This window comes from Hyperolius riggenbachi, chromosome 2, assembly GCF_040937935.1.
Source record: "Hyperolius riggenbachi isolate aHypRig1 chromosome 2, aHypRig1.pri, whole genome shotgun sequence".
In the NCBI taxonomy this organism is placed as follows: domain Eukaryota; kingdom Metazoa; phylum Chordata; class Amphibia; order Anura; family Hyperoliidae; genus Hyperolius; species Hyperolius riggenbachi.
The window spans coordinates 568270772-568342860 of NC_090647.1; the positions used below are offsets into that span (position 1 = coordinate 568270772).

General features: G+C 46.2%; 1 protein-coding gene across 1 annotated transcript; it reads right to left on the reverse strand.

Annotated features, from left to right (window-relative positions):
• Positions 1–17223: 17223 nt before the first annotated feature.
• LOC137545188 (uncharacterized) lies at positions 17224–46714 on the reverse strand. Its single transcript, XM_068266307.1, has 5 exons — positions 46629–46714; positions 42222–42294; positions 39951–40346; positions 34671–34901; positions 17224–17823 (listed from the first exon to the last, which is right to left on the reverse strand). Exons 1-5 carry the CDS (start codon positions 46692–46694, stop codon positions 17654–17656), a joined length of 936 nt encoding a protein of 311 aa, XP_068122408.1. The 5' UTR covers positions 46695–46714; the 3' UTR covers positions 17224–17653.
• Positions 46715–72089: the final 25375 nt, after the last annotated feature.

Below are 72089 nucleotides of genomic sequence, written 5' to 3' on the forward strand. Positions count from 1 at the left end.
GCTGATCAAAAGTTTTGCGCTAGCAAGTCTGGTGCACTTCGCATAGAGTTTAATGGCGCTGCTTTGCGTGCGGGACTTTGCACGCTATCTACACTTATCTAAACTTAGCATGCCTAAACTTATCACACCTAAACTTATCACACCTAAACTTATCACGCCTAAACTGGCTTTTCACCAGTGTGGTGCAATGGTTATCATGCCTAAAGTCTTTTAGGCATGATAACTGAGTTATCACCGCTTTGTGAATCAGGCCCCTGATCTGAAGTATAGTCCCCTGTATCAGAGGGAGTAGGGCCAGATTTACCATAAGGCATGTAGGCACGAGCCTACAGGCGCCTGATGATGGAAAGGCAGCTCAATTCCCTCCCTCAGTGCCTCCCTCCCTCTTTCCCTATGCAGAATTTTGATGAAAGTGTAAATGAGAGGTTACTCACCTACCTAATACTTGGGAGCACCTCTAGCTACTTAGTATTTGGTAGCCAGGAGTACCCTCAATATTAAAGGGAACCAGAGACGAAGCACCCTCTTGTATTTTACCATATATATCAGCGGGAACATTAGAGGAAACACCTACTCTGCTCTCTGTTTCATCTTTCACTGCTCAGCTTGCTTGTTATCAGCCCTGATAAAATCCCAGACTGAGCATTCAGTGTGGCTTTGCTCAGGAATCATTATAGCCGAGTCATTATAGCAGCGCCAGAAGGAGGCAGGCTTGGGCTTGAAAAGACACCAGAGAAGAGAACACAGACTCAGCTATAATGATTCCTGAGCAAAGCCAGACTGAATGCTCAGCCGGGGATTTTATCAGGGCTGATAATAAGCAGGCTGAGCAGTGAGGATGAAACAGAGAGCAGGGTAGGTGTTTTCTCTAATGTTCCCACTGATATATATGGTAAAATACATGAGGGTGCTTCGTCTCTGGTTCACTTTAAAGGACACCTGTAGCTACCTATGACAAGCAAGGGAAGTAAGGGAGAGGTGACAGCTGGGCCAGCCAGCACGCTTGCGGTGCGGTTTGGAGGGGGTTTGTAGGTTCCCGGAAGGCAAAGTCTAAGGTGCCAGGATATATGTGACTATAGGCTCCTGTCATGTAAATCCAGGCCTGAGAGGAAGGGAAGGTTAGTAGTTGCCCCCCCCCCCCCCACACACACACACACACACACACAGCTCTGGGCCCCCTGTGATTGCAGGGACAGCTCCTCTCTAGTTACACCCCTGCAGACAGGAATAAATCGCTCGGATCACCTTCCTGGAGGATTTATCTTTTTGCCCCATCGGGTGGCCATCTGTCAGTGTATGGGCACATCTGTCTCAGCTCCTGCAGAGACAGGGATAAGTATTCGCACCATTTTATTGGTTGACAAGGCTGTCAGCGGATTTAAATGGCAATGTGCTGTGTTGGAGTGAGCAATCGTTTCTTTTGTGTTTGGCAGTGTATGGGCACCTAACAGCTTCACCACTGCAGACCAGACTTAAAGAGAATCTGTATTGTTAAAAACGCACAAAAGTAAACATACCAGTGCGTTAGGGCACATCTCCTATTACCCTCTGTCACAATTTCGCTGCTCCTCGCCGCATTAAAAGTGGTTAAAAACAGTTTTAAAAAGTTTGTTTACAAACAAACAAAATGGCCACCAAAACAGGAAGTAGGTTGATGTACAGTATGTTCACACATAGAAAATACATCCATACACAAGCAGGCTGTATACACCCTTCCTTTTGAATCTCAAGAGATCATTTGTGTGTTTCTTTCCCCCAGCAAGCTATCATCCACTGAAGAGATACAAGCTTTTTCTTCCTGCAAACATCTCTGCCAGTGTCTGTAATTCTTCAGTATGTGAAAGCCCAGCCAGCTCAGAGGACGATTTATCCAGCTTGTAAAAGATAATAGAGCAGAGAGAAGCTGCCCTAATCTAAATAATACACAGGCAGTGTGCACAGAGAGGCCTGCAAGGGGGAGTTCATAGCAGAACCACAACACTGAAGAACTTGGCAGCCTTCCAGACACAGGCCGACAAGTCTGACAGGGGAAAGATACATTGATTTATTACAGAGACTGTGATAGTACAAAGTGCTGCAGTAAGCCACAACACATTAGAATAGCTTTTGGAACTTGTAGAATGATAAAAAACAGGATGCAATTTTTGTTACGGAGTCTCTTTAAAGAGACTCTGTAACAAAATTTTCAGCCTTAGTTCTTCTATCCTATAAGTTCCTTTGCCTGTTCTAATGTGCTCTGGCTTACTGCAGCTTTTCCTAATTGCACAGTGGCTGTGTTATCTCTGTTATATGATCTATTCTGCTTCCTTCTGTCGGCTCTGTCCGCTAAGGCTGGAATGTGCAGGGCTGCTTGTGATTGGTAGAAGCTATACACACCCCCTCCAGGCCCCCTGCAGGCTCTGTATGACTCACACACTCTGCTTACGTGAGCCTATCACAAGCTGGTTAGTTTGTTTGTAAACACTGCCTAAAACTGGCAATTACAAGCCTGGTTTGCAGCAGAGAGTGGCAGAAACAGCACAGAGGGGCCCAGTACAGATTCTCTTTAAGGGATACCCATGGTGAGTAAATAAAATTTTTACTTTCCTGGAGCTTCTATGGGCCCCCTGCAGCTGTCATGTCCCACGCCGTCCTCCTCCGATGCTCCGTTCCCCGCTGCCGATAACCTGCTAATCATTCCTCTAACTAGACAAATAAAACTGTGGCTGCACAGTAAGCTCCGATGACGCGCCCGGGACCGAGCATGCGCACGGCCGCGCAGCCGCAGTTCTATTCATTTAGTTAGGGGAATAATTAGCATGTTGCCGGCAGCAGGGAATGGAGGATCGGAAGAGGACGGCGTGGGACATGACAGCTGCAGGGGGCCGATAGAAGCCCCAGGTAAGTGTCAGTTTTAGCTTTTTAACAGGTACCGGAGAACCCCTTTAAGGCTGAGTCGATATTTAGCCAATTTGATCATTTAATGGAACGACCGATTTCCAGCTGAAATCAGCCAGTTTGGTTGATTGTGTCAGGTGGAAGATTTTGCTCAGCAGCGAGTCAGGAGTACGTCGCTAGCAGCGTTTCATTTTAGGCCTGGCCGATGCAGCAAAGCTTCTCCTGCCTGTCTGCCGGACTGGGAGACCAGGGGAAATCTCTCTGCGGTGTATCGGCACGCAACAGATCTACAGCCTGAAGCCAGCCGTACAATTCTTGATGCATTTCTTTACTTTTAAATATTTTGGACATATACTGTTGGGAACCCCATACAGACACACACACTCAGACGCCACTGGTTAGTGCTTTAGTGACACCTAGTGGTCAGTTTAAATAACATGCAATAGAAGAGCAGTAAAACATTGACTTGAGAATTGTACTGTCATTAAAGTGGTCTAACACCCAGCATTTCAACTTTGCTTTAAAAGATTGCTTACAGTTTAGAAACTATTATGCCAGATTTTTTTTTAGCAGAAATTCACTGAATGGGTTAAACATGACATTTTAGTGCTGTATTTAGCTAGAAATCCTTCTTGTGCTGAGGTTTAGATACAAATGTATCTATTTACAATGTAAATAAACAAACACCTCTCTGAGAGAGCACAGAGGGCTTCCCAGACAGGCTTTTCAGAGGTCTATTTGCATTCCAAACAAAGATACATTTATATCTAAACCTCAGCAAGGGATTGGATTTCTAGCTAAATGCAAAACTAAAATGTCATGTTTAATCCATTCAGTGAATTTCTGCTTAAAAAAAATCTAGCATAATAGTTTCTAAGCTGTAAGCAATCTTTTAAAGCAAAGTTGTAATGCTGGGTGTTAGACTGCTTTAATTAATAGCATACCTCCCAACTTTGTAGGATGAGAAAGAGGGACACGTTAAAACATGCCTCTGCCACACCCCTGATCACGCCCCCTTCACACCCCTAGCCATGCCTACCACCAGAAACCAATAAGCAAAATATGTCATTTTAGAATTCATACCACATTGGTCCTTCCTATCATCAGTAGTTTTTCTTCATATTAACATTTGTAATTAGGAAATATATCAATTTAAATGATGGGAATAAAGTACGGAGCCAATTACATGCATTTCTCAGTAGAAAAATACATATATGTACATAAATCTTGTCCTGAAAGAGGGACAAATGAGGGGGAAAGAGGGACAGGGCTCCCAAAGAGGGACTGTCCCTCCAAAAAAGGGATGATTATTTCTCCTAACATTTGTATAGCGCTTTTCTCCTGTTGGACTCAAAGCGCTCAAGAGCTGCAGCCACTGGGACGCGCTCAAGGGGCAAAGCTGCAGTGTTAGGGAGTCTTGCCTAAGGACTCCTTACTGAATAGGTACTGACCCTAGCCAGGATTCTATTCCTGGTCGCCCATGTCATAGGCGGCGCCCTTAACCACTACACTATCCAGCCTCTACTTACATCTATAAGCTTGGAAACACTGAACACAACAGGGTTGACACCATTTATTTGCTGGCTTTGAAAGGTTCAAAGAGTAAGCTCTCATTATTATAATCTCTTCTTCAGACTCCTATCCCGCATACTCGATTTAGCCTTATAATCACAACTTATATACAGAGTGAGGCTTTTAAGTTTTGTATTTTGCTAATAGAAATCAGTGTCATTAACATGTTGTAAATGCAACGAGTATCAAAAATTAGCGTAAAGCATGTATTTCTAATACAGTATAGAACTGTATAAATCCTCTTGAGAATGTCTCACATACCTGGCAAAGTCTGATATGTCCTTTAAAGGAATATTGTAGGGGGGGGGGGGGGGTCGGGGGAAAATGACTTACCCGGGGCTTCTAATGGTCCCCGGCAGACGTCCTGTGCCTGCACAGCACACCGCCTCCGGTTCACTTCTAGAATTTCAGACTTTAAAGTTTGAAAACCACTGCGCCTGCGCGGCCGTGTCCTCGCTCCTGCTGATGTCACCAGGAGTGTACGGTGCAGGCACAGACCATACTAGGCCTGCGCAGCACGCTCCTGGTGACATCAGTGGGAGCGAGGACACGGCCACACTGGCGCAGTGGTTTTCAGACTTTAAAGTCGGAAATCCCAGAAGTGAACAGGAGGTGGGGCCGGAGCATCGGTGAGTGGCGGCACGGGCACAGGATGTCTGCAGGGGACCATTAGAAGCCCCGGGTAAGCTCAACTCATTTTCCCCCGACGCCCCTACAGTATCCCTTTAATGATTGTAAATCTAAAATGTAAAGAGTTAAATGATGATACTAGATCTGCAGTTGTGATGCTAAATCTTGTTTCCCACGTCACTCTACCTCTTGGTGATGTCACTCTACCTCTTGGTGATGTCACTCTACCTCTTGGTGATGTCACTCGTGAGTTATGTGAACATCACCCAAGTGTCCTTGGCAAAAAAAAAAAAATGTTCTTCTACAAGAACACTATCGTTACTAGTGATCCTGTGTGTGTTTATTTGCTGAGTCTGAGTTTTGTCATTTTTACCCCACACAAATCATTATAATCATAATATCTAAAAATCCTCATAGGGCTTCCTTGTTATACAGATCATTATTAGATAGCACTGAGAGGGATTTTCCTGTATATTTTCAAAAGTGGGAGGAGGATCTGGGTGTTTCAATTAATGCTGAGAAAAAAGCAAAAAATTGTGTCTTATCTCATGCTAATTCATTGAGTTAAAAGGCTAAAGAAATTAATTTTAAAGTATTAGCTAGATGGTACAGGACTCCGGCTAGGCTGGCTTCGACACATCCTGATTTACATGATAGATGTTGGAGGGGGTGTGGTAGTAGGGGTACCTTAGTCCTTTTTTGGGGGGAGTGTCCCCGGTTAAAAATATTTTGGGAAGGAGTACTCTTAACCACTTCGGCACCAGCAGCCTCTGCCCCCCTAAGGACCAGAGGCTGCTGGTACAGTAAAACGGAGCTTTCCGACAAATCGCCGCAAAAATCCACTGCTCACGCCGCTCTGTCCCCGCCGCAGGCTGCTCTCTCTGCCATCTCTATGACGGCAGAGTGCTGTGCGCCGGTCAGGAGCCGCTTTCATTGGCTCCTGTCACTCCATGTAAGCCAATGGGATTGGCCTTACAGTGATGACAGGGCCAGAAGCCAATGAAAACGGCTCCTACCCGGCTCACAGCGCTCTGCCGTCATAGAGGTGGCAGGGCAGCACATTGCGGTGGGAAGAGGCGGGGGCGTGCGGTGAATGGGACGTAGAGTTTACATCCGGTCAGAACCGCAGCGCCCCCTGCCCGATGTAGAATCGTACTGCGTTGTAGGGATGGTCGGAAAATTCCGCGGAATTTAAAGCTAGGCCAGCTTTAGCATGCAGTGTGGGTCATGGTCTAGAGGTGAAGACAGATACCTACTACACAGTGCATCTTGGGTTCAAATCCCAGCTATGGCATATAAGCATGCTTTTCAAAAAATACAAATCCTTAATTGTGCTACTTTTTCTATCGAATTGATCATAATGGTAGTATGGTTTATGCTAGGCCAGCTTCAACATGTAGTGTGGGTCATGGTCTAGAGGTGAAGACAGATACCTACTATACACTGCATCTTGGGTTCAAATCCCAGCTATGGTATATAAGCATGCTTTTCAAAAAGTACAAATCCTTAATTGTGCTACTTTTTCTATCGAATTGATCATAATGGTAGTATGGTTTATGCTAGGCCAGCTTCAACATGTAGTGTGGGTCATGGGGCCTGATTCACAAAGCGGTGCTAACAGTTAGCACCCTGGTGAAAAGCCCTTTATCACGCCTAAACTCAGTTTAGGCATGATAAGTTTAGGTGTGATAAGTTTAGGCATGATAAGTTTAGGTGTGATAAGTTTAGGCATGATAAGTTTAAGCGCCAACTGCGTTAGCACCGCAGTGCACAGCTGATCAAAAGTTTTGCGCTAGCAAAGTCTGGTGCACTTCGCATAGAGTTTAATGGCGCTGCTTTGCGTGCGGGACTTTGCACGCTATCTACACTTATCTAAACTTAGCATGTCTAAACTTATCACACCTAAACTTATCACACCTAAACTTATCACACCTAAACTGGCTTTTCACCAGTGTGGTGCAAAGGTTATCATGCCTAAAGTCTTTTAGGTGTGATAACTGAGTTATCACCGCTTTGTGAATCAGGCCCATGGTCTAGAGGTGAAGACAGATACCTACTATACACTGCATCTTGGGTTCAAATCCCAGCTATGGTATATAAGCATGCTTTTCAAAAAGTACAAATCCTTAATTGTGCTACTTTTTCTATCGAATTGATCATAATGGTAGTATGGTTTATGCTAGGCCAGCTTCAACATGTAGTGTGGGTCATGGTCTAGAGGTTAAGACAGATACCTACTACACACTGCGTCCTGGGTTCAAATCCCAGCTATGGTATATAAGCATGCTTTTCAAAAAGTACAAATCCTTAATTGTGCTACTTTTTCTATCGAATTGATCATAATGGTAGCATGGTTTATGCTAGGCCAGCTTCAACATGTAGTGTGGGTCATGGTCTAGAGGTGAAGACAGATACCTACTACACACTGTGTCTGGGGTTCAAATCCCAGCTATGGTATATAAGCATGCTTTTCAAAAAGTACAAATCCTTAATTGTGCTACTTTTTCTATCGAATTGATCATAATGGTAGTATGGTTTATGCTAGGCCAGCTTCAACATGTAGTGTGGGTCATGGTCTAGAGGTGAAGACAGATACCTACTATACACTGCATCTTGGGTTCAAATCCCAGCTATGGTATATAAGCATGCTTTTCAAAAAGTACAAATCCTTAATTGTGCTACTTTTTCTATCGAATTGATCATAATGGTAGTATGGTTTATGCTAGGCCAGCTTCAACATGTAGTGTGGGTCATGGTCTAGAGGTTAAGACAGATACCTACTACACACTGCGTCCTGGGTTCAAATCCCAGCTATGGTATATAAGCATGCTTTTCAAAAAGTACAAATCCTTAATTGTGCTACTTTTTCTATCGAATTGATCATAATGGTAGCATGGTTTATGCTAGGCCAGCTTCAACATGTAGTGTGGGTCATGGTCTAGAGGTGAAGACAGATACCTACTACACACTGTGTCTGGGGTTCAAATCCCAGCTATGGTATATAAGCATGCTTTTCAAAAAGTACAAATCCTTAATTGTGCTACTTTTTCTATCGAATTGATCATAATGGTAGTATGGTTTATGCTAGGCCAGCTTTAACATGTAGTGTGGGTCATGGTCTAGAGGTGAAGACAGATACCTACTACACACTGTGTCTGGGGTTCAAATCCCAGCTATGGTATATAAGCTGTTTTGAAAATCTGCAATTCCCTACTGCATGATATGAGAGAGAGAGAGAGAGAGAGAGAGAGAGAGAGAGAGAGAGAGAGAGAGAGAGAGAGAGAGAGAGAGAGAGAGAGAGAGAGAGAGAGAGAGAGAGAGAGAGAGAGAGAGAGAGAGAGAGAGAGAGAGAGAAGGACGCAGCATAAAGAATAGTAGTGCACCTTCTGGACAGGTGAGAAGGCTATGCGATAGCTGGAGCAGTTGTTAACTGCCGTCAAAGTGCTACAGCTTGAAGAGCAGGGGCGTCGCTAGCCCTGTTCTGGGGTGCCACGGATCTCAGCGGCTCCCTCCAGCCTCCGCCGCGTCACTCAGACCTCAGGATCAGGCGGCGAGCCGGCGACCAATCGTGTGGGCGCTAGGACCCAGCGCCCGCACTGATATGCGGAAGTGACATCACTTCCGCATATAGAGCGCTGCTCGTACAACTGGTCGGGTCGCCGCTGATCCTGAGGTCTGCTGAGAGGTAGGGGGGGAGCGGCGGCGGCTAGAGGGGGGGCCTCCCTTTCACTCACTCACTTCCTAAAGGGGCTCCCTGGCACTCACTCACTCCCTAAAGGGGCTCCCTGGCACTCACTCACTCCCTAAAGGGGCTCCCTGGCACTCACTCACTCCCTAAAGGGCTCCCTGTCACTCACTTCCTAAAGTGGCTCCCTGGCACTCACTTCCTAAAGGGGCTCCCTGTCACTCACTCACTTCCTAAAGGGGCTCCCTGTCACTCACTTCCTAAAGTGGCTCCCTGGCACTCACTCACTTCCTAAAGGGGCTCCCTGTCACTCACTCACTGCCTAAAGGGCTCCCTGTCACTCACTCACTGCCTAAAGGGGCTCCCTGTCACTTACTCACTGCCTAAAGGGGCTCCCTGGCACTCACTCACTCCCTAAAGGGGCTCCCTGGCACTCACTCACTGCCTAAAGGGGCTCCCTGGCACTCACTCACTTCCTAAAGGGGCTCCCTGGCACTCACTCACTTCCTAAAGGGGCTCCCTGTCACTCACTTCCTAAAGGGGCTCCCTGGCACTCACTTCCTAAAGGGGCTCCCTGTCACTCACTCACTTCCTAAAGGGGCTCCCTGTCACTCACTCACTTCCTAAAGGGGCTCCCTGTCACTCACTCACTTCCTAAAGGGGCTCCCTGGCACTCACTCACTACCTAAAGGGGCTCCCTGTCACTCGCTATCGGGGTCCCTGTCACTCACTATCTAACTGGAGGTGCCTGTCACTCACTAGCTAACCTGGGGGTCCCTGTCACTCACTACCTAACTTGGGGGCAGGGGCGTAACTAGAAATCACTGGGCCCTCCTGCGAATATTTGGATGGGGCCCCCCCCATAGGTGCCAAATAATCGTAATGGGGCAGCGTTTCACTGTAAATTAATTGTAAAGTGGGCAGCATTTTACCAGACAATCGTAATGTGGGCCAGAAAATCGTAATGTGGGCAGAGTTCACCAGAAAATCGTAATGTGGGCCTTTAGAAAATCATAATGTGGGCAGAGTTCACCAGAAAATCGTAATGTGGGCAGAGTTCACCAGAAAATCGTAATGTGGGCACCAGTCACCAGAAAATCGTAACGTGAGCAGCAGTCACCAGAAAATTGTAACGTGGACAGCATTCACCAGACAATCGTAATGTGGGCAGCGTTCACCAGAATATCGTAATGTGGGACAGAAAATCGTAATGTGGGCAGAGTTCACCAGAAAATCGTAATGTGGGCAGCGTTCACCAGAAAATTGTAACATGGACAGCATTCACCAGACAATCGTAACGTGGGCAGTGTTCGCCAGAAAATCGTAATGTGGGCCAGAAAATCGTAATGTGGGCAGCAGACACCAGAAAATCGCAATGTGGGCAGCAGACACCTGAAAATCGCAATGTGGGCAGCAGACACCTGAAAATCGTAATGTGGGCAGCAGTCACCAGAAAATCGTAATGTGGGCAACAGTCACCAGAAAATCGCATTGTGGGCAGCAGACACCTGAAAATCGTAATGTGGGCAGCAGTGACCAGAAAATCGTAATGTGGGCAGCAGACACCTGAAAATCGCAATGTGGGCAGCAGACACCTGAAAATCGCAATGTGGGCAGCAGACACCTGAAAATCGCAATGTGGGCAGCAGACACCTGAAAATCGTAATGTGGGCAGCAGTCACCTGAAAATCGCAATGTGGGCAGCAGACACCTGAAAATCGTAATGTGGGCAGCAGTGACCAGAAAATCGTAATGTGGGCAGCAGACACCAGAAAATCGCAATGTGGGCAGCAGACACCTGAAAATCGCAATGTGGGCAGCAGACACCTGAAAATCGTAATGTGGGCAGCAGACACCTGAAAATCGTAATGTGGGCAGCAGTGACCAGAAAATCGCAATGTGGGCAGCAGACACCTGAAAATCGCAATGTGGGCAGCAGACACCTGAAAATCGTAATGTGGGCAGCAGTCACCTGAAAATCGCAATGTGGGCAGCAGACACCTGAAAATCGTAATGTGGGCAGCAGTGACCAGAAAATCGTAATGTGGGCAGCAGACACCTGAAAATCGCAATGTGGGCAGCAGCAGACACCTGAAAATCGCAATGTGGGCAGCAGACACCTGAAAATCGCAATGTGGGCAGCAGACACCTGAAAATCGCAATGTGGGCAGCAGACACCTGAAAATCGTAATGTGGGCAGCAGACACCTGAAAATCGTAATGTGGGCAGCAGACACCTGAAAATCGCAATGTGGGCAGCAGTGACCAGAAAATCGCAATGTGGGCAGCAGTTACCAGAAAATCGCAATGTGGGCAGCAGCGGCGGCAGGATACATACCTTCTTCCTTGCGTTCCATCGCCGCCTTCTCGCTCTAGCGGCTGACGTCACTTCCGGAAGCGGAAGAAGGTATGTATCCTGCCGCCGCTGCTGCCCGCTGCCCACACACCAACGAGCTGGAGGGGAGCGCAGAGGGGAGAGCCCCGAGGTGAGGGAGAGGGGGGAACTTCCCCTCTCCCCGCCGACTGTGGGCAAGGCTTTCCCCTCATGCTGCCACCCCTCCAGCCCCCAAAAAACGGCCCCGAGCGGGCCCCAGGGGGGGGCCGGGCCCCCCCGCGGGCGCAGGCGCTGCGGGGCCTATTGTTACGCCCCTGCTTGGGGGGCTACCATATTAAGGGGGCATTCTGCCTATTTATGTGAAATGCTGTCTATTTATGTGCCTCATGACTGCTGAATTTGTCTTGTTGGGAGCCTTATGATTTGTTGGGGGCCTCAAGATTGCTGAATTTGTCTTGTTGGGGGCCTCATGATTGCTGAATTTGTCTTGTTGGGGGCCTCATGATTGCTGAATTTGTCTTGTTGGGGGCCTCATGATTGCTGAATTTGTCTTGTTGGGGGCCTCATGATTTGTTGGGGGCCTCATGATTGCTGAATTTGTCTTGTTGGGGGCCTCATGATTTGTTGGAGGCCTCATGATTGCTGAATTTGTCTTGTTGGGGGCCTCATGATTTGTTGGGGGCCTCATGATTGCTGAATTAGTCTTGTTGGGGGTCACATGATTGCTAACTGCGAGACTATGGGAAAAGCTGAATCCTTATCATATGAGACAATAGCATTAAACCTACTTTTTTAGCTTTTTAAAACAGAAAATAAAACTGGGAGGTTCTAAAAAATTGAATACATTTTTCAGGAGTAGGATGGATGAAATTGTTTATCTTCACAGTTTATTTTCAACTTGGATTTTCCATAATGTTCATGTATGAGTTAAAACGTTTGTACAGTATTTAGTTTAAATTGCTGTTGCCACTTTGCGATAGATAAGTGACATTTGGGTTGAAGTTTGGGCACTCGGCCTCCAAAAGGTTCGCCACCACTGTCCTAATCTAATGTCCCACCATTGCTAGCAGGGCCGGGCCGACACATAGGCTGGCAAGGCTGCAGCCTCTGGGCGCTGGTCAGTGAGGTCATTAATCACTGGTGTATCCAGACGGGGGTTCTGGATGTATGGAACACCCCCCTGAGACTCCTGTACCTTTAAAAAAAATTCCCTGAAATCGCTGAAGCAGACAAGCTGGTGAATATACAGAGGCTTGCCTGCAGGGTCTGTGGGAAAAACTCAGCTCTTTCCCTATTGTAAAGACTGCATGTAGACAGCTACATAAGGTATGTCACAGGTTGAAAAGTTTTTGACAGTCCCTAAACTCCAGGAGGGCTGCTTGCAGCTTGTGTGAGAGGCTGACCATCCCTTACATCCTCCACACCCCTATGGACGGTATACCTATATCATTCCCCTATTCCCACAATCCTCCCCACCATGTTGTTAATGTTTTGTTTTTGCTTTGGCAATGCTAAATGTATTTGGTCCTGCCAATAAAGCTTTTTTGGATTTGGCTGGCAGGGACAGGAGACACAGAACATGCAAGTAGCCTCTGTGTGATGTGGGACTGCAATACATATACGCTATCTGCTCTTTCTCAGACTCTCCACTCCACCTGGGGGGCAATCTCCCCCCAGGCCCCCTTTCATTCAGTGATTTAGGGCTGGTGTCTGGTGTATTCAGGTTTTTTGTTGTAAGGCAATGCAAAATACTAGGCTAGCTGATAAAACTGCAATTAAAGGGCAGGCAAGCTGGTATATATACACAGCATGATGCAGAGCTTGCCTGGAGGGTCCGTGGGCAAAAATCTGTCTCTCCCCTATGTCATAATGACTGCATCTTGTTAAACAAGGTGAACATTTTTTCACAGTCCCTAGACTCCAGGAGGGCTGCTTTCTGACTTGTGTGAGAGACTGGCAGGGACAGGATTCCTATTACAGGCAAGTAGCCTCTGTGTGATGTGGGACTGCAATACAGATAATGCTCCATCTCAGGCTATTCTCAATTTCTCTCCACTCCTCTTCTCTCTGGGCTAGTGCACGCCAAAATCACAATAGCAATCACTAGCAATTAGTGAGTGCGATTTTCAGAGAGATTTCTGAATGAATCACTCAAAAAAATGCTGAATGCGGTATACCTGCGATTTTGAAAAAAATCACAACGCTGCTGTGGGAACACCCACATAGGGTAACATTAGCCAAGCGCTTTTCAAATCAATGTTGATTTGAAAAACGCTCAGTGGCCCTCTTGGTGAGCACCAGCCCTCCCTCATTCACCTTTGTTTCCCTCTTCCCCTAGTGCTGGCTGGCTGTGTCTTCTTGTCGAACAGGAAAGCTAAATAAAAGTGCAATCCTGGTGAGGCAAATTATTATTATTTAGTATTTATATAGCGCCGCCATCTTCCGCAGATGCATATATCCCTGCATCATATGGGTATCGCTTGCGCTATGTGACATGTGACATATTCCACTGAATTGTCCAAACTAAGTCTATCTCCCGTTCCTCTCTCGGGGAGTTGTTCCAGCGCTGTCCCCTGTTCAAATTTGCTGCTTCCAGAAGCCCTCAGAAACACTTGTGTCCTTGAGTACTTCCAAAGATAGGCAGCTCCGTAATACGCCAGCGCACTTTTGTGCATGGGCAGTGTGGAGCCACCTGTATTCGGAAGCACTCGGGGACATAAGTGCTTCTGGACCTTTCAGGAATCCCCCCCTTAAAAATCCTGCGTTTGCCCCTGTTAATGGGCGCAGGATCTGTTTCTTCTATGTGCCCGGCTGCCCGCACTGCCCAGCGCCCGCCCCACTATTTGCTTCTATTAGTGCTGCGGGCAGCAGCGGTACGGATCATCTCTATACTTCTCTGTCTGAGAGAGAGAGTGTACAACAGTCGCCACGGTGACGATAATGCTGCCGGAGCCGCCCCCCTCTCTCTCCAGCCAGGCATGTTGGAAGCGTCTCACGTAAGCAGGGGCGTAACAATCTGGGAGCGCAGTTGAGCCGGGAGGCAGGCAGGGGCCCGAGAAATTATGACACCATGGCACAGCAAGCAAGCAAGTCTGCGCGGGCAGATGGTCAAAAATGAAGCTCTGCAGAGGTAGGACCGTGCCATGTGTGCACCAACTGAGGGGGTAAAACTCGGGGAAAGAAGAGACCAAGTTTTTATGCTGCATAGTGCCTGCCTGTGACTTGTCTTCCTCACTCCTCAGTCTAGCAGCAGCAGCTCCATGGCCATGATCAGAGTGCAGAGGAGGAAATTCCTTCCAATCCATCTATCCCTCCCCCTCCTAGAAGTCAGCACTTCCAAAGTACTGGAGGAGAGAACACGTGGGTCGCAGCGCAGTGAATTCAGTGAGCAAGATTGAAGGGGGATGTGAGTGAGTGTGTCACTGTGTTTATGTAATGTTTGTGTGTGTGATTAAGGAGTGCTGCAAGGTTGAAGGGGATGGGTGTGTGCCTACAGTGAAGGTGAGTGTGTGTACAGATCAGTGAGTGCTGCTAGAAGTGTGTGTCTGTATCAGTGCTGCTTGAAGTGTATGTGTGTGATTCAGTGAGTGCTGCAAGTGTGTCTGTGTATTTTTGTGGGTATATGTGCATTGTCTATGTAATGTGTGTTGGTTTTGTGTGTATTTGTGTCTATCTGCATGGAGAGAGAGAAAGAGAGTGTGTGTGTGGTGCTTGTTGCTCTTACAGGATATCTGAGGTGAAGAATTAACTCTAGCGTTACTTAAGTGGGGCTTCTTCCAACCCCTAGAAGTCATTTGTGTACCTCACTGCAGCTTCTGTCTTATCCTGGGTCTAAGGCAGCTTCTAAGGATCGCTGAACCCTGATGGGTCGCATCTTCTGCGCATGCGTGCACCTGCACATAAATGCGCTTCTGTCACTGGGAGCATTCTGTGCCTGTGCAGTAGTATGCTCCCAGTGCCTTGGGCGTGGGGCGTGTGCATGCATGTGCAGAGGATGACAACCGATCACGGGTTGTCACGGGAGGCAGCCAGCGGGACCCAGGAGAAGACCGGAGCTGCGGTAAGGGACACTGTAAGTAAAGCTAGATTGAATTCTTCACTTTGGACATCCTTTAAGTGTATATGTGGGCATATGCATTTCATGGTATTGCATGGATAGGAGTGTGGAGACAAAGCAAATAGGGCACCGCACACGCCCTGGTAAAAAAAAGGGTATCGACATTAATTTTAATAATTAGCAGTGTGATAAAATAGCATGCGCCAGAGGTGACCTTTATTACTGGTAATAGCCAGAAATTGCGGCGATTAACGTTAAAGTTAATGGCAGTGATATTGTGGATTTCCGTCCAGTAAATAGCGCAAATGCGCTTCTTGACAGGCACAAGGACTCTCACAGAGAGAGCCACTGCTCCTTTGCAGCGGCTCTCTCATTGGCTACATTCGGTGCCCTCAGGTCCGTGAGCGGTAGGGGAGCAAGGTCTGGGAGTTTTGTAGATAAAGGAGACAGAGGAGAAGGGATATGCCACATTTGTACATTTGTCTGACTGGCCTGCATGCGTGTGTCCACCTCCTTTCTTAATAACGTCCCTCGCAGTGTCTTGCTGGCTGGCTGCGTAGTTGGGACTGGCACCTGCAGCCATATTTTCAAAAGTTTACAGTAAGTAGTACTACTACAGTCAGTATTTAGATCCTGATTTCATTCTGCCTGCTTGGTTAGTTGTTTGTTTGAGAAAGATCTGCTTCTGCCTGCAAGCAAGCAAGCAGCAGTGTCTGTCATATATGTGTATATAGGTGCAGAATGAGTATGTTTGTGGTGGATATAGTAGATCATTCATTCTGCACCTATAAACACATACGTGGCAGATTATGCTGCCAGCCTTAATGGAAATTTACAGTTTGATTACAAAAAATGAGTTTAACTCAACTTAAAATCCGTTTTCGTGTGAAAAATACTGTCTGTTTTATCTATGCATAATTTATTGTTACAGTTAAGGGGGGGGGGGGGGGGGGGGCACTTGGGCAGCTCAGCCTCTGTTGGTATTGGACCTTGTCCCGGCCCTGATTGCTAGGTTCATGTAAATTTGTCTCCACCCGTTATCTCGCCTATATTCTGGTCCATGGCCCACCCATTTTTCGGTGCGGCGCGATAAGCACGCCGCACAACGTGATCCTCATATTTTTGGCACGCTAGCTGCAGTGTGCTGAATTCTGCTGCCTACAGTATGTACAGTATACGCTGTTCTCTAGTGCCTGCACTGTGTGCTGATTTACCTCCAGTGTGTACAGTATAAGGTGTTACTCTGCGCCTTTACTGTTTGTAAACCAGCTGTATTGTATGCTGATCCCTGCTACTTTCAGTATGTACAGTATTAGCTGTAAAGCCTGGTACACACATACAATTTTGAATAGCCAATTTTAGCTCTGTTCATAAAATTAATTGTCTGTTGGCCCACTTACTGCACGGGGGTGGTAAAATTGGGGGTCAGTGATTGACCAATCAAAATTGTATGTGCGTATACATCTTTGATCTATGCCTATACTGATTGTAAATTATGTAAAGGACAGGGGGCTCCATCCAATATTTCGATGGGCAGGCCCGTTATCTGTAGCTTACACCGCTGCTAAGTTCATGTACATTTGGCCCCACCCATGACCACGCCCACTCACCTCATGGCCACGCCCATTTTTTTGCCGCGGCGCATATACCTCCCCGCCTGGTGCCCACAGGTGCCCCCGATCTCCCCGGACCCTAGAAACGCCCCTGTTGAAGAGGTAATCCGATGACAAAGTATAAAAGTATTTGGTGTCCTCATGAATATGAATCTCGTGAGATCAGCAGACGCTATTTAGAATAGGAGGAGGAGGAGTGTAATATCTTGTGAAATTAAATTGCCTAAATAGGAATGTTGCCCACAGAAGATTCTGGATTTTGTATCAGCTGTTGTGTATTTAAATCAGTAGGAGGGGACACACATACACATTCACACACACATCCACACATCCAGGCTGTCATTTAGACTGACACTCCACGTGTCACCAGCAAACACAGAAGACTTTATACTATTATATTTTTAATCTTTTTATTGTTTGAAATTACTTATAACTATTTTTGTTTTGCTGTGAAGAATTGTAATCACTGACTTTATATTATGAGGAATTAGTGAGTAAACCCTCACTTACTTAAACATCCTTTTCAGTCTACTATTTTTGAATATCATCAAGACGCATGTATTGGAAATATTATTTATGAACCTTCAACTTATTTCACCAATAAAGAGCTAATACTGCTGTTGAGGGAGGGCCCTACGGGGCCCCTCTGGCCCAAGGGCCCTGATGCAGTCACAACCTCTGCAACCCCTATAGCTACGCCACTGCTTACTGACATTTTTACCATCACACTGACATAATGTGGAGACAAAATGGATTCCACATAAGAATAAGAGTTATAATTGGCTTCCATGTTCTGTATACCATCACTCTGCGTACATCATTACACTTAGTTTTACTCTTAATTATTTGTATTTTTCTGATAATCCTGCTCCTTCCTCGGCCCCTTTAGGCTACACAGCAGCAGTTAAGTGTCTCCGAGTCATCGGTTTGCGTTTCCGTATCTCGCAATGTCCAGAAGTCGCTGATGATGCAGCAGAGAAGCACCGTGTAGAGGACACATACAGCGACGGGGGACAGGAGGTGACCCCAGCTCTTCCACGTCACAGCCGGAGGTCCTGGTAATTGGAGATAGAATATGGGGGTCAGTCAGTGAGATACAAAGAATGCAATACACAATCAATCGATAATAGATTGCCTTCTCGGAAGTTTGAAGGTGACCTGCAGCAGCCAAAAAGAAACAGAGCAGAGGAACCCATTGTAAAATCAACCGTTTACTTCAGCATGAAAAAGCGTGCATGAGTACAGCCAGGTAGACGGAAGACCAATACAATATACCCCAGGCACTGCTGCTAGCGTGAAAACGCTTTAACATTCATTAACAGTCCACAAATAATAGCAATGAGACAGCTGGCTGCAGCAACATTACAAAGACATATCTGTGAGGAAGATTAGGGGAGTCATGCAGTGGGGGCAGGTCATAGGAGCTAGCCCAACGGCTGTTTCACACAGATATGCACTTCTTCAGAGGCTGTGACACTGTTTGGCCCCACGTCCGGGTCTTTAAACCCTGTCCTAGGCGTCAGCAGTGATGTCAACGTGGCCTGCGTCATGTAGCTCCGCCTTGGCAGTGGTAACGTGCATCTCAGCCCTTACACACTAAAGGGATAAGTACCATAGTATGTATGGGCTGAGACGCACATTACCAGTGCCAAAGCAGGGTGGATTCCCATTGATCTGTTAAAGAACCGATGAGGGGCAGGGGTGCTCGGATACCCCTTTTCAAAATTCGAATTGATCCGGATCCGGATACCCAGATATCCAGATCGGATATCCGAATCCGAACTTTGCTGTATCCGCGTACACGCGGATATCCGAATGCATTATCCAAGATATCTGGGCGGATTCGGATATCCGGATAGAAAACCGGAAGTGGCCTTTAAATTGCTTCAAAAATGATTTTTAGTGTAAATGAGGCATGTAGCATCATGTTTTTTTTTACAGGGAAACACTAATTGATTATGTGGGGACTTAAAATAAAAAATATAAAAAAATGGCTGTAAATTAACATCAGGACTAGGTTCCAGACAGCGGTCATGCAGCCCACATTGTGTCCAAAGTCCAACCGCACAACTGGGACATGACAGTTTTCAGCCCAGACACCTCAAAAAAATTACACAGTAATTGTGTTTTGGGTTCAATATAGGTGGTATCAGCACAGCAGCAGTGGCCTGTGGCACCCTGGCGGTGGGATCAGCACAGGCAGATGGAGCAGGGCAATGCAGCAGCAGCAGGTGTAACGTGTGCCAGGAGGAGCATGCCAGACATGGCACATGTACAAGGCACGTGGCATGTGTACGTGGCACGTAGCGTTGGTACCACGGCTGTAAAAAAAAATTGTGAACCAGGCGGCTTAGTTAGTAATAGTTAAGAATCAGGAGGAGCCAGGAGGTTGTGGTGGTGGTGGTAAAGGGTGGTAAGGCAGGTATAGTGATTCCCAGCCACTTCATGTCCCCCTCTTGCCAACAACAGGGAAAGACTCGCCCAACAGGGTCTGGCGACATTTTTTTTCTTGCATGGGAAGCGGTGTAGGGAGCAGAGGAGGCCACTGAGGACTGGCTGCCTGAACAGGCCTCAGTGTCGGCAGGGGTGGCAGACGGGGTTCTGGCGTTCCGAGTCTGACCACTGCCAGTGCCAGCTTGCTTCAGCCACATGATGTTGGGTACTTGTACTTTGTTAAAATCGGGGTTGGACTTTAAAGCAAATCAGCACGGAGTGACAGATAGCAGAGGAGAAGACAGTGCACACTAACTGTCTAACTACACAATACACAGTAATCCTATTCCCTAACCTATACTGTGGCTAATAGCAGGCCAGCAGCAGGCCTGGTCAGTCTCTGTGCACAGCACACACAGACACAGGACCTAATAGCAGCTGATGCAGGCCTGCAGCACAAACTCTGACTGTCACTGAATGAAATCAAGCTAGCTACCTAATAAACAATAGAACAATAGTGTAGTGAAGGTGTTAATCACTGAAAAGCTTTAGGTTTATCACTGTATACAGCACTTGCTAGGCCAGGCAGCAGCACTGGAGCATGTCTCTCAGTGAGCAGCCACACAAGAAAGGACGAGATTTCTCATTGTGGCACCCCTCCTTATATACAGGGGGAAGGGGGGGATGGCCAGGTTTCTGTTCTGTGAATAGGTGCTAGGACTTAGGCTGGGAGCTGTAACGATCGGTGAAGCACAGAGAGACTCTGATTACCGGTGATCTGCAGTATCACTGGGAATACAGATATATACCAGATTATATGTGATCTGCAGTATCACCGATAATCCGATATACAAGCTAACCTCTGTTCACCTGAGTAGAGTGTAGTGCTTAGTGTAACAGTAACACTTAGAGGACAAGGCCTCAGTGCAGCAAGGAGTACTGCACAGATTCCTTCCACAGACCTGAGCTCTCCTAGACGGGAGGAGTCAGACTGACGGTAGGAAGGATAGTCTGAAAGTGACCCTCAGGAGGAAGGGTCGCTAACAGAGCGAGGAACCGCCTCTAACGGTAAAGTCGGTTCTCGAGGTCGGACAAGCCAGGTCGGATACACACGGACAGATACAGTACAAGATCAGAAGACAAAGGCGGAGTCAAAGTACAAGCAGGGTTCGGCAACGGGGTATCAGATATATCGAGGTACAGAATCAGGAGGCAGAAACAGAGTCTAGGAACGAGCCGGGGTTCGGCAACAGAGTATCAGAGATATCGAGGTACAAGATCAGAGTTCAGGGGAATAGTCAAGGCAGGCAAAGGTCATAACAGATAATCACAATCAAACTAGTACTTTAGCTATCAACAGAATCTAGCTAAGTGTAGGATTACAGCTCCAGCTGGTCCCGGCACACTTGCGGATCTGACTACGGATCTGGGTGCTCCCACATATGTGATCGCAACGCCAGACAAAGAGCAAGTGAACCACTTGCGGGGGCCGCCTCCAATGCGGATTCCGCCGTTCTCAATGCGGAATCCGCCGTTCCCAATGCGGATTCCGCCGCTCTGCCTAAGCGGCATGCGGCGGGTTTTCCGCGTTGTGACGCCCTGCTGGACGCGGAAAAATCCGCCTCAATGTGAGAGACGGCGGCTCTTCCGCGTTTCCTCACAGTACCTCCCCCCCCCGAGGAGTGGACTCCGGACAACTCCCACCAGGTTTCTCGGGATGTAAGGCATGAAATTCTCTCCTTAATTCGTCTGCATGCATGCGCGTCCCCGGTACCCATTGCCTCTCCTCAATGCCGTACCCTTTCCAGTGTACGAGATATTGTACTGAGTTTTGCACAACACGTGAATCTAAAATCTTTTCCACCTCATATTCAGGTTGGTCATCTACCAACACAGGGGGAGGAGGAGCGGAACCCACCTGGACCGCAGGTTTGAGTAGGGACACATGAAACGACCTTACGCCCCGCATGCTGGCAGGAAGATCAATGGCGTAAGTCACGTTATTGATTCTTTTGGTCACTGGGAATGGACCCACAAACCTGGGACCCAGTTTGGTAGAAGGCTGCTTCAGGGTCAAGTGACGTGTGGACACCCAGACTAATTCCCCTGGCTGAAACTTCCATTCCACGGATCGTCTCTTGTCTGCTTGACCCTTCTGACTCTGGAACGCCTTCTGCAAATTCCCCTTAACAATTCCCCAATTGTCCCTAAGTGATCTCTGCCAAACCTCCAGTGCTGGAAATGGAGATGAGACGACTATATTATGTTGCTGTTGTTTGTAAAGTGTGTGTGTTGCTGCTTTGATATCTGGGGCTTGTGCATAGCGATTCATCAGATATCTAACAGCAAGTGTTCGTTTAAAAAGTACATTTTTTTTTCTCTTGTTTGCAGCAGGCAGTCAATTAGCTAGGGGGAGGGATTAGCTGTAACACGAGGTATTTGGACAGCTTCAGGACTCAGTACTGAGCTTGCTCAGTCTGTGGCTTGCTCACTAAGTGGCTTCGACACAAGTGGCATAGGCGTTAAAAACAGGCGTTACAACACAGGCACAAAGAGAGAAGGGAGAGGAAGCAGGTAAGGACTAAAAAAAAAAAAAAAACAGAAAAAAAAACCTTCAACCAATATTGCGGTTTTTTGCATTGGTTAGAATGTGCTAACACGTTGTGGTGTAGTCTTTAAGTTTTGAGGACTCCACCCCAGCTTCACTCACTCCCCCTCCCCTCCTCCCCCCACCCCAACTTTACTCACTCCCCCTCCTCCACCCCAACTTTACTCACTGCCCCTCCCCCCCCTCCTCCACCCCTCCCCCTCTTCCACCCCAGCTGCACTCTATCCCGAACTTCACTCACTCTCCCGTTTCATCTTTTACCACCATAGTTTACTTTAAATAATTTTTCCCCACACAATAGTCATCATGTTGGACAATGCAGTACAGTGTACATCCTGCAACATGTATGCATGCCTTGATCAGCGGATTGAGGGTGTTTACTGTTGCCCTGGATGTGTGCGTGTTGCTCAGTTAGAGGCGGAAGTCGCAGAGCTAAATAAGCATCTCGCAACACTGAGACGCATACACAACATGGAGATGAGCTTGGATCTCACGATCCAGACACTGGATGGAACCCTTGAAGATGAGGTGGGTGGAGTAAAGCCAGAGCAAGAAGCAGAGGTAGCCGCCAGTTGGGTCACAGTTAGAAGGGGTAGGGGAAAAAGTGGCAGGGAGGCTAGTCCTGAGTTGTCCCTCACTAATAAGTATGCTTGTTTGCGTAATATTGGGGAGGATGATTCAGGAGTAGCAATGCTGCAGCAGGATGTGCTCCTTAGCAACCAAGGGGCAGACTGCTGTAACGAGAAAGGGAATAGGAGTGCAGCTAAGTCTAGACAGGTACTGGTGGTAGGGGATTCAATTATTAGGCGCACAGACAGGGTAATCTGTCGAAGAAACCGTGAATGCCATACAGTCTGTTGCCTCCCGGGTGCTCGGGTTCGGCATGTAGCGGAAAGAATTGACAGATTATTGGGTGGGGCTGGGGAAGACCCGGCTGTCATGGTACACATTGGCACCAATGAAAAAGTTAGTGGGAGATGGAAGGTCCTCAAAAATGATTTTCAGGTACTTGGAGATAAACTTAAAGCAAGGACCTCCAAGGTGGTGTTCTCTGAAATACTGCCAGTGCCACGTGCTACATCTGAGAGACAGAGGGAGCTTAGGGAGTTAAATAAGTGGCTGAGAAATTGGTGTAGGAAGGAAGGGTTTGGGTTCCTGGAGAACTGGGCAGACTTTGCAGTCGGCTACAGGTTCTACAGCAGGGATGGGCTGCACCTTAATGGGGAGGGTGCAGCTGCATTGGGGGAGAAGATGGCTAAACGGTTGGAGGAGATTTTAAACTAGGATCTGGGGGGAGGCGGGAGGATAAAGTCTCAATATGTAGACAAGATAAGGTAAAAAGACAGTGGGAGCCTAACATTAAGGGGGGAGGAGAGAGGGGTGGGGACAGTGTAAAGATTAAGGAGGTTGGTAAAACTTCAAGTAGCCCATTTCAGGTAAACAAAATTGGTAAATGTGGTGGTAAAAATATAAAGTGCATGATAACCAATGCTCGGAGCCTTGCAAATAAAATAGACGAACTAGAGTTCATTCTGAATCACAAAGGCTATGACATTGTGGGAATAACCGAGACATGGATGGATGAAAGCCATGACTGGATAGCTAATTTAAAAGGATACAATGTGTTTAGGAGGGATAGAACAGGGAAAAAAGGTGGAGGGGTTTGTCTCTTTGTTAAGAATTCTTTTACAGCTGTCCTCAACGATGAGATGGAGGAAGATTGCGAAGATGTGGAGTCCGTTTGGGAAAATATTCATGGTGGAAATAAAAGTTGCCAATTGCTTATTGGGGTATGCTACAGACCACCACATATTAATGAAGCTGCAGAACTGCGATTACTACAGCAAATTGAAAAAGCTGCAAGTAAAAATGAGGTCATAGTTATGGGCGACTTCAACTTTCCAGACATTGACTGGGGTATTGAGGCTACCCATTCTGGTAAAAGCAGCAGATTTCTGGCAGCACTACAGGACAATTACTTGACTCAAATGGTAACGGAACCAACTAGGGGGAATGCGTTACTGGATCTGATCATTTCGAATAGACCAGATAATGTATCAAATGTGCAGGTTCAAGAACATTTGGGAAATAGTGATCACAACATGATAACGTTTGATCTGGTGACTGATATGCCACGGGGCAGCGGGACCACTAAAACTATGAATTTTAGAAAAGCAAAGTTCAATCAAATTAGGCAGGCACTAAGTTTGGTGAACTGGGATAATGTACTACAAGGGGAGGACACTGAAGGGAAATGGCAAGCTTTTAAACGTATTCTCAATCAATATTGTAGTATGTATATCCCATATGGAAACAAAATGTCTAGGAATAAAAAAAGGCCTCTATGGATGAATAGAAAGGTTAGAGATAAAATGAAGAGGAAAAAGAATGCCTATAAGGTCCTAAAACAGGAGGGGACCGAGGCTGCACTCAGCAATTATAAGGAGTGCAATAAAAATTGTAAAAAAAGAAATTAGGCTGGCAAAGATCGAAGCTGAAAATCAAATCGCTAGGGATATCAAATCTAATCCAAAAAAGTTTTACAAGTACATCAACTCTAAAAAAAGAAAGGTTGACTGTATAGGACTCCTAAAGGATGAGGGTGGGAACTCAATGGTGGATGACCAAGGTAAGGCAGAGTTATTAAATGCTTTCTTTGCTTCTGTCTTCACAAAGGAAACAGCACTGTTGCAAATTACAGAGGCAGAAGAGTCTCAATCTTCTAACTGTAATATTAAATACTTAACGCAGGAAGAAGTAAAGGCAAGACTAAATAAATTAAAAATAGACAAGGCACCTGGCCCGGATGGCATGCATCCTCGGGTCCTAAGGGAATTAAGTTTGGTTATAGATAAACCCCTTTATCTTATCTTTTGTGACTCTCTTGCAACTGGCAGAGTCCCAGTGGATTGGCGTACAGCCCACATTTTCCCATTATTTAAGAAGGGCAAAAAATCAGATCCAGGAAATTATAGACCTGTAAGCTTAACATCAGTTGTATGCAAACTATTTGAGGGGTTACTAAGAGATACTATACATGACTTCATAGTAGAAAATAATCTTATTTCTCAGCATCAACATAGGTTTACTAAAGACAGGTCCTGTTTGACTAACATGCTCAGCTTTTATGAGGTAGTGAATGCTAATATGGATATTGGGAATGCTGTAGATGTGATATACTTGGACTTTGCTAAGGCCTTCGACACTGTTCCCCACAAAAGTCTGGTGCAAAAGTTGGGGATGCAAGGACTGGGGAAGAGTCTGTGTGCTTGGATAGGGAACTGGCTAATGGACAGAAAACAAAGAGTTGTGGTCAATGGATCATACTCAAAATGGGAGACTGTTAGCAGTGGGGTCCCACAGGGGTCAGTACTGGGTCCAGTGCTCTTCAATTTATTTATTAATGACCTAGTGGATGCAGTAGTGAGCAATGTTGCTATTTTTGCAGATGATACAAAATTGTGCAGAATCATCAACTCTCAGGAAGATAGTGTCATATTGCAACAGGATCTGGATAGGATGGCTATATGGGCACATAAATGGCAGATGAAATTCAATGTTGAAAAATGTAAAGTCATGCATTTTGGTCGTACCAATGGTCTAGCACCATACAAAATAAATGGGAGACAGTTGGGGACATCAAACTTGGAGAAGGACTTAGGAGTACTCATCGACAACAAGTTAAATAATCGTACTCAATGCCAAGCCGCTGCAGCTAAAGCTAACAAAATTTTGGGATGCATTAAAAGGGAAATAAAAACTCGAGATGCGAGCATAATATTGCCCCTGTTTAACTCTCTAGTAAGGCCACATCTGGAATATGGAATTCAGTTCTGGGCACCACATTACAAAAAAGATATTGCAGTTTTAGAGCAGGTGCAGAGACGAGCAACAAAATTGATACGTGGGATGGAAGGTCTCACTTACCAAGAAAGGTTAGACAAACTGGGTTTATTTAGTCTAGAGAAAAGACGCCTTAGAGGAGATCTAATTAACATGTATAAATACATCAGAGGGCAATATAATAGCTTGGCAGATGAGCTTTTTGTCCCTAGGCCTTCTCAAAGGACTAGAGGACATGATCTGCGCATGGAGGAAAAACGTTTTAGCCATTTATTTAGGAAAGGGTTCTTTACAGTAAGAGTGATTAAGATGTGGAATGCATTGCCACAGGAAGTCGTTATGGCAAACTCTATACCTGCATTTAAAGGGGGCTTAGATGCTTTCCTTGGGTTGAATGACATCCATGGCTACAATTACTAGGTAAGGCCTAATGATGTTGATCCAGGGATTTTATCTGATTGCCATCTGGAGTCGGGAAGGAATTTTTCCCTTTTGGGGCTAATTGGACCATGCCTTGTAAGGGTTTTTTCGCCTTCCTCTGGATCAACAGGGATATGTGAGGGAGCAGGCTGGAGTTGTACTTTGTACTGGTTGAACTCGATGGACGTATGTCTTTTTGCAACCAAAATAACTATGTAACTATGTAACTATGACTGGAAAAGGGGAGAATTTTGGTGATCTCCCTGTCACAATCTGGAATGGAGAGAACCCAGATGAGGAATTCTTCAAATTATTTTGTGTGAATTCCTCGAAGGGCAAAAATTTTACCCAGTCAGTCTGTGCTTCCGCAACGTAACATCTTAGGAATTGTTCCAAAGACTGGTTGATACGTTCCATCTGCCCATTGGTCTGTGGGTGGTAGCCTGACGAAAAAGACAATTTCATGCCCATTTGGCGGCAAAATGCCCTCCAGAAACCAGACACAAATTGGACTCCCCTATCCGACACAATGTCTTCCGGAATGCCATGCAGCCGGAAGACGTGAATGATGAACAACTCAGCCAGTTCCTGAGCCGAGGGGAGTCCTTTCAGGGGCACAAAGTGGGCCATTATGCTAAAACGGTCGACTACCACCCAAATGACCGACATTCCTTCAGACCTGGGCAATTCTCCCACAAAATCCATGGACAAGTGGGTCCATGGCTCACTCGGGGTGGGCAAAGGCTGCAGCTTACCTACAGATGCCAGCCGGGAGGGTTTACTCTTGGCACAGACCGCACACTTCCTGACATACTCCTTGCAATCTGTTGCCAAAGAAGGCCACCAAGCACACCTGGCAATCAGATCCTGCGTTCTGGCAGCTCCAGGATGACCAGCATTCTTATGGGCGTGAAAGAGGTGCAGGACTTGTAAACGAAAGGGCAAAGGAATAAACATAACCCCTTCGGGTTTTCCCTCAGGAACATCCTGCTGAAATGGGCCCAAAACCTCCGTCCAATCCTCCCAAGTCTCCGTTGCGGCTAACACTAGTTCCCGCGGGATGATAGACTCAGGAGCGGGTGGCTGTGCTGTTTCTGGTTCAAAACACCTGGAGAGGGCATCTGCCTTGACGTTTTTGCTGCCTGGGGTGTACGTGATTATAAACCTAAACCTTGTAAAAAATAAAGACCATCGGGCCTGACGGGGACTTAAACTCTTCGCCCCCTCGATGTATTCCAAGTTCTTATGGTCGGTGTAAACTGTGATCGTGTGTTCTGCCCCCTCTAACCAGTGGCGCCATTCCTCAAACGCCAATTTAATGGCCAGAAGTTCCCGGTTGCCTATATCGTAATTTCTTTCTGCAGGTGAGAACCTACGGGAAAAGTAAGCGCACGGATGTAATCTGCCGTGTAACCCTGAACGTTGAGACAACACTGCCCCCACCCCAACCTCTGAGGCATCAACCTCCACGATAAAGGGGAAAGACGTGTCCACATGCCTCAAAATTGGTGCTGAGCAAAATAATTTCTTAAGAAGAGAAAATGCTGCCATGGCTTCAGGGGACCAGTGGTTGGTATCCGCCCCTTTTTTCGTCAGACTGGTAAGGGGGGCAACTAACGTGGAGTACCCCTTAATGAACCTCCTGTAATAGTTTGCAATACCCAAAAATCTTTGTAGGGCCTTCAACCCCACCGGCTGTGGCCACTCCAACACAGCTGTGACTTTGGTAGGATCCATTGAAAGGCCCGAGGTGGAAATTACGTACCCTAGGAACGTGACAGTGGTCACCTCGAAAATACACTTTTCCACCTTAGCATAGAGCCTATTTTCTCTTAATTTGTTTAAAACAAACTTCACGTGGACCCTGTGCTCGGAGAGGTTATTGGAATAGATTAGTATATCATCAAGGTATACCAGCACGAATCTACCCAAAACCTCCCGGAATACCTCATTGATTAATTCTTGGAAGACGGCTGGCGCATTGCACAACCCGAAGGGCATCACTAGGTACTCGTAATGCCCGTCGGGTGTGTTGAAGGCCGTCTTCCACTCATCGCCCTCTCTAATGCGGATTAGATTGTATGCCCCCCTCAGATCCAACTTAGAGAAGATCTTTGCGGCTGTGACCTGCGTAAATAAATCGTCTATCAAGGGTAACGGATAGCGATTTTTTATCGTGATTTTATTGAGGCTCCGATAATCAATACAAGGTCGGAGACCCCCGTCTTTCTTCTTAACGAAAAAGAAACCGGCCCCAGCAGGCGACCGGGAGGGCCGGATGAACCCCTTGGCCAAGTTATCACGAAAGTATTCCTGCATAGCCATCTTCTCTGGACCGGACAAGTTATACAGGTGACCCCTAGGAGGCATACAACTAGCACGGAGATCAATGGGGCAATCGAACGGGCGATGAGGAGGTAACTGATCAGCAGACTTAGGACAAAATACATCAGAGAACTCTGCATACTCTTCGGCAACCCCCTCCACAAGAATCTTGGTCCGACCCAATGTCACCTTCCCTAAACACTGTTGGTGACAATGATCGGACCATCTGGTTACCTGACCCGTAGCCCAGTCTATGTGTGGAGAATGGATTTGCAGCCACGGCATGCCTAGGATAATAGTGGAGGTAGACATATGTAACACAAAAAACTGTAACTGTTCCCCATGCAGTACCCCTATGGTGACCTTCACCTCCGGGGTCTGTGACAGTGGGCGATCCCGTTGCAGAGGGGAATCGTCCACTGCCGTGACCTGAATGGGGGGACTCACTGGAGTGAGGGGAATACCCAACTCCTGAGCAAATTCAAGATTCATAAAATTAGCCGCTGAGCCAGAATCAATAAACGCTTCAGTGGCTACTGACTTATTCTCCCATGTGATCGTACAGGGGAGAAGCAATTTTTTCTCTTTAAGGGGTGAAAACTGTGTGCCTAGGGTGTCACCCCCCACTACTCCTAGGCAAACTCGTTTCCCGACTTGTTAGGGCAGTTTCGCACCCTATGCCCTGCTTCCGCACAGTACAGGCATAGTTGTTCTGTCAATCTCCGCCTTCGCTCCACCTGGGTCAATTTTGATCGACCAATCTGCATTGGTTCGGGTGGAGGCAAGGCCGGAGAAGATGAGACAGACGGAGATGGCGTTACTAAGGGTGCAGCGGAGGGTGCCGCATAGAATGTCACCCTTACACGGTGACTGCCCCGAATTTGCCTCTGATGACGTAAACGACGGTCGAATGGCCGCTGTGATGGCCTCATCGACTGTCCTGGGCTCAGGCAAAGTTAACATTAAATCGGAGACCTCCTCCGACAACCCAGACAAGAAGTAATCCATCAGGGCAAAATTATCAAATCTAGCGGTGACTGACCATCTGCGGAATTCTGCCGCGTAATCCTCGACTGAGCCTCTGCCTTGCCGCAAAAGTTTGAGCTTGCGCTCGGAGGTTGCCGCAAGGTCAGGGTCGTCGTATATCACGGCCATGGCCTTAAAAAATTCTTCTACCGAAGTCAAAGCTGTATCAGTAGGAGGCAGGTTGTATGCCCAGGTCTGGGAGTCACCGGTTAACAATGTTTTAATAAAAATGACCCGTTGGGTCTCAGTCCCCGAGGATCGGGGTCTCAACTCGAAGTATGACAACACTCTACTCTTAAAATTCCGGAAGTCAGACTTGTGGCCGGAAAATTTATCGGGTACGGGCATACGTATGTCATCACTAGGAGAGGATCGCACTGAATCAACTGACGTCTGAAGGGTTTGCACAGAGCCTTTTAGGGCATCAGTTAAGGCTTTGTGCTGGCCCAGTGCTTGATGGATAGCATCCACCGAAGTGGCAAGCACAGTCAGAGGGTCAGCGCGTGCGTCCATCAGTATTTTGGTCTGGCGTTCTGTAACGATCGGTGAAGCACAGAGAGACTCTGATTACCGGTGATCTGCAGTATCACTGGGAATACAGATATATACCAGATGATATGTGATCTGCAGTATCACCGATAATCCGATATACAAGCTAACCTCTGTTCACCTGAGTAGAGTGTAGTGCTTAGTGTAACAGTAACACTTAGAGGACAAGGCCTCAGTGCAGCAAGGAGTACTGCACAGATTCCTTCCACAGACCTGAGCTCTCCTAGATGGGAGGAGTCAGACTGACGGTAGGAAGGATAGTCTGAAAGTGACCCTCAGGAGGAAGGGTCGCTAACAGAGCGAGGAACCGCCTCTAACGGTAAGGTCGGTTCTCGAGATTGGACAAGCCAGGTCGGATACACACGGACAGATACAGTACAAGATCAGAAGACAAAGGCGGAGTCAAAGTACAAGCAGGGTTCGGCAACGGGGTATCAGATATATCGAGGTACAGAATCAGGAGGCAGAAACAGAGTCTAGGAACGAGCCGGGGTTCGGCAACAGAGTATCAGAGATATCGAGGTACAAGATCAGAGTTCAGGGGAATAGTCAAGGCAGGCAAAGGTCATAACAGATAATCACAATCAAACTAGTACTTTAGCTATCAACAGAATCTAGCTAAGTGTAGGATTACAGCTCCAGCTGGTCCCGGCACACTTGCGGATCTGACTACGGATCTGGGTGCTCCCACATATGTGATTGCAACGCCAGACAAAGAGCAAGTGAACCACTTGCGGGGGCCGCCTCCAATGCGGATTCCGCCGTTCTCAATGCGGAATCCGCCGTTCCCAATGCGGATTCCGCCGCTCTGCCTAAGCGGCATGCGGCGGTTTTTCCGCGTTGTGACGCCCTGCTGGACGCGGAAACAGCCGCCTCACTGTGAGAGACGGCGGCTTTTCCGCGTTTCCTCACAGGAGCCCTCTGATTGGCTCAATGAGGTCAGGAGGGGCTGGCCAGGGTTCCCCTCTGTGATTGGTTGCTAGGGCTTCTGCTGGGAGCCCTCTGATTGGCTCAATGACGTCATCTCCATGGTTACAGTATCCGGATTTGGATACCCGCTGGATATCCGACCAGATATCCGGATTGCGTACAAATATCTGCGTTACCCGGATAGTGCTATTCGGATTTGCAAAGAAATCCGGAATCCGGATCCGGGTTCAGGTAGTGGAAAAAGTTCGGATTATTTGGGTAGTTCGGATATCCGGAATCCGGATGAGCACCACTGATGAGGGGCCCTGAAGGGAATTTTAAAGATGCTCTGGAACTTGTTATACTTAGTATAGGAAGTGCTTGGCAGTAATCGGCATGTGCGGACGTTCTTCGTCATATATCTGTCACGATCGGTGTAGCAGAGAGGGTCTGATTCTCGGTGATCTGCAGTATCACTGGGAATACAGATATATACCCGATTATTGATGATCTGCAGTATCACCGATAATCCGATATAACGCTAACCTCTGAACACCTGAGTAGTGTGAGTGCTTGGTGCAACAGTAATACCCTGAGGACTAAGCCTTAGAAACAAGTGCCGTACAGTATGAAGTACTGCAGCAATACAGATTCCTTCCGAAGACCTGGACTCTCCCGGGGAGGAGTCAGGCGAAGCGTAGGAAGGACAGAACGTGAGTGACACCTAGGAGAGGGTGTCACTAACAGATCTGGGAACTGCCTCTAACAGTAAGGTCAGTTCTCGAAGTCGGGTAAGCCAGGACGTAACACACGGACAGATACAGTACAGATTCAGAAAGCAGAGGCGGAGTCTAATAAACAAGCAGGGTACGGCAACAGGGTATCAGAAATATCTGGGTACAGAATCAGGAATCAGATGCAGAGTCTAAGAGCGAGCCGAGGTTCGGCAACAGGGTATCAGAATGAAAAGGTACAAGATCAGAATACAGAAGAATAGTAACAAGCTTGGGGAACCTGAGGAGCGGGTTCCCAATGAATACAGGATGGGCCCTGAAGCAGCAAATACAGAGCGGGCCCTGTGGAGCAGGTGCCCAACAAATACAGAGCTGGCCCTATGGGGCAGGTGCCCAGCAAATACAGAGCTGGCCCTATGGGGCAGGTGCCCAGCAAATACAGAGCTGGCCCTGGGGAGCAGGTGCCCAGCAAATACAGAGCTGGCCCTGTGGAGCAGGTGCCCAGCAAATACAGAGCTGGCCCTGTGGAGCAGGTGCCCAGCACATACAAGGCATGAACTATCTCCTCGCAATAGAGATAGTTCTCAGGGTCGGGAAGGCCCTGGGGAGCAGGTGCCCAGCGAATACAGAGCTGGCCCTGTGGAGCAGGTGCCCAGCACTTACAGAGCTGGCCCTGTGGAGCAGATGCCCAGCACATACAGAGCTGGCCCTGTGAAGCAGGTGCCCAGAACATACAGAGCTGGCCCTGTGAAGCAGGTGCCCAGCACATACAGAGCATGAACTATCTCCTAGCGATAGAGATAGTTCTCAGGGTCGGGAAGGCCAGGTCGGCAACTCACAGACAAACAAAGTACAGGATCAGAAGACAGAGGCAGAGCCAGGGGCTAGCAGAGTTCGGCAACGGAGTATCAGAAAGGCAAGGTACAGAATCAGATATCAGGAGAGTAGTCAGACAGGCAGAAAGTCATAACAGATAATCACAATCAAACTAGTACTTTAGACTATCAACAGAATCTAGCTAAGTGTAGGATTACAGCTCCAGCTGGTCCCGGCACACTTTCGGATCTAACTAAGGTCTGAGTGCCACCACATAGTGATCGCAACGACAGGCAACCAGCAACTGACTAAGCAGCAGAATATATAGTTGCTGGACTCTGCTGCCCCGCCCGAACCATTCAGCCAATCATGAGTCCTACAGGAGTCAGCTGACCTTCCTGATCAGCTGACACTTCCCCTGCTGGTATAAAGGTCCCGCATTCAGGCCCGCGCGTGCATAGCTCTCCATTTGTCTAGGTGCACTAACAGACCCAGCCACACCAAGCACACGCCGCCGCATGCAAGCAGCCGCTTTGCTGTCAGGACATGCGGCGGCTTTTCCGCGTTCCACCACACAACCAGACGCGTGCAACCGCCGCGTAAGACGCGGAGTCAGCCGCCTTGCTCTTGGCAAACGCGGCGGCTTTTCCGCGTTTCCTCACAATATCTAAGGATAATAGCATGGGACAATTCCGAGGATATTGGCGTGGGATTATCCAAAGCTAAGAATTTATGGTTAATTAAGAATATTAAAATACTTTTTCATTGTTGTGTTTTTATTTCACTTTTAACTCTTTGTAAAAGTGAGTAAGGAATACATCAGTACATCAGTACCCCTCGATTTATTTCACCTAGGCCCACACCTTCAGGCATGGACCATGCAGGTAAGTATCTAATTTTTACATTTTAAAGACACTTCAGGTGTCTTTTAAAATACACCTGCACCGAAGGAAACCTGAATCTTAGTAGAGCCATTCCAGAGGCTTCTCAATCTATCCCGGAGTCCACTGTTGCCCAGCATGAAGATATCTGACAAACAAGAAGGTCCCAGACATTGGTGGTGGGGACGAGGAGGACACAGGACACCTCTGGACCATCTAGAATCTCCCCTCTGCTTGGGAAAGTATCTGTTCATTCCCTTTTCTTCAGCACAGGTTTACTTAAGGACCACTCATGAAAATCTTAAAATGTAAATTACATGTAAGCACAAAGAATGTTTCTTCCAGAGTAAAATGAGCCACAAATTACTTTTCTCCAATGTTGCTTTCACTTATAGTAAAGCAAGTATCTATGCTTATTTTGCTAACCTTTAACTCTTGGATGAAGTAGATATAGGGCTTGATTTACAAAAGGGTGCTAACTCAGTTAGCACCCCTAAAAACGTTGGGCGTGCTAACTAGGGTGCTATGCAGTTAGCACGCCTAAAACGTACGCAAAGTTTAGCAAAACGTTGCACCGGGTGCACCGAAAACGTCACACTGGGTGCGCTTGAAAGGTTGAGACATTTCGGACGCACACTCTGTGACCTTTTAGGTGCACCAGGTGCGACGTTTTCGGCACACCCGGTGCAACATTTCGTGTGCTACAGGCATTGCTAAACTTAGTGCACAAAACTTTGCGCGCCCTAAAGGGCTTTAGGCATGCTAAGGGGCTTGTAGGCGTGCTAACTGAGTTATAGCACCCTTTTGTGAATCAAGCCCAAAGTGTAGCCAAGACTATACAGGTTCTATTTAGAGACATGCAGGTGGTTTACAACGTCTCTATCTTTTTCATGCAGTTGTTCTATTAGCAGGAAGTATCCTACTGGAGATCAGCAAAGTGTTTGGCCAGAACGACTGGACAGTTAGAGCATGACCTAGGCTGCTGGGCAGTGAAGGCTTTATCTACCTGTGGTGTGGTGTTAACCCCTGGCTAATCAGAGGCATTGTTTACCCCCAAGAAAGCCTTCTGTTGGTGAGGAGGACAAATCTCAGTGCTGAAACATTTGGAGGAGTAAAATGAGAAGAATCTGTGAGAGCTTCTGTGGGTAGATGAAGAGCCTCTTCTGTAATTTCTGAAAGTGGTCAGAAAGTGGTCCAAAGGGTCAGTTCACTGGAAAGGGGTGGCTACTAATCTGCACCACAATAGGAGTAAATGACCATGATCCTACCATTACCTTCTCTCTTGGGGCACAAAGGCGTGTGTCCCCCCCCCCTCCCCCCTCAGCCCCTTGTCTTCATGAGATATCCCCCTCACTCACCTGGACAGGAGACGTAGATGGATTCACTGACATGGCTGATGCCATTTGTGACCTCACATCGGAGGGTTCCTGAGGATCGGGGAGGGAGGGTTGTCCAGCTGTGGATGGAGACTGATCTTCCATCCAGAGTCCAGGAGTACTGAGGGTGTGAACCGCTATGCACCCAGCAGAGGGCCTCAGCACTGCCATCCGGGAGGCAGGACACATTCACCGAGATGCCAGAGAGGGGGTCTGGGGAGAGGAGGAGGTTACATGGTGAGATTGCATTGCAGTACAAGGAAGCCAGAACAGACACAGCGCACACAATCTGTATGGAACAGACACAGCGCACACAATCTCTACGGAACAGACACAGCGCACACAATCTCTACGGAACAGACACAGTGCACACAATCTCTACGGAACAGACACAGCGCACACAATCTCTACGGAACAGACACAGCGCACACAATCTCTACGGAACAGACACAGTGCACACAATCTCTACGGAACAGACACAGCGCACACAATCTCTACGGAACAGACACAGCGCACACAATCTCTACGGAACAGACGCAGCGCACACAATCTCTACGGAGCAGACGCAGCGCACACAATCTCTACGGAACAGATGCAGCGCACACAATCTCTACGGAACAGATGCAGCGCACACAATCTCTACGGAACAGATGCAGCGCACACAATATCTACGGAACAGATGCAGCGCACACAATCTCTACGGAACAGACGCAGCGCACACAATCTCTACGGAACAGACGCAGCGCACACAATCTCTACGGAACAGACGCAGCGCACACAATCTCTACGGAACAGACACAGCGCACACAATCTCTTCGGAACAGACACAGCACACGCAATATCTACGGAACAGACGCAGCGCACACAATCTCTACGGAACAGATGCAGCGCACACAATCTCTACGGAACAGACGCAGCGCACACAATCTCTACGGAACAGACGCAGCGCACACAATCTCTACGGAACAGACGCAGCGCACACAATCTCTACGGAACAGACGCAGTGCACACAATCTCTACGGAACAGACACAGCGCACACAATCTCTACGGAACAGACACAGCGCACACAATCTATACAGGACACACAGCAAACACAATCTCTACGGAAAAGACGCAGCGCACACAGTCTCTCTACGGAACAGACACAGCACACACAGTCTCTACGGATCAGACACAGTGCACACAATCTCTACGGAACAGACACACAGCGCACACAATCTCTACGGAACAGACGCAGCGCACACAATCTCGACATTACACATGAGAAATAGGATTTACATGGAAGTGGAGGTGAGGTACAATTAATGAGGCCCCCTAGCAAAACTTTCATTGTGCCCCCCAATTTTCCCACCCCTACCCTTGCCTCTCTTGGTGACCCTCACAGCCTGGGGCCCATCTCACAAGGGCCATACAACAAGTGTGGCCATCATGGTCTTCACACCCATAACAAGTGTGGCCACAAAACACCTGATCTGCAGGATAGTCCCCTGTACTGGAGGAGGGGAAGGTTAGTAGTTGGGGCCCCCCTTAGCTCTGGGCCCCTCCTGACTGCAGGTGCTGCTCCTCTCTAGTTATGCTAAATTTGCAAGAATTGTGGTCGGCTTTGACTAAAAAGTATAGATGGAAAGGATAGAAAGTCTATGGTGTGTGTGTGTGTGTACGAGTGTGTGTGTGTGTGTACGAGTGTGTGTGTGTGTACGAGTGTGTGTACAGTGTGTGTGTGTGTGTGTGTGTGTGTGTGTACAGTGTGTGTACAGTGTGTGTGTGTGTACAGTGTGTGTGTACAGTGTGTGTGTGTGTGTGTGTGTGTGTGTGTGTGTGTACAGTGTGTGTGTACGTGTGTGTGTGTGTGTACAGTGTGTGTGTGTGTGTGTGTGTGTGTGTGTACAGTGTGTGTGTACGTGTGTGTGTACAGTGTGTGTGTGTGTGTGTGTGTGTGTATACAGTGTGTGTATACATGTGTGTGTGTGTGTGTGTACAGTGTGTGTGTGTGTACGTGTGTGTACGTGTGTGTACGTGTGTGTATTTGTGTGTACGTGTGTGTGTATACGTGTGTGTGTGTACGTGTGTGTGTGTGTGTGTGTGTATGTGTGTGTGTGTGTGTATTTGTGTGTACGTGTGTGTGTGTGTGTGTACAGTGTGTGTATACGTGTGTGTGTGTGTGTATTTGTGTGTACGTGTGTGTGTGTGTGTGTGTGTACAGTGTGTGTATACGTGTGTGTGTGTGTTATATAATGTTTTTTGTTTAGAAAATGGTGTCATATGCTCTCAATTCATCCTCCTACCCAAAAGTTAGAAGAAAAATTTCAGTATTTCCTACCTGAAAATCACTGTGTTTCAATGTTTTACTTGATCAATACAGCAATTTTCAGGAACTCCTGCATGGATACCGCACTGTTACAAGGGGCAGTTCCTACATGAATTGCATGCTTCAGGACGGCAACAATTAGAGGGCAGCAAGAGGCGGCTCCCCTCCCCAAATGTCCCCCTCCTCCTCACACTCCTCCCCCTCCCAAGATGCACAGCGTTGCTTCACTCACCTGCTCTCAGCGTTCCAGCGATGGGATCTCCATCTGCCCATCTAGGGCTTGATTCAGTAACCGGCGCTAACCTAGTTTGCACGCCTAAAGACTTTGTGCATATAAACTAGGGCGCTAGGTAGTTTGCGCGCATAAAGCTAGTTCCGTTCGCATGCAGCGCGGTGTGCTGAAAACGTCACATGGTGCGCCATTAACGTTGCATATGGTGCCCCTAAAACGTTGCACCAGTGCGCCTATAAGGTCACACCATCTGGCACACTAGTGCGACGTTTTAGGGGCACCATATGTGACGTTTTCGGCGCACTGCATGCAACGTTTTGCACGCACAGGTGCAATGTTTTCGGCACACCGAGTTAACGTGCGAAGTGCGACTTTTTATGCGCGATGTAGTTTTGTGCGACTATTACTGCGTGCAAAGCTAATTTGCATGCACTAAGGGGCTTTTCACTGGGGCACTTAGCGCCCTTTTGTGAATCAAGCCCCTAGTGTCTTGTATCCATGGCTACAGCAGTGCTTCTTGTGACCTGTTACATGCTGCCGGGTCACATGAGGCGCCGCTGTAGTCAGAGAGGAAGCATGACTACACATGTGGCTGGCAATTCCATCACTAATCTGCTGAGAGCGGGTGAGTGATGTGGGGCCGGTGCAGAACATACCCGGCATCCTGGGGATATATTTACATGTACCTGCACATCAGTCCTGAAAGAGGGACACAGGGACATGGATCCCAAAGGTGGACTTTCCCTCCAAAAAAGGGACAGTTGGGAGCTATGTATGTAGATTGGCCAGTTGTACAGGATAATTAGTGCATCCTTGAGAACTCTGGGCTGAATACTTTATTTATTTTTGTTGTTACTCCATTGGCCAATCAGAAACTTGGTTTACCTCTTAAAGGAAACCAGAGACCATACAAAATAAAAGTTGTATACATACCTGGGGCCGCGACTGGCCGAAGTTATGGGACCCGGTAGCGGCGAAACAGAAGGCTGAGGACGGCGGTGTAGGAGCGATCGGAGCGGATGGGGCTGGAGAAAGCCCCAGGTATGTATAAAACTTTTATTGTATATCGACTCTGGTACACTTTAATTAAAGGGACTCCGAGCACCTCTCATGGGCATGCCTTTAAGCCAGACGACTTCCAACAAAGTCGTGCTATGACCCCTCTGGAGGACCCTCTTGCAATGGCCATGCGTGCCACTTCCTCTTCCTGCTTCATTCAGTGATGCACTTCTCTAATAGAGAATAAACAATCCGAAACAGTCTGTATGCATTTTGGATTATTATGGCTCTGTACAAATTAACAAGCTGACACATCATTGCATTCCAGCGGTTCTGGAGGTGTGTTTAGCTTCTAAGGGTAACAATGGTTAATTTGCAAATTCTTTCTGTTTTAAGAAAGCAAACGTTTGTTTTTCTTGACATCTTAGTAAGGGGGCTTTTAGGACCATTGTAGTCCCTTACACACTCCAATGAGTTCTGGGTCACCATGAGCTTGCTGGTTAGTCTGTGCCTCTCGGATTTACAAGCCCTACTCCATAGAGCCAAATTAATCCATGCCATGCACTGATGAGGATCAAACAATCCAAAACAGTCTGTATGCATGTTGGATTATTATGGCTCTGTACAAATTAACAAGCTGACACATCATTGCATTCCAGCGGTTCTGGAGGTGTGTTTAGCTTCTAAGGGTACAATGGTTAATTTGCATATATTCAGCAGTGCTGCACTGGGAGACATCTCAAGCTAACTCCAACCTGAATTATCGCAAATTCTTTCTGTTTTAGGAAAGCAAACTTTTGTTTTTCTAATAGAGAAGACAGGGGTGACCCGGAAGTTATAACATAGCCAAGATGGCAGCCATGATTTTTAAATTGACATTAAACGAAACCTATTTGGTGTAGAATGGCGATTCAGGCATCAAATGAATAGAGAGCATAAACTACAGAAAGGTATGCATCTTTAAGTACTTTGCAGTACTGGTTGGAGTTTTAAAGGCATTCCCATGAGAGGTGCTCGGAGTCCCTTTAAGTAGAGCTTCTGCTGGGGGAGAGAGCAAAGTGCTGAACACAATGGAGGGGAAAGAGAAAGACGATGGGAACAATGGCTGGGAGCTTCTGTAGTAGTAGGGTTGGTCGAAATGCCCATTTCCGATTCCGTGTAAATTCCGAATTCCGCCAATGTCAAGTTCTATTTTTCTAATTTACATATTTTCTGATTTTTGAGCAGTATTTTATGTCATTTTTTTGCATCAGAGAATGCAAAAAAATGAAAAAAGAAATTGGGAAAAAAAGGAAATTGGAAAAACGGAAATCAGGAAAATGGAAAATCAAGTCTTGTGATTGGTCTAAAATTACAGCGGTGATCCGATTTTTGCAGATAAAAATCTGCATTCTCTGATTGGTCCAACGCTTTCGAGTTCTGTGACTAGGATATAGTTACCAAGTTGCGGTAAATCGGATTTCCACGGAATTCCAATTTCCGATCAGAAATGCTGAAATTTCGTTTCCGTGGGATTGAAATGAGCGTCCCCAGTGAGTAGATAAACAGCTTATGTCTGGCAGAAAATGCTATCAGTTCTGTCGTCTACAGGGTGGCCAGATATGTTGGGCCTTAATACTGCCCCCTACAGGACAAGATGCAGACAAACAACCGACGGAAAGCAGCAAGCATGAAGCAGCAGAGGAAGGAGCATGCATTACCGCAGCTCCGCCCAGGACGTACCACGTACACGCAGCGTGTAATGGAGCATGTAGTAACGCTGATATATGATCTCCGTGGTGGACTTGTGGAAGATGCTGGCTGTGTAGTTTCCCTCATAGTCTCTGGACACATTATACAGGATGAGACTTCCATTTCTCGATGTGCCATAATTGGACGACGCCTCATTTCCCCCGGTCACCTGACAGGTAGCGTCATCCTCGCTCCCCGCACACGTCTTACACTCCGCCCTTCTCATGTTTCTCTGATCTGCTGAATTTCCTGTGTATTTCCACACCACTCGGAGGTTCAGGCATTCCTCTGTAGGGTTCGGGGGGATTGGGTGTCTGATGGGAAGGAGGACATCAGTTCCTGGTTGTGAGATTATCTCTCTCCAATCATCGTCCTTCTGGGAGTTTCCTGCACATCAGAAGGTTCAGAGGGAATTTTATAGGAAGAACAAAAAATAACTTTGTTACAATATTAACAACATAACCACATATTCCTGAACACAGAAAAGACCCATATAACCATTTAAAATACTCCATAACCAGGGTAAAATCAGTTAAATAAAAGCCCATGGTGAGCTAGATCACCTAGTTGGGAGTGTCCTGGCTCATTGCTGTCTGGATCTTCCCCATTCCTCTTTGCTACCACACCACCCAGAAGTCCTTCCAAGAGGTGCAGAGCTATTGGGAAGTGTGCCGGCACATGTTTTCGAGCTGCACCTGTGACAAGCGCTTGCTTTCTCCATGCTCACGTGGTGAGGAACTTGCGCCTGTGCAGTTCTGAACCATGCATTGAATATGAATAAGTTTAGAGATGACAGCAAGCAGCAGTGCCAGGCCACTTGTTGTAAGGTAATCTAGCCCACCATGGACTTTATTTCCCAGATTTTACCCCGGTTCAGGGGTACTTTTCTATACAGCAGAGTTTGGAGTTTCCATGCTCAGTGGGAGGTGTTGAAGTCATTGGCTTTTGAATACCCAACTAGCTCATCGTGGCCCAGAAGCACTAGGAGTTTGTAAGGACCCAAAGTTGCCTTACTAAAAAACCTATGCTAAGTATTGATTGATCATCATGACCTTACTAGGTACTGGTGTTACAGCCAGGGGAGGACTGGCCAGGGGGGGAAGGGGGGAGATTTCCCCCCAGGCTGCCTCTCCTTTAATGATTTAGGGCTGGCCGATCCATCAACTGCTTTGATAATTATCCAGTTGGATGAAAATCTGTGCCGCCACAAGCATGCCCAATCAACAATTTGACTTATTTCGGGTGGAAAGTAGTTGAATGTATCAATCTGAGATGTTGGGAAATCTCGGGCCGATGTATTCGTTAAGTGCGATAATAACAAACTATGTATGCAATGGAAACCCCAGCATTTTCCCTCAAAATCTATTGTGTACCCCACGGTGCCTGTGCATTTATACTTTACCTGTCATGCTGTCCCTCTAGTATCCTTGCTGTATTTCTGCATTGGCATGACCATGTGACTACTGGTATATAGCACGTGGGGCGCATGTGACGTCATTTGGGCTGGGGCTGCCGTGAAACCCGGCCTCTAGTTTGTGTTTTCCCTCCAGGCCAAAAGGTCCCAGTCCTCCCCTGGTTACAGCTGCTACCTATAGTGTCATATTAATCCATGCAATGCACTGATGAGGAAAAAACAGCCGTCTGCATGTCTGATTAGTGCGGCCTGGTCCAATTCTATTAAGTTTCCCCTCAAACAGGGGTGTCAAACACAAATACAAAGTGGGCCAAAATCGTACACTGAGAACTAGTCAGGGTCCAACCTCAATGTCCAGTGCCCCCTCCCTTATAAAGTTCCCAGGTGTCTAATGGTCCCCATCTTCCCTTATACTTCACCTCCAATATGGCTTACCTGGTGGTCTAGAGAGGTCCAAACATAATACAAAGTGGAGAAACCACTTGAGGGTCAAATTTAATGGTTTTGAGGGCCAGATTTGGCCCACGGGCCAGAGTTTGACATGTATGCCCTAAAACGTATGTCAAATGAAATGTTAAGCTGAAATCAGCGTACCCAGAGCCTGGTGATCCCACCAGCAAAACTTAGCTGGACAGGTCATCCCTCCTCTACATGGGGCTATTGTGATGGCCATGGCCAAAATACATTCTGTACAGAACTGTTCTGAACCCATGCGGATATGTTCTTCTTCCTTCCTGGAGGGGGTAACCGCGACCCTGCGCATGTGTGATACGGGAGGAGGAAGTGTACTATCTAGCACCTATTACTAAACAAGCCTAATGACTAGTATTCTATAAGGGGGTACCTACCTGTGGTGACTAGAGAGAGGAGAGTGCACAGGAGGGGGACACGGAGGGGGGACATCATCCTGCAGAGCTGCATCTGTGTGACCAGAGAAAAGGAGACATTATAGAGACCTCAAAGAAAGAAGAACGTCCAGCAATACATATTCTCCCCCAGACTTCATCACCCACCCTACAGTACGGTGACCATATTTTTCTTGGCTCGACCTGGGATGGGGAGGGGGGGTGTACTAGTGTGGTGCACAAAGCGTGCCGCGCCAAAAAATGGGAGTGTCCATGACACGGTGTGGGCAGAGCAAACTGTAATGTAACTCTGAGGCAGTGGGCCAGAGTTTTCCCCCCGAAACACAGATAGGCAAAGTGACCCTTAAGGTAAATAGGAAATGTTCCCCAAACACATAAGAAACAGTGTTCCCACAATGGCTATCATTCATAAAGCATTTCCGCATGTGGAAATGCTTAAAACAGCTGACTTTACCGACCACTTAGCAAAGTCAGCATTCATAAAGGCTCTTTCCGCATGGAAAAATGACACTACCGAGCAGAGTGATAAATCACCGCCTTGTGCGGTTATTATCGGTACAAATGTAGCAAAATGTTCATTCATAAAGATCACCGCAAGCGGTGTGAGGTCGGGAAGTTCCGCTCCCTCTGATGTGGCGATACCAATGCAAGTGAATGGAGACACACAGACCTCCCAGGCAGCTGCAGCAGAGCGGAACACGGAGAAATGTATCAACTCGGCAGCTTCCGTGTCTCCGCAAACCTACCGCCTGCCTACCGCCAGCCTAGTTCGGGGAATCTCCGCACTGCTACCGTACATGGATACATTTTTATGAATGCCCACCCAGAAGTCTAAAATACCAGCAGCTGTGTTTTCCCGCATTGATTCCCCTTACCGACAGCTCCTTTATGAATGATAGCCAATGATGTGGTGAAAAGGGAGATTTGCATCATGGATGTCAGTCCATGACATGACTATATGCTGTGCTGCAGAAGATGCAAGTGCTATATAAATATATAATAATGATAAGGAGTGACATTAGACTTTCACTGTGGCTGGGATTAGATTGTGTGCTAAGCCAAGGACAGGACTACATTCTCTGTAAAGTGCTGCCTTAGATGTCAGTGCTATATAAATACATAATAATATTGTAGGACATTACACTATGACTATGGTGAGATTAGATTGTGTGCAAAATCTGCAGAAGCTGCTGACGCTACAGTATTAGCATAACATTCAATAATCATGAGCCCCCAAAATGCCAAATGCTGCAACAATAACCCCAAAGTAGCAAATGCAGTCTCTATGACCATCAAATAACAACTGCAGCCATCGTTACCTCTGACACATGAATTGCAATAACTATTACCTCCGACAAATGAAATGCAACTACCATTACCTCTGACACATAAAAAGCAGCAGAAAACGATTACTCCGACTCCGCAAACGGTAAATGAGGCAAACATTACCTCATGCGGCCACAGAGTCTCATGCCTGGGACACCCGGTGGCCCAAAGTGGGACATAACCTGGGACACATTGCCTCCTGGGACAGAGAGCCATGAACTTGGGACGTGTCCCAGGTAAAATAGGGCATCTGGTCAGGGTACCTACAGGAGAATTCTCAATAATACACATGAATATTGATGTAGAGAAGCCAGAAGAGAGGCGTGAGTGACCCAGGTTCCTGCTGTATCCCTCATTTTTCTGGATTCTGCAAGTTCTCACAGTACATATTGCAGGCACTGTCCGCAGGGGAGGAGCTTAGGCAGACGCCGCAGATCAGGTAAATGCCGCATAGAGCAGGGCTGGGACAAGATTCTCCAGCACTAGAGGGGGAGATTCCAAAGTCTGCCTCACCCCCGCATTGTGCCCACCATAGTGTAGGTAGAAAATGTGCCCCAGTATTAGGAAGACCCCGTGCCCAGGGAGCCAGATGTGCCCCCAGTATTAGGTCAGTGGCCTTCCAATTATAGGAAGCTAGATGTGTTACCACAATTAGGTAGGTACTAGTGATGGGCGAACACTTCCCGAACACTTACTGTTCGGGTTCGGGTGACGTCATTCAGCGCGCCTGCCCCCTCCCGCCACCAGGGGGTGCCGGTCCTCCCGAGAGCCGGCCGGCCCCTCCACAAGCCCCCCCGCACCATGATACAGCGGGCGCGGGGGGGCTTGTGGAGGGACCGGCCGGCTCTCGGGAGGACCGGCACCCCCTGGTGGCGGGAGGGGGCAGGCGCGCTGAATGACGTCACCCGAACCCGAACAGTAAGTGTTCGGGAAGTGTTCGCCCATCACTAGTAGGTACCCCCCCTGGCAAAGTATAGGAAGCAGGGCTGGATTTAGACTTTTTGCTGCCTGAGGCAAACTTTAAAAAAAAAATATATAACTATTTTTGTATAATTAAATGAGTATAATATTATACATGAAATGCAAATAAAGAAACTACTTAAGTTGTGGTTTTGATGTCACACAAGTGAGCTGACAGAAGTGTGAACTGCAGCGGGTGAAGACACAGGAAGGAATTAAAATGTAGGTTAAACCTTCTTGTGTCTGATAAAGAATAATGCTTTTTGTGCAGCCCAAAACACAATCAGTTACCTCCATATCCAGCATTCGCTCTGCTTCCATTGCCTACCTGCAACTAAGCCAAGAAACTGTGTGTGTTCCCCTGACATTACCACACTTGTCTCTATTTATCTTAGACAAGCCAATAAACTGGCTAAACAAGACCATCTGCAGACTTATGAAATGTTCAGCAGTGATATTGCTGGGGACTGAGAGATAAACACACTAACTAATGCTAGGTACACACGATGCAATTTTCTGACAGATTTACTGTACAATCTGATTTCCATTTCATTCTATGAAAAATCGTTCGAAAAATCTATTAGAAATCAGACATGTTGGGAATAATCGATCTGGCAGTAAATCTGTTAGAAAATTACATTGTGTGTACCCAGCATTACTTGCAACTTTTGAAAGCTATTTTGAGTGATTGTGAAAGATAAAACATAATTTAATCAGTATCTAAGTCATAACTATTTTCTACCTACAGCTAGAAGAGAAGTAAATATGTATTCTGCAAAATGATGGCTACAGTACATGGAATGCAAGATATACAGTATGTCTTACGCTTTTCAAGGTACTATGAAAATAAAATTATATATATATAATATATATACAAAATGTTTACATTAAAGGAAACCTAAACTGAGAAGGATATGGATTTTTCCTTTTAAAATAATACCAGTTGCCCGACTCTCCTGCTGATCCTGTGTCTCTACGGGCCCTTTTCCACCTGCAATCGCTAGCGTTCATGCTGAACGCTAGCGATTGCTGAATCGCAAAACCGGCGATTCCCCCGACGTTTGCGGCCGCGATTTTGCTATGCTATGCACTGCATAGCAAAATCGCGGCAATTATCGCTCCGCCGCGCGTTCGCGTTCCCGACAAAAGCGAATCGCGGTAGTGGAAATGACCTACCGCGATTCCTATGTTAAAAAGCAAACCGTAGCGATTGTAAAATCGCTAGCGGTTTGCGGTTTTGCGATTCAGCCAGCGCAAACGCGCTGGTGGAAAAGGGCCCTAATACTTTTAGCCACAGCCCCTGAACAAGCATGCAGATCAGGTGCTCTGACTGAAGTCAGACTGGATTAGCTGCATGCTGGTTTCAGGTGTGTGATTCAGCCACTATTGCAGTCACAGAGATCAGCTGGACTGCCAGGCAACTGGTATTGTTTAAAAGGAAACATCCATATCCCACTCACATTAGAGGCGTTTTTTGTAAACTGTAAGCACGGACATTTTTCCGAAAACGCTCAGAAAGCGATTACATTATGTTGTGCTATCGTGTAGTTCAAACTAGAGCGTTCAGTGCGCTGTCAGTTTTCAAAAGCAGTGTGTGAGCGATTTTAGGGTGTTTTTGCTACAATGGGAGGTATAGGAAAAACGCAAAACGCTCACAAAACCGCTTTGTAGAGCGATTGCGTTCCCGTTTTTAATAATAAATACATTGTATTTATTCTTTTCCGGATCAAAGAGTTTCACTTGCATCAGGAAGTGAAAAAAAATTGCTCTGCAAAAGCGCTTTGAAAAACGCAGGGAGTGAATTACCAAAACGCTCGGGGAAAACGCGTCGGAAATCACTACCCCCCCCTCCAAAAAAAAAAATGGAAACGCGAGCCGAACGCAATGTGAACAAGGCCTTAAGGTTTCCATTAAGTCCTGACCAGCAGACCAGAACTTGTTTCTTATTGTCATTAAATGCACAGGCAACTGAAGCTCCATGGAGGTGAGTATAGAGGGGCTGGATGCAATATTAGGATAGTTGGAGGATAGTTGGAGGGAGGATGTACTTTAAGGAAAAGAATGATAGAATTGGGCTAAACATCATTTTGTAGGATGACTTACCTGCTCTCTCCTGCTCTCGGCTGCTCTGTGTTGTATCTGTGTCCGCTGCTTCAGAGTCAGACCCATTACCCAACAGACCTAATAACATATCACAGCACACATGTTCACTCACCACATCCTGTCTGTATGAGAAGATACCGTATATACAGACCTACATATGGTGCGCACTGCGGACTATCATGACCACAACAAGGGGTTCTTCTCTACATTTGCCGTAAGCCAAAGTAAAGGCTGAGACGCAGAATACTGACGGAATCACACCTCAGACTCTCAGTGTGACTTATTACGGTTTGTGTCTCAAGGTGCACAAGCAGAGGTGTAACAATAGACCCTGCAAGGGATGCAGCTGCGCGTCTAGTTAAAAATGGCGCCGGCCAAAAAATGGCGCCCCCTTCTGCCCGATATATGTTTAAAACGATATTTATCGTTTTAAAGGTTAAAATAGTGCAGACCTTTTGAACGAAATTTATCGTTTTAAAACTTTTTTTTTTTGTCCTGCCTGAACGATATTTATCGTTTTAACCCGTGCTTTGCTGCCGTTTGGAAAATATCTGCCCGCCGGCTTTAATGTTTAATAGCAAAGCCCCCTTAAAAGCTAAAAACACCAAATTTGCAGGGAATGTTAAGAAGAAAATTGTGAACAAGTGGAAAAATTTTATTTTCAAAAAGACCTTATAGTTTTTGAGAAAATCGATTTTGAATATTCTTCTTCTGACCGTGGGAAAATTAAACGCCCGCCAACTTTAGCGGTTAATAGCAAAGCCCCTTTAAATGCCAGAAACACCAAATGTGTAGGGAATGTTAAGAAGAATAGTGGGAACATGAAGAAAAAAAAAATTGTTCAAAAAGACCTTATAGTTTTTGAGAAAATCGATTTTAAATCTTCAAAGGAAATGTATCTATTTAAATCGCGTACTGACATTTCCGTGGAAACTTTTTCCGCCGACTTTAGCAGTTAATAGCAAAGTCCCCTTAAATCCTAGCAACACCAAATTTGCAGGATATGTTTAAAAGATACTGGGAAACAATATTTTAAAAAAAATATTGAAAAATTTTATTTATTTATTTTTTTAAATTAAATTTTTTGGGTTATGTTCAGAGTGTGGGAAAAGTTTTGAAAAAAATGACGTGGGGTCCCCTCTCCCGAGCCTCTGTAACCCTTTGTCTCCCATGCAGGCTGGGATAGCCAGAATGCGGAGCCCTGGCCGACTGGGGCTTCGCACCCTGAGCTATACCAGCCCGCATGGTCCATGGTATGGGGGGGCTTCGGGGGGGAGGGGCGGCCAAGCCTTCCCCTCCCCCCCCCGGAGCCCTTGTCCAATCCATGGACAAGGGGCTCTTCTCCACCTCCGATGGGCGGTGGAGGTGGAGGCCGCGATTTCATGGGGGGGGGGGGGGGTTCATGGTGGCATCTGGGAGTCCCCTTTAAAAAGGGGTCCCCCAGATGCCCACCCTCCCTCCCAGGAGAAATGAGTATAGGGGTACTTGTACCCCTTACCCATTTCCTTTAAGAGTTAAAAATAAATAAAACACACAAACACTTAGAAAAAGTATTTTAATTGAACAAAAAACATAACCACGAAAAAAGTCCTTTAATATTCTTAACTAGCTGATTGCCCGGCGTTGCCCGGGTATGTATTTGGCTGGTGTTGGCTCCGCCTACTTTTTCTAACCCTAACACACAATTACTCACTGACCAAGTTTGTGAGCTTTGCGGTCTTTGGTATCAATAATCTGCATTGAAATGAAACAAATCTGATCGGGTGTGTGTGGCTCCACCCCCTTTTCTGAATTTGAACCCCAGTCACCCAATAACCAACTGTACCAGGTTTGAGGCCTGTGCCATTAACAGTTCAAGAATGGTAGCAATTAAATATTCCCCTTGAAAAACAACAGGTGAAGTTTGATTCACTTTTGTAGGCTCCACCCACTTTTCTGAATATTAATTTCAGTCACCCAGTGACCAACTGTGCAAAGTTTAAAAACCCTGCCATTAATAGAATGGCTGCAGTTTACATTTTCTCAGTGAAATTTGTATTTGTCTTCACCCACTGATGACCCGGCGTTGCCCGGGTATGTATTTGACTGGCTCCGCCCACTTTCTAACCCTAACGCACAAACACTCAATGACCAAGTTTGTGAGCTTTGGGGTCCTTGGCATCAATAATTTGTATATTCCCATAGAAATTAAACAAATCAGATAGGCTGTTTGTGGCTCCACCCCTCTCCAGCATTTGAACCCCAGTCAACCAATGACCAACTGTAGCAGGTTTGAGGCATCTGCTATTAACAGTGTAAAAATGGCAGCAATTTAAATATTCCACTTGAAAATCAACAGGTGAATTTTGATTGGCTACTATAGGCTCCACCCACTTCCCTGAATATTAATCTCAGTCACTCAGTGACCATCTGGGCAAAGATTGGGAACCCTGAAATAAACAGAAGGGCTGCAGTTTACACTTTTCCAGTGAAATTTGTTTTTGGCTCCGCCCACTTTTTGTAACCTGGACACAAAGTCACTACTCAATGCCCAAGTTTGTGAGTTTTGGGGTCCTTGGCATCAATAATTTGTATTTTCCCATGAAATGAAACAAATCTGATTCACTGTTTGTGGCTCTGTCCCCTTTTCTGAATTTGAACCCCAGTGACCCAATGACCAACTGTACCAGGTTTGAGGCTTGTGCCATTAACAGTGCAAAAATGGCAGCAATTTTAATATTCTCCTTGAAATGTGACATGTGATTTTTGATTGGCATTTTTAGGCTCCACCCACTTTTCTGAATATTAATCCCAGTCACCCGGTAACCAGCTATGCTAAGTTTGAGAACCCTGCCATTAACAGTGAAGACGGGCTGCAGTTTACAATTTCCCAGAAAAATCTGTTTTTAACTCCACCCACTTTTTGTAACCTTGACACACAGTCACTACTCAATGACCAAGTTTGTGAGCTTTTGGGTTCCTGGCATCAAAATTGTGCTAATATAAGCAGTTTATCCAGCAAAGAAATCTGTCTGTTTTTGGCTCCGCCCCTTTACTGAATTTGAACCCCAAACACTTAAAGGGAACCTGAAGTGAGTAAAATTATTTAAAATAAACACATGACGTCGCTGCAAATGAATATTACATACTTACCTCACTGTCAGTTCCTCTCAGAAGCTCACCATTTTCTCCTTATAGTGATCACTTCCAGTTCTGACAATATTTTGTCAGAACTGAAATATACCAGTTGCTGTCAGTTATATATCAGCAGCTGTCAGTTACAACTGAATGTACAAGGTAATGTCCATGTTTTCCTATGGCTCAAGTGAGCGATATTACAGTTTAACAGTGTGATGAGCAGGAAGCTGTTATGGGGTAATGGCCATTTTTAAAATGGAGGACGGAGAATTCCATTGATCACAGTGGACAAATGGGACACGGGAAAGGAGAAAGAGATTGGGGAGTAGACTGCACGGGAGGTAAGTATGACCTGTGCATGTTTATTTTGACTTTTTATTTTCAGTTCAGGTTCTCTTTAACGACCGACTGTAGCAGGTTTGAGGCCTCTGCTATTAACAGTGTGAGAATGGCTGCAGTTTCAACATTCCCCTTGAAAATCAATAGGTGAATTTTGATTGGCTCTTGTAGGCTCCACCTACTTTTACGAATATTAATTCTAGTCACCCAGTGACCAACTGTGTGAAGTTTGAGAACCCTGCCATTAACAGTGTAAGAAAAGCTGCAGTTTACATTTCCCCATGTAAAAAGTTAGTTGTTTTTGGCTCTGCCCACTATTTCTAATCTTGACATACAGTCACTTAATGACCAAGTTTATGAGCTTTGGCATCAATAAGTTGCATTTCACCATTGAAATTAAACAAATCTGATTGGCTGTTTTTGGCCCGCTCCTTTCAGAATTTAATCCCCAGTCTCCCAGTGACTGACTGTAGCAGATGTTAGGCCTCTGCCATTAAGAGTGCATGAATGTCAGCAATGTAAATATTCCCCTTGAAAATCAAAAGGTGAATTTTGATTGGCTGCTGTAGGCTCCACCCACTTTTCTGAATATTAGTCCCAGTCACCCAGTGGCCAACTGTGTCACGTTTGAGAACCCTGCCAATAACAGAATGGCTGAAATCAATCTAACAAATCTGATTGGCTGTTTGTGGCTCCACCCCTATAGTGAATTTGGACCCCAGTCACCCAATGACTGACTGTATCAGGTTTGAGGCCTCTGCCACTAACAGTGTAAGAATGGTAGCAATGTGAATATTCCCCTTGAAAATCAATAGGTTCATTTTGATTGGCTGTTGTAGGCTCCACCCACATTTCTGAATATTCATCCCAGTCACCCAGTGGCCAATTGTGTAAAGTTTGGGAACCCTGCAATGTAAAAAATGAAGTTGTTGGCACTGCCCACTTTTTCTAACCTTGACATACAGTCACTCAATTATCAAGTTTATCAGCTTTGGGGTCCTTGGTATCAATACTTTGTATATTCCCATTGAAAAATAAACAAATCTGGCTGTTTGTGGCTCCGCCCCCTTCCTGAATTTGGACCCTAGTCACCCAGTGTCCAACTGTACCAGGTTTGAGGCATCTGCTTTTACCAGTATAAGAGAATGGTAGCAGATGAAATATTCCCTTTGAAAATCAAAAGGTGAATTTTTATTGGCTGTTGTAGGCTCCACCCACCTTCCAAAATCTTAATCTGTCACCCAATGACCAACTGTGCAAAGTTTGAGAACCCTGCCATTAACAGTGTAAGAATGGTTGCAGTTTATATTTTCCCAGTAAAAGTTGTTTTGGCTCCACCCACTTTTTGTAACCTTGACACACAGTCACTCAATGACCAAGTTTGTGAGCTTTCAGGTTCCTGGCATCAAAAATGTGTGAATGGAAGCAGTTTATCCACTAAGGAAATCTGATTGGCTGTATGTGGCCCCGCCCCTTTAGTGAATTTGGACCCCAGTTACCCAATGACCGACTGTAGGAAGTTTGAAGCCTCTGCCATTAACAGTGTAAGAATAGCAGCAGTTTAAATATTCCCCTTGAAAATCAATAGGTGAATTTTGATTGACTGTTGTAGGCTCCACCCATTTTCTTGAATCTTAATCGCATTCACCCAGTGACCAAGTGTGGCAAGTTTGAGAACCCTGCAATTAACAGTCTAAGAATGGCTGCAGTTTACATTTTCCCATTTAAAATGAACGGCTGAAATTTGATTGGCTGTTTTATGCTCCGCCCACTTTTCCTGGATTTGTAACCTCGGTCACCAAGTGACCAACTGTGCCAAGTGTGGGGACTTGGGCTTGATTACTGTGAGAATGGCAGCCTTTTACATTTTTTCCATTGACTTGAATGGGTGGAATCTGATTGGCTGTTTGTAGCTCCGCCCACATGTGCAGGGGGGCCGCGAGACCCCCAGAACATATCATCCCAGGTAGTAAGGGATCTGTGTACCAAGTTTCGTTCAAATCGGTCAAGCGGTTTTCGCGTGATCGCGGCACATACACACACACACACATACACACACACATACACACATACATACATACATCCGATTTTATATATATAGATAAACACATGACGTCGCTGCAAATGAATATTACATACTTACCTCACTGTCAGTTCCTCTCAGAAGCTCACCATTTTCTCCTTACAGTGATCACTTCCAGTTCTGACAATATTTTGTCAGAACTGAAATATACCAGTTGCTGTCAGTTATATATCAGCAGCTGTCAGTTACAACTGAATGTACAAGGTAATGTCCATGTTTTCCTATGGCTCAAGTGAGCGATATTACAGTTTAACAGTGTGATGAGCAGGAAGCTGTTATGGGGTAATGGCCATTTTTAAAATGGAGGACGGAGAATTCCATTGATCACAGTGGACAAATGGGACACGGGAGAGGAGAAAGAGATTGGGGAGTAGACTGCACGGGAGGTAAGTATGACCTGTGCATGTTTATTTTGACTTTTTATTTTCAGTTCAGGTTCTCTTTAACGACCGACTGTAGCAGGTTTGAGGCCTCTGCTATTAACAGTGTGAGAATGGCTGCAGTTTCAACATTCCCCTTGAAAATCAATAGGTGAATTTTGATTGGCTCTTGTAGGCTCCACCTACTTTTACGAATATTAATTCTAGTCACCCAGTGACCAACTGTGTGAAGTTTGAGAACCCTGCCATTAACAGTGTAAGAAAAGCTGCAGTTTACATTTCCCCATGTAAAAAGTTAGTTGTTTTTGGCTCTGCCCACTATTTCTAATCTTGACATACAGTCACTTAATGACCAAGTTTATGAGCTTTGGCATCAATAAGTTGCATTTCACCATTGAAATTAAACAAATCTGATTGGCTGTTTTTGGCCCGCTCCTTTCAGAATTTAATCCCCAGTCTCCCAGTGACTGACTGTAGCAGATGTTAGGCCTCTGCCATTAGGAGTGCATGAATGTCAGCAATGTAAATATTCCCCTTGAAAATCAAAAGGTGAATTTTGATTGGCTGCTGTAGGCTCCACCCACTTTTCTGAATATTAGTCCCAGTCACCCAGTGGCCAACTGTGTCACGTTTGAGAACCCTGCCAATAACAGAATGGCTGAAATCAATCTAACAAATCTGATTGGCTGTTTGTGGCTCCACCCCTATAGTGAATTTGGACCCCAGTCACCCAATGACTGACTGTATCAGGTTTGAGGCCTCTGCCACTAACAGTGTAAGAATGGTAGCAATGTGAATATTCCCCTTGAAAATCAATAGGTTCATTTTGATTGGCTGTTGTAGGCTCCACCCACATTTCTGAATATTCATCCCAGTCACCCAGTGGCCAATTGTGTAAAGTTTGGGAACCCTGCAATGTAAAAAATGAAGTTGTTGGCACTGCCCACTTTTTCTAACCTTGACATACAGTCACTCAATTATCAAGTTTATCAGCTTTGGGGTCCTTGGTATCAATACTTTGTATATTCCCATTGAAAAATAAACAAATCTGGCTGTTTGTGGCTCCGCCCCCTTCCTGAATTTGGACCCTAGTCACCCAGTGTCCAACTGTACCAGGTTTGAGGCATCTGCTTTTACCAGTATAAGAGAATGGTAGCAGATGAAATATTCCCTTTGAAAATCAAAAGGTGAATTTTTATTGGCTGTTGTAGGCTCCACCCACCTTCCAAAATCTTAATCTGTCACCCAATGACCAACTGTGCAAAGTTTGAGAACCCTGCCATTAACAGTGTAAGAATGGTTGCAGTTTATATTTTCCCAGTAAAAGTTGTTTTGGCTCCACCCACTTTTTGTAACCTTGACACACAGTCACTCAATGACCAAGTTTGTGAGCTTTCAGGTTCCTGGCATCAAAAATGTGTGAATGGAAGCAGTTTATCCACTAAGGAAATCTGATTGGCTGTATGTGGCCCCGCCCCTTTAGTGAATTTGGACCCCAGTTACCCAATGACCGACTGTAGGAAGTTTGAAGCCTCTGCCATTAACAGTGTAAGAATAGCAGCAGTTTAAATATTCCCCTTGAAAATCAATAGGTGAATTTTGATTGGCTGTTGTAGGCTCCACCCATTTTCTTGAATCTTAATCGCATTCACCCAGTGACCAAGTGTGGCAAGTTTGAGAACCCTGCAATTAACAGTCTAAGAATGGCTGCAGTTTACATTTTCCCATTTAAAATGAACGGCTGAAATTTGATTGGCTGTTTTATGCTCCGCCCACTTTGCCTGGATTTGTAACCTCGGTCACCAAGTGACCAACTGTGCCAAGTGTGGGGACTTTGGCTTGATTACTGTGAGAATGGCAGCCTTTTACATTTTTTCCATTGACTTGAATGGGTGGAATCTGATTGGCTGTTTGTAGCTCCGCCCACATGTGCAGGGGGGCCGCGAGACCCCCAGAACATATCATCCCAGGTAGTAAGGGATCTGTGTACCAAGTTTCGTTCAAATCGGTCAAGCGGTTTTCGCGTGATCGCGGCACATACACACACACACACACACACACACACACACACACACACACACATACATACGATTTTATATATATAGATTAACCATTAATACTTACCTGTCCCTTTAAAAGCCAGTTCCCACGCAATATCCTCGGAAATATACTAATCAGTTACAATGTAACAAAGTTGTTACAATGTAACAACTTTGTTACTTTGTAACTCCACCGCACCCGACGTCACTCGCCGCTCACCCACCGGCCGCCGCATACACTAACGCTAAGTCCCCGCCGGCTCCCGCCGTCCACTCCGCCCACACCTGTCACCCATATACATGCTGGCACCCATGGGTGCCAGCATGTATATAGGTGACATGTGGGAGAGGCGGGGAGGGCAGCGAGAGCCGGCGGGACTTAGCGTCCTGCACCCGACAGAGCTCTGAGCTATATAGCTCAGAGCTCTCTAAAGCATCTTTGTATTTGGGCTCCAAGGAGCCCCATTGGTCCTTAGCAGACCAATGGGGTTCCTTCAAATCAGAAGGAACCCCATTGGTCTGCTAAGGACCAATGGGGCTCCTTGGAGCCCAAATACAAAGATGCTTTAGAGAGCTCTGAGCTATATAGCTCAGAGCTCTGTCGGGTGCAGGACGCTAAGTCCCGCCGGCTCTCGCTGCCCTCCCCGCCTCTCCCACATGTCACCTATATACATGCTGGCACCCATGGGTGCCAGCATGTATATGGGTGACAGGTGTGGGCGGAGTGGACGGCGGGAGCCGGCGGGGACTTAGCGTTAGTGTATGCGGCGGCCGGCGGGTGAGCGGCGAGTGACGTCGGGTGCGGTGGAGTTACAAAGTAACAAAGTTGTTACATTGTAACAACTTTGTTACATTGTAACTGATTAGTATATTTCCGAAGATATTGCGTGGGAACTGGCTTTTAAAGGGACAGGTAAGTATTAATGGTTAATTAAGAATATTAAAGGACTTTTTTTCATGGTTATGTTTTTTGTTCAATTAAAATACTTTTTCTAAGTGTTTGTGTGTTTATTTATTTTTAACTCTTAAAGGAAATGGGTAAGGGGTACAAGTACCCCTATACTCATTTCTCCTGGGAGGGGGGGTGGGCATCTGGGGGACCCCTTTTTAAAGGGGACTCCCAGATGCCACCATGAACCCCCCCCCCCCCAGGAAATCGCGGCCTCCACCTCCACCGCCCATCGGAGGTGGAGAAGAGCCCCTTGTCCATGGATTGGACAAGGGCTCCGGGGGGGAGGGGAAGGCTTGGCCGCCCCTCCCCCCCGAAGCCCCCCCATACCATGGACCATGCGGGCTGGTATAGCTCAGGGTGCGAAGCCCCAGTCGGCCAGGGTTCCGCATTCTGGCTATCCCAGCCTGCATGGGAGACAAGGGGTTACAGAGGCTCGGGAGGGGGGACCCCACGTCGTTTTTTTTTTAAATGTATTTCCCCCACTCTGAACATTAAAAAAAAAAAAATTGATAGCAAATTCAAAAAGAAAAAATAACGTGGGGTCCCCCCTCCCGAGCCTCTGTAACCCCTTGTCCCCCATGCAGGCTGGGATAGCCAGAATGCGGAGCCCCGGTGGACTGGGGCTTCGCACCCTGAGCTATACCAGCCCGCATGGTCCATGGTATGGGGGGGCTCCGGGGAGGAGGGGCGGCTAAGCCTCCCCCTCCCCCCCGGAGCCCCTTGTCCAATCCATGGACAAGGGGCTCTTCCCCGCCTCCCTTGCCCCAGGTGGAGGCGGGGGCGACGACTCCCTGGGGGGGGGGGTTCATGGTGGCATCTGGGAGTCCCCTTTAAGAAGGGGACCCCCAGATGCCCACCCCCCTCCCAGGAGAAATGAGTATAGGGGTACAAAGTACCCCTTACCCATTTCCACAAAGGGTTAAATGAAATAAAAACGCAACAACGAGAAAAGTCCTTTAATGTTCTAAATTAACCAGAAATACTTACCTGTACCTTTAAGAAAAAAATCCCACGCCAATCAGGTCCCACGACAGTATCCTCTATCTTGCGATCTTCTGATACATGTTGATTGAAGATCTCCGCCGCCCCGACGCCACACACGCCTCCTCCGCCGCACTGCTCTCAGCTATACTAAGTATAGCTGAGAGTTGCGTCTATGCGTCTATACAGACGCATTAGCGCTAGCTGCCGCTGCCCTCCCTGCCTCCCCCCACCTGTCACCCTCACCCATGCTGGCACCCAGTGCACCCATGGGTGCCAGCATGGGTGAGGGTGACAGGTGGGGGGAGGCAGGGAGGGCAGCGGCAGCTAGCGCTAATGCGTCTATATAGAGCTAAAATTTAAAGATGCTTTTTGCTCTTAGCTATACTTAGTATAGCTAAGAGCAGTGCGGCGGGGGCGGCGTGTGTGGCGTCGGTGCGGCGGAGATCTTCAATCAACATGTAACTGAAGGTCGCAAGATAGAGGATACTGTCGTGGGACCTAATTGACGTGGGATTTTTTTCTTAAAGGTACAGGTAAGTATTTCTGGTTAATTTAGAACATTAAAGGACTTTTCTCGTGGTTGTGTTTTTATTTCATTTAACCCTTTATGGAAATGGGTAAGGGGTACTCCTGCACCCCTATACTCATTTCTCCTGGGAGGGGGCCAGGCATCTGGGTCCCCTTCCTAAAGGGGACTCCCAGATGCCACCATGAACCCCCCCCCCCCCCCCAGGGAGTCGTCGCCCCCACCTCCTCCTGGGGCACCGAAGGTGGGGAAGAGCCCCTTGTCCATGGATTGGACAAGGGCTCCGGGGGGGGAGGGGAAGGCTTGGCCGCCCCTCCCCCCCGAAGCCCCCCCATACCATGGACCATGCGGGCTGGTATAGCTCAGGGTGCGAAGCCCCAGTCGGCCGGGGCTCCGCATTCTGGCTATCCCAGCCTGCATGGGAGACAAGGGGTTACAGAGGCTCGGGAGGAGGGACCCCACGTCATTTTTTTTAAAACTTTTCCCACACTCTGAACATAACCCAAAAAATTTAATTTAAAAAAAAAAATAAATAAAATTTTTCAATTTTTTTTTTAAATATTGTTTCCCAGTATCTTTTTAACATATCCTGCAAATTTGGTGTTGCTAGGATTTAAGGGGACTTTGCTATAAACTGCTAAAGTCGGCGGAAAAAGTTTCCACGGAAATGTCAGTACGCGATTTAAATAGATACATTTCCTTTGAAGATTTAAAATCGATTTTCTCAAAAACTATAAGGTCTTTTTCAACAATTTTTTTTTCTTCGTGTTCCCACTATTCTTCTTAACATTCCCTACACATTTGGTGTTTCTGGCATTTAAAGGGGCTTTGCTATTAACCGCTAAAGTCGGCGGGCGTTTAATTTTCCCACGGTCAGAAGAAGAATATTCAAAATCGATTTTCTCAAAAACTATAAGGTCTTTTTGAAAAAAAAATTTTTCCTCTTGTTCACAATTTTCTTCTTAACATTCCCTGCAAATTTGGTGTTTTTAGCTTTTAAGGGGGCTTTGCTATTAAACATTAAAGCCGGCGGGCAGATATTTTCCAAACGGCAGCAAAGCAGGGGTTAAAACGATAAATATCGTTTGGGAGCAATACAAATATAAATATAAACGATAAATATCGTTTTTAAAGCCGGCGCCATTTTTTAGCTGTCAAAAACGAAAAACAACTAGTGATAATGGTTCTCTATGGGGCGCCGTTTTTTAACTACGATAACTGGCGCCATTTTTAACGGACCCCGCAGCTGCAGGGGGGCCCTGTGATTTCTAGTTATGCCCCTGTGCACAAGCACTAAGCTGATGACCACTCTTCGCAGCAATGTTCAGAAGGCAAGACCCCGCCTAACAGTGCTAACAACATTTTATCAAGAATACGTTGTGTGCTGTATACAAGTGAGGAACAGCAAACATAAGACAGGCAACACAACAACACCACAGATAAACTAATGAACAAACACATTCAGGTCAATTCATGAAAGGCTGTGCGAAAAAAAAAAAAGCTGGTCGGGAAAATACCGCATTCGGTATGTTAGACTTTTGTGTGCTAATTCATAAAAATCTTTACAGGTGCGGTAAGAGTGAATTACCGAAGCCCATTGACAAAAGCCTGTTAGTAGCAGCAGAGCAGTGTGGAGTGTCTCTGTGTTGTTACAAGCTGTGCAGTGAGGACATTTCGAGGCATCCTGACATCCCTTTAGATGCACATGTTTTGTTATACTGCCTCTGCTTGCACTGAATCTGCTCTTTGTCTGGCTATTAGTCTTTCTTAGCATTCTATTTAATTGCCACAGCTTAGAAAAACTTAAAGAAACTTTACACATGCCACACTTACGTTATTTTCCCCACTAGCTCCTACACATCTTCAAACAGGAACCCAAGAGGTTAAACAGGTACACAGCCTAAAGTATTTAGGGGATACCTGATTTGTTCCGTTTTCACCCTGCTGTTGCCTGAGGGGTTATAAAAGCTTGTCCCGCCTGAGAAGGCTGCGGTCCTATCAGATTCCATCAGTCAGACTTGAAGGAGAACAGGGGCTGTTTCTATTGGCTCCCTGCTCCTTTCAGTCACAGCTGCTTCTGCTTGTGAGTCCCGGCTCCCAGCACAGTCTCCACAGATACCGCATTCTTATCACCACTTCAAAGCAGACGGTATTATTATTATTTTTTTTATATTATATATATTTTTTTATATCTTTTTTCATATATATATATTTTTGGAAGGGTCACCAGCAGGCTCTTAATCAGTGTGTATGAGGTTTTGAATGTGTGGGTGATTGATGCGTGCATAATTGCATATGCGTCCTACTGTATCTCGATGTGAGAGTATATATATTTTTTTTATAATAAAGTGGATTGTTTTAAGATATATATCGAGCGCTCCTCTGGTCCTTTTATAAGTATTATTTTGTACCTTTACCTCATGTTGTAGGCTTTATGAATTGATATTTACTGAAATGTGTTGAGGTAATTATCGCACAAGTCAGTAATAATTTACCTCACTGCTCGGGAATTTCAGCTTTTCTTGTGGTAACAGCTTTTATGAATTGACATTTTCCTAAGTGCTCGGTAATGCCAGCTGTTTTCAGCATTACCGAATACACTAATGCTATATGAATCAACCCCTATATATACAATACATGATTCAGAGTCAGCGGTTGTCACTAATGATGTGTGTGATCAGCACAGAGTTACACCTTAGCAACACAAATACAGTGTGCAGAGCTTTCCCTTAGGCTCGGTTCCCACCTGCACCAAAAACTTACCCGGGCAATACATTTTTGGAAACACAGCAATGGTCATGTCCAGGGATCCAATGTCAAATACCGCAGTGACACATGTTTGGTCTGGGATGTCAAACAGACCAGAAATGGTGCAAGTGTAACAGATGAACCCTAGTGAAGTGAACTGTTTATACTATGTCAGTTTTCCATTTGTTATGTCAATGTTCCATTAGTTTTGGCAAATGTAGCAACATAAAACCATAAAACCAACTGTTTCCTACCTACATGGAGGAGAATGTGAGTAGATCATGGTTTTATAGGAAATGAAATTCAGAGGAAAGTACATACATATTTAGAGACTGTATCTCTATACTGAAATGGATCAATCAGTTTATGAAAGGTTTCCTCCTATCCTCGGGCTGCAGACCCCTCACTATAAGTATAATTTGCCATCAAAAGATGTGGATGCTGGACAGGAAGGTTAAAACAGGACTCTATTTCCAGTGAAGTGTAAGGACGCCAGCTCCATGATAACCCTAAGACTGGAGAACTTAAAGGACACCTAAAACGACAGGGATATGGAGGCTGCCATTTTTATTTCCTGTTAAAGGAAATCTAGAGGAAAAACAATCAGTTTACCTTACCTGGAGCTTCTTGCAGCACCCTGTAGTTATCCTGTGCCCGCGCTGTCCTTCTGAGACCCTCCGGCCAGCAGCAGCGACCCCCCCCCCCCCCCCCCCGACCACCTTCAGAGCTGGCTGGCCATGCTCCTCCTCATCACGTCCCTGTGCACGGCAGCTTTCTGTGCATGTGCAGTACAGAAATATCACTTCTGCACATGTGCAGAACGCTCCTGGCAATAGTGTGTTCATGTCTCAGGACCGCACATACACAGTAGCCTCTGACCGGCCGCGACAGACCATCTTTGAGGGGGCCACTGCTGCTCACTGGAGGGACTCGTAAGGACAGCGCATGCACAGTATGACTCCAGGGGGCGGCAAGAAGTCCCGGGTAAGTTAAACAGATTTTTTTTTTGCTGAAATAACCCTTTAAACAATACCAGTTGCCTGGCAGTCCTGCTGATGTCTTTGGCTGCAGTAGTGGCTGAATCACACACCTGAAACAAGCATTCAGCTAATCCAGTCACACGTCAGTCAGAGCACCGGATCTGCTGCATGCTTGTTCAGGGTTTGTGGCTTAAAGTATTAGAGGCAGAGGATCAGCAGGACTGCCAGGCAACTGGTATTGCTTAAGGCTACTTGCACACCAAGACGTTGCGTTAGGTGCAACGTTAAGGTCGCATAACGTGCACCTAACGCAAGGCCTGGAGCTCTCTGGTGTGGACGTCGGAGTGAGCCGCGTTGTGCAGCTCACTCTGGCGTCCGTGATGCCGTGATGCGTACTCTTGGATGCATGCGGTATCACGTGGTCCCGCCAGCCAATCGCAGCACAGAGCGGCCGCACCAGGAAGTAAACACTGCACACGTCACAACGTGCAGTGAATACTAATTAGCCATGTGCCTGGCCGCTCTCCGCTCTTCCCCAACATGACTGAGCATGTGCAAACAGTCTAATGCGGCTCAGCCGCTGTAACGCCGTAGCATGCTGCACTTTCAGAAGAACGTGCAGCGTTACATGTAACGCAACGTGGGCAGTGTGAACAGCCCACTTGTGTTACATTGCTGTGCGTTGGGGGAGCGTTACAGGCTGCACTAACGTGCGCCTGTAACGTCCCTGTGTGGAAGCAGCCTAAAGGGAAATAAATATGGCAGCCTCCGTATCCCTCTCACGTCAGGGGTGCTTTAAGTAGCTTAATTATTTCTCTTTTATTTTCTGTGGATTGTATTGTTTAGTTGCTAGTTATTTTTGTAAATTTTTCTATAATCTTATACTGCATGTTTACCTTTACCTTTTTTCAAAAAAAATAAATGGTATAATATAACTTAAAGTGGAGCTGAACTCTTGCACAGAACAGTAGGAAATCATAGAGAAATGCACCCTGTATGTATTTAGAGAGTTTAGCTGTCTAATCCCCCCTCATCTGTGACTAATCAAGGCTTGTCATTTTATCTCTCACTTGTGTCAGCTGGCTGCCACGGCAGATAAGCCAATTGGTAAACACAGGAGCCATATGCAATTCACTTTCCTTCCTCAGTTTTCTCCTAGAAGAATATTTTTCATCTTTGATTTAAAATAACTTTTTAGCACTTTCCAATGGGAAAAGTACCACAAAGTAGGTGACAAAGTACTGCCAAAATTATTTTGAGTATTTGTTTGCTTGCCGGTAGTTTAAAAGGCATTTTATGACAAGTTTTGAAATTATCGCCTAGGAAAAAACCCAGGTGAAAAAGTGAATTGCATATGGTCCATGATATTAACCCTATGTCTGCTGCCATGAAAGCAGAAAGTAGACACCCTGCAGACTTATTGCAGGATTTGTATCAGCTGTAACAAAGAAATGTTTTTCTTTAAGGTTATTATGCTGTTGCTTATCTTATACAGCAGAGAGGAAGTACGGAGTTCAGTTGCACTTTAAGCCTTGCTCCTGTTCCGAGTATATCACAGTACTGAATGCACCACTGGATTCATTTATTCGTGTCCTGAAATCCCAGATCTGCATTCAGAAACGCTGCATTGTAGGATGTGTGAGGTGGAGGATGACACTCGTACCGGTCATAGAGACTCAAAACTGCTAATATTTTAGTAATAGGCGAAATAAACAGATCTTCTATTGGGAGAAAACAACGCAATGTACAATTATGCCTTCCTAAAACAGAAGGTATGTGCAAGTATTTAGCTTTATGTGAGCAAAAACACAGCCGCAAAATGCATCAGTTGTTGGCAGTGAATTAATAGGCACACCACAGATCTGGCTAAAGTGGGTAATTACTAATAGCCCAAAATAGGGGGAAATTGCGTCAGGCAACTTTACCTAATCAAAATATTCCACATCAATAGCAAACCAAGCATGAGCAGTGACAGCGATGCCATGTGTATCCTGTCTGCATGGTTATTCCCATAATGCATCGTTCTCAGATAGTCAGTGAGTATGCAAACTGTTTGGACTTGATTCACTAACCGGCGCTAAGTGTTAGCGCCGGTGTGAAAAGCCCTTTTTGGCCGCTAGTGTGCGCAAAACTACTTTGCGCGCGGCCCCGTGCACTGCGCACGCAGCACAGGTGCAATTGATAGTGCGCAGTGCAACAATAACGTTGCACCCGCTGGTCCTTAAAAGTCGCACCCGGTGCGATGCAAATGGCGCATCGGGTGCCCCCGAAGTGGCGCATCATAGTGCTGCTTAACGGGCACCCGATGCGTCATTTTCGTCGCATCGGGTGCGACTTTTAAGGACCAGCAATGCGCACTATTATCCACGCTGTGTGCGCAGTGAGCTGGATTATTTCAACTGTGTGGGCGCAAACCACCTAACGCAGTGCTTTGCGCACACTAACACTTAGGGCACACTAACCGGCTTAGCGCCGGTTAGTGAATCAAGCCCTTTTGTGTCCATGGAAGACTAGGCATACATACTGTACATACATGCATACATACATACATACACACATACACACATACATACACACACACATACATACATACACACATACATACATACATACATACATACATACATACATACACACATACACACATACATACACACACACATACATACATACACACATACATACATACATACATACACACATACACACATACATACACACACACATACATACATACACACATGCATACATACATACATACATACACACATACATACATACATACATACATACATACATACACACATACATACATACATACATACATACATACATACATACATACATACACACATACATACATACACACATACATACATACATACATACATACACACATACATACATACATACATACATACATACACACATACATACATACATACATACATACATACACACATACACACATACATACACACACACATACATACATACACACATACATACATACATACATACATACACACACACATACATACACACATACATACATACATACATACACACACACACACATACATACATACATACATACACACATACATACATACACACATACATACATACATACATACATACATACATACATACACACACACATACATACATACATACATACATACATACATACATACATACACACATACATACACACACACATACATACACACACACATACATACATACATACACACATACATACATACATACATACATACATACATACATACATACACACATACACACATACATACACACACACATACATACATACACACATACATACATACATACATACACACATACTGTCGGGCGTTTTGTCAATGTTTGTATAAATCGTTAAAAATAAATATAAAATCAAAAATGTAATGCTCCTGGAAAAAAAATGGGAGGAGCTAAGAATACAAACATACGCCTAACTGTGTGAGCTCGTTTTTCGAGGTTTTTCCAAGTACTGGTTTAAACATGTAAACGTAGACCAATTTGTAAAAATATTAATTTAATATCAAATAAATATTTCAATATCAAAACAATATAAAATTGCACTTTTGATTTAAAACAAAACTCGTAAGGTTATTCCTATAATGAGCAATGAGCTGGATAATACAGTTTCAGTAAAACATCAAAATGTTATTATACTCATTTACCAATAACGAAAGGCTTAAACCATTTATCAGTTAATTCCAATATAGTACAGAGCTATGACTCATCAAATATGGCCACCGGCCATGTCAATCAATTTATCACAGGATTCCTGGAGACAAGATGGCTGAATCGATCAAAAACAAAATGGTGGCTACTAAAAACAAGATGGCGGCTATCAAAAACAAAATGGCGGCTATCAAAAACAAAATGGCTGCTATTAAAATCAAAATGGCGCTATCAAATATCAAAATTGCGCAGTCAAAATCAAAAGTGCGCTATCCAAAATAAAATGGCTGATGTCAGCTATACCATTCACTATGACAAATTTAGGATGACTCCGTGGATATAACGACTGGGCGTTGTCCCACAATTAATATGTAATCAACTATAAATGACAGGAATTTTACTTCTGTCTACACTTTAACCTCCGCTGGCCTGTGTTACTACACAAAGCGAGCGGGTAACATCTATATATATATTTTTGGAATGAAATATCTTATTGAGTCATCCTAAATCTTGCTAGGCGTGGCCTGCACATGCTGCGGCAAAATACCAAAATATCAATGCTTAGAGGAGGTAGCTTGAAATATCTTTTATCCAAAAACAAGTTATGGAATTCACAGCCAGCGATTCTTGAACTATTGATTGTGTTAATCTAAAGAAAAATATACCCACTGAATGGGTTTTATCAAAGATGCGGAGTGAGTGATTCCTGTGCACTGGAAGAACCCACTCCCTTTGGCTATAAATGACTATAAATAAGAGAAATAATTGTCAATAAATCAACCGTTCAGATATCTGTGCTGTGATAAACCATATAGCTAAAAAAAAATTGGTTATTGATAATTACCAAGATGGTTTCCAAAATGGAGTCTAGGGCGTGTTCCTTTGGGCGTGATCATTCAGAATGCATGGATTCCCCTGTGAGCCCTTTCTGCTGGTGATCTGATGATCTTCATTGAATGCACCCTCTCATCTTATTCTCATCACTATCTCTGGTCCTGCCCAGGAGATTAAATCTCCCAACCTATCACAAGGCAGTGGGAATGATCAGTGGGAGTTTTCTGTAACTAATCTTTAACCCAAGTGTAATCCTGGATTTCATCCTCTGGAGGTGCTGTTGGCTAACTAATCACATTCTTAATGGGATATTTGGAAAAACTAAAGACATTTTGATCATGTTTTATTAATTATCCCTACAGTGAGTAAATCAATGATATAATTCCTCTCATGGATAGCTGATCTTAATTGAATCACTGGTTATGTTTTATTATACAGTGACAGTTTCTACCATATCCATGATAGATTTGATTGTATCCAAAATCATAGTGGCATACTAAAAAAAAATCACCATGGATCTTTCCTTTTTTTTTTGTAACACTATTTTTATTAAGTTCAAAAGCACATAACAACAGGTACAAGAGGTATGTTCGTACAGAGTTGAACAATCTTACCCTTAGTCTCTATGGTATAAGAGTTTATGTAAAGCTGAGAAACTTGTTTACATCAATGAATTTTGACATTATCATAACTAAATGCGGTAAAAGAACAGTGTCCTTATGTCAGGTAATTTCAGATCTCTTAAGTTGGTTTCAGATGGTTATACCTATATGTAGTTGGACGTCCGTTGGAGGTATACCTAGATTGGGGGGGAATTGGATAGAGAAAACCAATTGTACCAAGGTCCATAAGTCATCAGTGGTGCTCAAATACCCCTTTTTAAAATTCGAGTTTGGTCGAATTCGAATAGTAAATTATTCGAGGTCAGTCGAATATTCGAGTCGAATAAATTTTACTATTCGATTCGACCTCGGACTTCGAGCTCACTATTCGAGTCGGTATTCGAGCTCATTATTCGAGCTGACTATTCGAATAGGCCTTAAATAGCTTCCCAATCCCAACACTTGTTTTGAGGGTGAATGTTGCAAGAAACATATTTTTTTCCAAGTAACAACAGCAAGTGATTATGTGGGGATGTTCCTTTAAAAAAAAAAAGGTGAAAAGAGAAGTTGTGTCCAGAATTTTGTTCAGTACTGTATATACTTCTTCTTCTTCTTTATCTTCTATATCTTCTTCTTCTTCATCTTCTTCTTCTTCTTCATCTTCTTCTTCATCTTCTTCATCTTCTTCTTCATCTTCTTCTTCTTCATCTTCTTCTTCTTCATCTTCATCTTCTTCATCTTCTTCTTCATCTTCTTCTTCTTCATCTTCTTCTTCTTCATCTTCTTCTTCATCTTCTTCATCTTCTTCTTCTTCATCTTCTTCTTCTTCATCTTCTTCATCTTCTTCATCTTCATCTTCTTCTTCTTCTTCATCTTCTTCTTCATCTTCATCTTCTTCTTCATCTTCATCTTCATCTTCTTCTTCTTCTTCATCATCTTCTATATCGTCTTCTTCTTCACTTATTTCTCTTTTCATTTTTTTTTTTTAAAGAAATGCAGCTATTTTTGAGCGTAACAACAAATAGCTGGTGGTGGCGCACGCATGTTGGAACTTGGAAGCGCCATTGTATGTGCTCCCTGGCAGTGGAAACACACAGACAGCAGGAGGTAAATTCAGCAGCAGGAGGAGGAGGATGAGTGTGTGGCAGCATGCAGTCAATGAGGCAGGCAGCGTGACATAATCGCCCTGGTACCTAGCGGTGATACCAGGGCGTAAATAAACACAACAGGAGGTCCCAGACAGCGGTCGTGCAGCCCACATTGTGTCCAATACACAACTGGGACAACACAGTTTTCAACCCGGGCACCTCAGAAAAATTAAACCTTTTTTGTATTGGTTTTGTAGTTTTGGTTTTACAACCAATTACACAGATATATAGCTATTGTTTGACGTAATAGCTGGTGGCAGTGTGGCAGCAGAAGGTAATTCTGTGTACCCTGGCGGTGGGAAACACAGACAGACAGCAGCAGCAGCAGGAGGAATGGAGGAGTAATTATGTGAGCAGCTATTGTTTGACGTAATAGCTGGTGGCAGCAGAAGGTAAATCATCTGTGTACCCTGGCAGTGGGAAACACAGACAGACAGCAGCAGCAGGAGGAGGAATGGAGGAGTAATTATGTGAGCAGCTATTGTTTGACGTAATAGCTGGTGGCAGCAGAAGGTAATTCTGTGTACCCTGGCAGTGGGAAACACAGACAGACAGCAGCAGCAGGAGGAATGGAGGAGTAGTGTGAGTGTGGCAGCAGGTAGGCAGCGTGACATAATAATCGCCCTGGTACCTAGCGGTGATACCAGGGCGTAAATAAACACAACAGGAGGTCCCAGACAGCGGTCGTGCAGCCCACATTGTGTCCAATACACAACTGGGACAACACAGTTTTCAACCCGGGCACCTCAGAAAAATTAAACCTTTTTTGTAATGGTTTTGTAGTTTTGGTTTTACAACCAATTACACAGATATATAGCTATTGTTTGACGTAATAGCTGGTGGCAGTGTGGCAGCAGAAGGTAATTCTGTGTACCCTGGCGGTGGGAAACACAGACAGACAGCAGCAGCAGCAGGAGGAATGGAGGAGTATTGTGAGCAGCTATTGTTTGACGTAATAGCTGGTGGCAGTGTGGCAGCAGAAGGTAATTCAGTGTACCCTGGCAGTGGGAAACACAGACAGACAGCAGCAGCAGGAGGAGGAATGGAGGAGTAATTATGTGAGCAGCTATTGTTTGACGTAATAGCTGGTGGCAGAGTGGCAGCAGAAGGTAATTCTGTGTACCCTGGCAGTGGGAAACACAGACAGACAGCAGCAGCAGGAGGAGGAATGGAGGAGTAATTATGTGAGCAGCTATTGTTTGACGTAATAGCTGGTGGCAGCAGAAGGTAATTCTGTGTACCCTGGCAGTGGGAAACACAGACAGACAGCAGCAGCAGGAGGAATGGAGGAGTAGTGTGAGTGTGGCAGCAGGTAGGCAGCGTGACATAATAATCGCCCTGGTACCTAGCGGTGATACCAGGGCGTAAATAAACACAACAGGAGGTCCCAGACAGCGGTCGTGCAGCCCACATTGTGTCCAATACACAACTGGGACAACACAGTTTTCAACCCGGGCACCTCAGAAAAATTAAACCTTTTTTGTATTGGTTTTGTAGTTTTGGTTTTACAACCAATTACACAGATATATAGCTATTGTTTGACGTAATAGCTGGTGGCAGTGTGGCAGCAGAAGGTAATTCTGTGTACCCTGGCGGTGGGAAACACAGACAGACAGCAGCAGCAGCAGGAGGAATGGAGGAGTATTGTGAGCAGCTATTGTTTGACGTAATAGCTGGTGGCAGTGTGGCAGCAGAAGGTAATTCAGTGTACCCTGGCAGTGGGAAACACAGACAGACAGCAGCAGCAGGAGGAGGAATGGAGGAGTAATTATGTGAGCAGCTATTGTTTGACGTAATAGCTGGTGGCAGAGTGGCAGCAGAAGGTAATTCTGTGTACCCTGGCAGTGGGAAACACAGACAGACAGCAGCAGCAGGAGGAGGAATGGAGGAGTAATTATGTGAGCAGCTATTGTTTGACGTAATAGCTGGTGGCAGCAGAAGGTAATTCTGTGTACCCTGGCAGTGGGAAACACAGACAGACAGCAGCAGCAGGAGGAATGGAGGAGTAGTGTGAGTGTGGCAGCAGGTAGGCAGCGTGACATAATAATCGCCCTGGTACCTAGCGGTGATACCAGGGCGTAAATAAACACAACAGGAGGTCCCAGACAGCGGTCGTGCAGCCCACATTGTGTCCAATACACAACTGGGACAACACAGTTTTCAACCCGGGCACCTCAGAAAAATTAAACCTTTTTTGTAATGGTTTTGTAGTTTTGGTTTTACAACCAATTACACAGATATATAGCTATTGTTTGACGTAATAGCTGGTGGCAGTGTGGCAGCAGAAGGTAATTCTGTGTACCCTGGCGGTGGGAAACACAGACAGACAGCAGCAGCAGCAGGAGGAATGGAGGAGTATTGTGAGCAGCTATTGTTTGACGTAATAGCTGGTGGCAGCAGAAGGTAATTCTGTGTACCCTGGCAGTGGGAAACACAGACAGACAGCAGCAGCAGGAGGAATGGAGGAGTAGTGTGAGTGTGGCAGCAGGTAGGCAGCGTGACATAATAATCGCCCTGGTACCTAGCGGTGATACCAGGGCGTAAATAAACACAACAGGAGGTCCCAGACAGCGGTCGTGCAGCCCACATTGTGTCCAATACACAACTGGGACAACACAGTTTTCAACCCGGGCACCTCAGAAAAATTAAACCTTTTTTGTAATGGTTTTGTAGTTTTGGTTTTACAACCAATTACACAGATATATAGCTATTGTTTGACGTAATAGCTGGTGGCAGTGTGGCAGCAGAAGGTAATTCTGTGTACCCTGGCGGTGGGAAACACAGACAGACAGCAGCAGCAGCAGGAGGAATGGAGGAGTATTGTGAGCAGCTATTGTTTGACGTAATAGCTGGTGGCAGCAGAAGGTAATTCTGTGTACCCTGGCAGTGGGAAACACAGACAGACAGCAGCAGCAGGAGGAATGGAGGAGTAGTGTGAGTGTGGCAGCAGGTAGGCAGCGTGACATAATCGCCCTGGTACCTAGCGGTGATACCAGGGCGTAAATAAACACAACAGGCGGTCCCAGACAGCGGTCGTGCAGCCCACATTGTGTCCAATACACAACTGGGACAACACAGTTTTCAACCCGGGCACCTCAGAAAAATTAAACCTTTTTTTTTTTTAATGGTTTTTTGGTTTTTGGTTTTACAACCAATTTAGCTATTTTTGGACGTAATAGCTGGTGGCAGAGTGGCAGCAGAAGAAGGTAATTCTGTGTACCCTGGCAGTGGGAAACACAGACAGACAGCAGCAGCAGGAGGAGGAATGGAGGAGTAGGCGAGCAGCTATTGTTTGACGTAATAGCTGGTGGCAGAGTGGCAGCAGAAGGTAAATCATCTGTGTACCCTGGCAGTGGGAAACACAGACAGACAGCAGCAGGAGGAGGTATGGAGGAGCAGTGTGAGTGTGGCAGCGTGACATAATAGCCCTGGTACCTAGCGGTGATACCAGGGCCGTAAATAAACACAACAGGAGGTCCCAGACAGCGGTCGTGCAGCCCACATTGTGTCCAATACACAACTGGGACAACACAGTTTTCAACCCGGGCACCTCAGAAAAATTAAACCTTTTTTTTTTTTAATGGTTTGTTTGGTTTCGGTTTTGCAACCAATATAGCTATTGTTTGACGTAATAGCTGGTGGCAGAGTGGCAGCAGAAGAAGGTCATTCTGTGTACCCTGGCAGTGGGAAACACAGACAGACAGCAGAAGGGCAGTACACAGCAGCCCACTGTAGGTGTAAAATGTGTGGCTGCAGGCGACGTAATAGTCAAAGTGAACCAGGCTGGCTTAGTGAGCAGGAGCCAGGAGGTGGTAAAGGGTGGTAAGGCACAATAACGATGGTTCCGGCAGCCAGTTCATGTCCCCCTCTCGCCGACAACAGGGGCCAGGAACTCGCCTTCCACCCACGCCTGGTTCATCTTGAGAAACGTCAGTCTGTCCACAGACTTGTGAGACAGACGTGAGCGTTTCTCGGTGACCACGCCACCAGCTGCACTGAAGCAGCGCTCGGACAGCACGCTGGAAGGGGGGCAGGACAGCACTTCCAGGGCGTACTGCGCTAGCTCGCTCCAGATCTCCATGCGCTTGACCCAATACTCCATGGGATCAACAGGGGCATCGCTGTCAAGCCCGCTGTACGACCCCATGTAGTCAGCCACCATGCGGGTCAGGCGCTGGCTGTGACCGGAGGAGGATGCTGCTGCATGCATCTCCTCTCTAGTCACTGCTGCCGGAGCCTCTACAGTCCTGTAGAGCTCGTGGCTGAGAGACAGCAGGTCTGTGGGGCGCTTGCTGCTGCTGGATGCAGGCACCTGCTGCTGCCTCTGTGCTGGCTGCTGGACAGTGGGGGTGGAAGGCTGGGGGAAGGCTTCCTCCAAGCGCTCAACAAGGGCCTGCTGCAAGCTCCTTATTTGTTGCGCTGTGTCTCCTCCTGCAGGCGGCAGGAACTGGCTCAACTTCCCCTTGAGGCGTGGGTCCAACATCATGCTGATCCAGATGTCCTCCCTCTGCTTCATCTGGATCACCCTGGGGTCCCTGCGCAGGCACGTCAGCATGTGCGCTGCCATTGGGAAGAGGCGGGCCACGTCTGCTGGCACATCGACGTCAGTGCTGTCCTCATCCTCCTCCTCTGCCGCCTCATCCTCTCTCCACCCCCGCACCAACTCAGCTGCGCTGTGCTGATCCCCCTCATCAGCAGCCAGGTCAGGGACCTCCACCAAGTCCTCCTCCTCCTCCCCCTCAGAGGTGGACTGCGCAGCTGGTTGCCGCTCCTGCTGGTCCAAGGCTGCCGCTCCCTGTTCCAGCAAACCATCGAGGGCCCTGTTCAGCAGAGAAACCAGGGGCACCCACTCGCAGACCATAGCATGGTCCCTGCTCACCATGTTTGTGGCCTGCAGGAAGGGAGCCAGCACAAAGCACACCTGCTGCATGTGCCTCCAGTCATCATCGGGGACGATGGACGGGATGTTGCTGGTCTTGTCCCTTCTACGAGCTGCGGAAACAGTGGCCAGGGCA

Excerpts from the sequence above, each read along its gene's own strand:
- LOC137545188 (XM_068266307.1), bottom strand. The coding sequence starts at position 46,694 with ATGGGTCTGACTCTGAAGCAGCGGACACAGATACAACACAGAGCAGCC. Across the intron at positions 42,295-46,628 it reads CCGAGAGCAGGAGAGAGCAG|ATGCAGCTCTGCAGGATGAT; the intron begins GTAAGTCATCCT and ends CTGGTCACACAG. Across the intron at positions 34,902-39,950 it reads TTACACGCTGCGTGTACGTG|ACCCCCTCTCTGGCATCTCG; the intron begins GTACGTCCTGGG and ends TCCTCTCCCCAG.